This window comes from Daucus carota, chromosome 7 (assembly GCF_001625215.2).
Source record: "Daucus carota subsp. sativus chromosome 7, DH1 v3.0, whole genome shotgun sequence".
Lineage (NCBI taxonomy): Eukaryota > Viridiplantae > Streptophyta > Magnoliopsida > Apiales > Apiaceae > Daucus > Daucus carota.
The window spans coordinates 10,163,456-10,230,212 of record NC_030387.2 but is presented as its reverse complement, the minus strand read 5'-3'; the positions used below and the strand labels follow the sequence as shown (position 1 = coordinate 10,230,212).

Genomic DNA, 66,757 nt, shown 5'->3' with positions numbered 1-66,757 from the left:
AACGACAGGACACGAACACTCACCAAGATTAATTACAGCACAGAGCCAAGATTTGCTACGACAAACAATGAACTGAGCACTCTTCTCCGAACAGACCCCCCTTTATATAGACAATACAGCCAGGCCCTTTGAACTTCAGCCGTTACTTCCCTAGGCAATTAAAGCGCCAAAAGATAAACATCCATCCCCCCAGTCAAGAGACTCATACATATATCTGTGCCAGTAGTTAATTGGCACAAATATCCGCACAAAATACCATCAGTCAAATTAATCCTGCATGCAATTACGACATCAACCACTCACAGCAAGCCACGTGGAAAAACCGTACACTCCCCATACTGCGCGACAAGACCAGGCGGCAAAAATGCTTCACATCTTTTGAAAATTTTGAAATTTATGGGCCAAAACACACAACCCGGGTACATCACGCCAATAACCCGCCACATAAGCCCAACCACTCACAAATACAAACTCACACAAACACAACCCGGGATGGCACCCTTACGGGCGGGCTCTTACTTACTCCCCCACCCGCTAAAGCAGATGGAAGGAGTAGGGGGGCAATCATAAGGTGCCACGCTACAGTAACCTTCAACAGTACCCGCCCCCGCTACAGGACTCGGGGATCCCAAAGTCAGATCTCATCATTACTAAGTACAAGGCAAACAGGACAACAGGCATGCACAAATCCCAAAAGGACAGAAAAAAGGACAGTGGTTGTACCAAAGCAGCCACCCATGCTGGGGAGTGCCTATAGACCCACTCCCGCCACTGTAGCAACAGTGGCGGCCGGGGGCCTATATAAGAGACTCCCCAGTCGAAGTGGAAGGTAAGTAAAAATTTCTCCCCAAAACTCTCTCTAGAAAGCACCTCTCACCATATATTTAGAGTGAAAGCTCTCTGATTTCCCTAACTTGTCAAGCACATCCAAATCACTGATTATCACGCTGGAGGCGCCTCACGGGATGTCACCCCCCGTGTAGCGTTGTTTTGCAGGTTAGGTCCGGCCTGAAGCTTCCCAGAACAGTGCATTGGAACCCTAGACGAGATTTGGAGTTATCACATATATAATGGCTTTTTTGGAAAATTGGATTTAATTTGAAATTCTGTATTTGATCAGATAACATGTTTGAGAATTTAGATTTGGATTTTATATGAAATTCACACATTCAAATACTAGTATAAATCTGAAAATTCGAAATGATAATTCAAATTCTGTAACTTGAAATCCATCATTTGAAATAAAATGCAAGTTTCCAAACGGCCTCTTATTGAAATTGAGAATTTCAACAAATCAATTCATCTATCGAATTAGAATTTATAAGAAAACTTTCGATAAATCAAATGTCATCAATATATAATAAATGGGAGTTTTTTTGAGAGAAAGATAATCAATGGGAGTTGTCTAAAAAGAGACATGATACATTTAATTACCTATTTGGAGGTAGTTGAAAGATTCTCATGGCATCTTAAAATAGCTTTAAACAGAAAATTGTCTTATAATATAGGGAAATTCTCTATGATACACTCATAGATTTGGCTTTTCCCGTTGGTACACCTGCTTTTTTGACTGCTACGAGTGATACCATCGTGGTAATAAAACATTCCCAGCTATGCACTTCTGTTAGACAAAACGTTAGCCAATCTGTTAGTGGCCACCTGTAAAGCCACACCAACTGAATTTTGGCGCTCTTTCCTGCAATTTTAACTGTACTAACACAAGTTCCTTCAAAAACAAAGTGCAAACCAAATAACTGTTCAGATAATATTCAACATAGCTTAAACCAAGACCAAAATAGTTTACGAAATCACCAACAATTCAGGAAACCCAATTAAACATACAAAAACAGAGTAGCAAACTAAAACTGGGCCAAAATAGACATGAGTTTCAGTGGCAAAAAAGCATGATAACAGTAGATAACAGTTTTCAAAGATTTCAATCCTCCTGCTGGGATTGAGTAGTAACAGTGGACGGCTGAGATGCCTTAGCAGTTTCTTTGGCTGCTTTGGATCTTTCTTTAGCAGCTGCCTTTCCTTTGTCGGTCTGATCCCTCACCCTAGGATTCCTCACCAACAATCTCTCAGCAACCTTGAGATCCTTCCCAGTTGGACCTCCTTTACATGTTCTTGTATTGTGGTCAAAATGATCACAATTTTTGCACATCACAGTTTTACTTCTCTTGCCTTTTTGGTCTTCACCTTCTTCCCTCCTTCTATTTCTGCTTGGCCTGCCCACACCCCTTTTCATTGTTGGTGGCATAATCAGGGGGAGACCCTCATATGCTGGCCAGTTCTCCTTATCAGGTACAGGGTTTATGGTATGACTGTAGGTTTGCTTGTAGGTACTGATTGAGTACCAAGAGCTCACCATCTGATGAGGATCTATCTTGGCATGTAACATAGCTCTGATAGCATGTCTACAAGGAATTCCACAAAGCTGCCATGCCCCACAGCTACACAATTTACTATTCAAAGATAAGGGAAATTGTGATTTACCTTCATGAATTTCATATTCACCAGGCTTCGACATGTAGGCCTTGCAACAGATGGTCCCTTTGCTGATGTTTTTCAATGTTTTTTCAATCTTTGGACAGATACCATCATCACTCCAATTTATTGCAGTTTGGAGTCTTGTTGCAATCCTGACCATGCACACTCTTCTAATACCTGCAAACATTCATAAACAAGGATGTAATTAATACTGTGAATGTAATTACAATTAACAAGAATCAACAACATTAATTCAAAATTAATTACCTTCAAGTAAGGTAAGCACATGCCTACTCCTGTCTACTCCCAGAGTTGCATTAAGACTCTCCACAAAGTTAGATGTGTTTGAGTCATTGCAAACATTTGGATCAAACTTATGTTTGCTCCAAGTACATGGGTCACCCAAGTTGGCAAACCACTCAATCACTGCATCACCTCCAGCTTCTTTAAGCCTCTCCATTGCTTTTCTGAAGGTGAACTGAGATGTTGCATTACAGGCCCTGCAAAAGAGTGTGTACATCAGAGGGCCAGGGAATTGTTTCTTGAAATTCCTACTTAAGTGCCTACAACAATATCTTCTCTTTGCTGAAGACCACACATGTTCCAATGCAAGATCAATGCCCTATATTTCACATGTAACAAACAAGATTACAAACATAAGTACAGGCTACATATTACAAACAAGACAAGTAAGGAGAGCATACCTTTTGTCTGTCTGATATGATTGTCCAATCTTTCCTGCTAGATTCCTTGACAATATTGTATATATTCCATAGAAAGTAGCTCCAGTTGTCCTTGTCTTCTACACTGACCACTGCATAAGCTAGATGGAAGATCTCACTGTTTGCATCTAGTGCCATTGCAGATAGTAATACTCCCCCATAGTTGCCTTTTAAGTGTGTTCCATCCACTCCTATAAGAGGTCTACATCCAGCAAGAAAACCCTTCCACATTGCAGCTAGTGAAATAAAAACAGTACTGAATAAAAGTTGTCTAGGAATGCTCTCAGTTTCCACATATGCACTGTAAGCCTTAGACTCTGGATTTGTGTCACAGATAATCCTAGTATATGCTGGTATATCCCTGTATGATTCATCATGACCCCCAAATAGTTTGTCAATTGTGTAATTCTTCATTGTATCCTCAAACAACTCTCCATTCCTGTATAGAGCCTGATAGTAATTACTATCATCATCCTCATCTATGAAGTCATGCCACTTGCCTAGTTTAAAATTGTCTTTAAATTTTGGAATCCCACCTATATCTTCTTCCTCATCTGAAGGTAGATTATCACTTGCCATGACTTCATCATCAGAGTCCTTGGCCTCATCATCTTCACTGGAAAAATCAACCCTCCTTCTTACTTGAGATGTAGAAGATTCTCCCTGCACAGAACCTTGACCTTTCCTCACTGCAGTTGTCCATGGCACTTTCTTCTTAAAGGTGCCCTGATCTGAAAATGATGAAGTTTTTGCTGTTGGGACCATCAGGGTTGGGGAAAATCTAGGGCTCCTCCTCACTGGCAAGGACTGAATTGCAGTTTTAGGTGATATGGGGTCTGGTGGTAGGTTCACACTAGATTGGCCTCTTATTTTTGCCTTCCCTTTCTGTTTTGGCATTGCTTTTTTCTTTGCCTTTTGTTTCTGTTTTGGTTCTTGCCTAACAGTGGCAACTGAGTTATCTTCCAAATCTTCAAGTCCAACATCATTTTCCTGGACATTTTCAACTACATTGTCTATTGCAGCTGCAAGGGGGTGCTTTGCTTCATTACTACTCCTCAAATTAAGAACCAACTTGTAAAGGGGGCTTGGCTTTATGGTTGTTCCAACAGCAATGGGAATCAAAGCTTTCTCAGCACATCTTTTAAACATAGTCATCATATCTTTGTCAACTACTAACTGAAATTGATCATCCTTGTACCGATAATAAAATGTTGGGAAATGATAATCAAGCTTAACCCCTTCCTCCTTCCCTTTAGCTTCGTAATCCATCACTACATCTAAAAAGTGCACTTATCTATCTCCACTCTAATATCAACAATTTTACCCCTCCAATTAAACCTCAGAACTTTAAACTCATCATCCATTTTCAACAAATCAAAACCCTAAAACATATGAAATCAAACATGCATATCACATATGTAGAACATTATATTGCTATCATTACACTATAAAATCACAAACACAAACATATGGTGCCTACAAAACGAATACAAAACGAATATATATGAAGAAAAGGCGAGTTCGAAAAGGGCAACAAAGACAGAGTACACACCTGAAAAAACGAAGAGATTTGTACTCGAGCTTGAGATTCAGTGATGAAGAGATTTCCTCCTTGCTGGCAAAACCCTCACTCTCGCTCTCGCTTAAACCCTAACTCGCCGTTCTCGAAGTGATGAAGTGTCCACTCTTCTTCTCGTGTGACATGTGTTATGTGTGTCCGCTTGTTTTTTTATTTTAAACTTAAAATCTTTATTTTATTGTTAATTTTTTGAAAAACTGACCCTACTAACGTTTTTCTAACGTTTCGACTAACGGGAGAGTGCACTACTACGACATTTATTACCATAGTGGTATCACTCGTAGCAGTCAAAAAAGTAGGTGTACCAACGGGAAAAGCCAAATCTACGAGTGTACCATAGAGAATTTCCTTATAAAGCCAAATCTACGAGTGTACCATAGAGAATTTCCTTATAATATATGACAAAAATTTGTTCTAGGAGGATATATAAGTATAGTCTCTTTATATTATATCATTTTATTATATTATTCTTGTAATTTATGTAGAGGATCGTATTCATAGCTTTTTTTTTTTTTTTTTGCCAAAATTTAGAGCAGATTTCATTAATACGAAAGAGACTCAATCGGGACAAACCCCCAATTGATCATGCAACCAGGTTGAAAAACAAATAAACGAGCTAAATAATCAGCCGTTTTGTTTCCGGATTGCTTAACTAACTGAATACAAATATTCTGAAAATTAAAAATGAAGATGATGGTTTCTTGTGCAATCCAACCTGCATCTCCTCCGAAATCAGTAGTTTCACAATTGACCTTCACAGTAATTTCATGGATAGTACAATATTCAGAGGACTCGGTTGGCCTCATGTTATGAACAAATATATTTTGTGAGAGGTGAGCACATGCGATTTTCACTACCGTTCCAAACGCAACCCAGCTATCTACCTGCCGGATACCAGCTATAGACCTGCCGAAAGTGTTGTTGATGCGAGTTCTTCGGATCTCCCAATACACCGTAAAATTCATTTTCAATACAAACACGTCGCATAAAGCGAGACACGTCGCACAAAGCGAGACACTCAAACACACAAATAATGACTCAGAGAGAAGACAACGAAGAACTCAAATGAGTTTTCCGAATTTTGTGGAACAAAACTCGATTTTATTGTAGAAAAAACATACTAAGAGGATTATTGATTGAGAATTGAAAAGAAGAGAAGATATGTTGTGTGAATGGAGAATGGGCGGTTAGAGAATTGAGATGAGAGGAAAGGAGATAGATAGGGATGGATAAAAAGGGTGGAGAAGGAGATGGAGAAGACTAGGGTTAGAGGAAGATGGAGCGGCCGACTCTCATGAGAGAGAGAATTAGGGTTTTCTTGATATATCAAATTTTGTCTATTCATAGCTTTTGAAATTACTAATTATTGAATTAAATTATGAATGCAAATGATCAAAACCGGTATGGATTAAAATCAGAAACAAAAAGTATTATATTATATTTTTAACTATTAAATAATAAAATTACTGAAGAATATTTGGTTCCAAAATGAAATTGCCGAACACACAAAGTAGTAAACTCCCTGAACATGCACAAATTGACGAGCCTGAGTTTAAAATCCACGCTTTAAAAAATTTTCAATTTTAAACTGAAAAATGTTTGTTTGTGTAATAAGTCTGAAGTCAATTTAAAGTTAGAAATGAAAAGTAAAAATTAGTTTGAAGTATTTTTTTAATGAATTAATTTTTTTAATTTTTTTTGATAAAAATTTCTCATAATACATAAGTTACGTATAAATAATTTTTATTTTTATTATTGTATTTTCAATAACACATAAGTCATTAATACATTAAAATTATTTGAATAGATATTTTAAACTTTCAGTGAATTTCTTTATACCTTTTTTTAATAAAAATTACTCATAAAACAATAAATTATTTATAAATAATTTTTATTATCATAATTTTAATAATTCATAAAACATTTTAAAATTATCACATAAATCACGTTAATCGATGATAAGTTATAAACTCGCCAAACGGACTCCACATTCGACCATAGTATACTACTCCATCCGTCCCATCAATTGTATACATTCCAAAAGTAGTAAACTTTTATAATATAAAACATCATTACACCAACTATTTTCTTCCATTATCTCCATTCTATAATAATATAAACACTATTACACCTACTACTTTCCTCCACCATCTCAAATTTATTATTAAATATAAATGGGTCCCACCACTATATCCACTTTTGATCCAACTTTACTCATTTCTTACCCAGTTTTTTGGTCTCCGTGTCCCAGGTATACAAATGACTGTGAAGGAGGGAGTAACAGGAAAATAGGACCAACCAACATCTTCCCTCCTTTCTCTCCCTCTGCATACGTTTTCATATAATACACACATACACACCTGTTCCATGCTTATTTTCCAGCTGTTTGAATATTCTTTTCTTCAGCTCCTACTTTTTGTCAACACTTTTGAACAAAACCTTTGATACCCACTTCTCAAAATTCAATCTTTTTTACCCAATTTGAGTTTTTGATCCTAAACTATCTGACCCACATTCACTTTTCTTCTGATAATTAGGCCAAAACCCTAGTTCTTGAAGTTTCAGTTGTCAATTCCCGTTTTTTGAGTTATCTGCATATAGCTCTTGTGTAATTCGGTTTAGTTGTTCAAGTTTTTGGTGTTTTTGCTCTAAAGTTTTAATCTTTGCAAGATTAGCATGTGATTTTTGCTTTGATCTATGATTTTGAGCTGAAATTTGAGGCTCTTGAGTTTTATATATGTGTGTTTATGTGTAAATAGATAGATAGATAAAAGTTAACTGAGGATCAGAATTTTAAGTATTTAGACATGGTTAGTGGAAGTATATTTCAATATCGAAAGAGTTCTTGGCCACCCGAAGAGTATGTAAGCAAGGCAACTTTGGAATTGGTTAGTATTCTTGAACTGCTAAGATCATATTTTTGTATGTCTTGTTGAATATGTTTGTAGTGTTGTTTTTCGGTTCCTTTAAATTCATGAAATAGTTAAGTATTGCATGTTAGTTGAAATGTGATTGTGGTATATGGCACAGTCTGTACTTTTTTCGGATTTCTCAGTGTGAATGTGCTGTGCATTTGCTGTGGAGAGTTAATTTTGTAAATAAATTAGACATTGTTTGTCTAGTATGATGATGCTGGCACCTTTTATAAATTAGACTGTTGTCACTTATATGTATAATTCCCTTGAATAACTAATGAGGTTGTTGCGGAGCTACAAGAGTTAGTAAACTATCAACCACTACCTATCCTTAAATAAGAAAAGTTCTTATCATATTTGAATTTTTCATAACGAGATATAAAATGGTTTCTATCATTATTTAGATATAATAATGACTAGTATTACCTTTAATTATTTGGTTTGATAATTAAACTTATTTATAAAAGGTCTTTTTACTTTTTACATAGGTGGAAGATTTTGATTGGTGGAGATTTTTGTGCATGCAGGGGGCCATCATTATTAATAAGATTAGAGCCAATAGAAATCCGCTACCTAACTAAACAATGGTTGTTAGCCATGGGTACACTGTACACACTAGACAATCCGATATATAAATGTTAAAGATATCCTTATATTGGTTGGATTCTAGTACTTATAGGTAGATGCGGTTTTTTTATATTTCAACATATGTAATAAAGGATCTATTGCATGAAATATCTCGCCTTTGTAAAGTCTCTAATTTTAAGATGATGGGAGCATTATTATAGCTTGAGTATAGCTTGAGGGTTCCATACTTTCATTTTCCGGCAAGCTAAATTTTTAAACATTCAGAAAAATGAGCCTCCCCCTTTTGTCATTACTCATTAAGGTCCATATGGATGTAGTATCAAGAAACATGAAATCTGAAACCAGGTAATTTTGTAGAAATTCACATAGATATCTAGCTTCAAGGGTCATTCTTGACATAGCCATCAACTGCATTCTCAAGGTCACTGGCAGTGGTTATCTAATTGTTCTTCTGTACTGAAAGGCAAAAGAAAGTCGAATCATGTGACATCTTTTTGTTGGTGATCTATGTATTATATTTCTGTTACATAATATTGTTGTTCTATGAATACCTCATCTTTTGTTATTATTTTCTAATATCAGCATATATCTATTTCTTTGGTTATTAAGTAGATTTTTAGCTCTAGACGTGCTTATTATGGCTGTTGATCCTTTTATTGTAGCTTGATTCTGATAGCTCTGCTCTGCCAAAATATGCATGGAGAAGGAAATTAAACAGCCATGCTAGTATTCTTAAGGAATTCAGTGTTACATTTACGGAGGCAATAAAAATGGTAGTGATCTTTCCGGGTATCTATATATTTTACACATATATACTCTGCATCATATTTAAATTGTTAACTTATTTGATTATAATATAGTGCCTGATGCTTTAATTTTATGCTTCAGGTTCGACTTGGTATACGACTGTGGTCATATGTAAGGGAGGAAGCCTCTCAGGGAAGGGTAATTCACTTAATCCTGTGATACTATATGATTGTCCAGATATGGAGAGAATAAAAGTTTTTAATATTCTACATGTCTCTGTCATTATCCTTTATAAGCACACCATCCTTTTAAAGAAATAAATAAATAATAAGAATAAGAAGATATAGACCAAGTCTTTCTTTACCTCTGATCAAACAATCCCAGGAATCTATCCTCTCTTGATGAAACTAATATTTGAATTTTCAATTAATCATCTTTGATATATGCAGAACGCACCAATTGATCCTTTCACCCGCGTAAGTTGCAAGCCATCAGCATCCCTAGGGGTTCCCCTGGGAGGGATGGGGTAAGAATTGGGATGTTATTGTTAACTTTCCATACATGATTTTATTTAGTATGTTAGTGCATCTGATAACGTTCAATATTCTCCATGTCACAGAAGTGGTAGCATATCAAGAGGTTTTAGAGGTGAATTCAGAAACTTTCAAATTGTTCCTGGTACCTGTGACACTTCTCCTATCATGGCTAATCAGTTCTCTGTAAGGCTCTTCTTTTCACTTATCATTTAATTGTTCAAATCTGTTTAGGGAACTATTATATTGTCACCAATAGCATTATATTTTATACGATTTTTCATTGTGTTAGTTAGTCACTATGATGTAAGCACATTGATGGAGACTATTATTCTCTGGAAATTTTGATATAAATCAAGGCCAAAAGTTAAAAATAAGGATAACTTTTCATTTATCACTATTCACTGGGTACAATATAGTAATACATGTGAAATAGGCAACTGCCAACCTACACTATTTGAGTAGCTCATACGAATTGTTTCAAGGTAGTAATGCAGGAACACATATGCCTTTGCAACGACCTCATCAGATTCCCAAAATTAGTCTTTTCTAATTTAAGAAACTCTGCAAATGCTTGCTAGTTGCTGTAGCAACACTTTTTCACTCATACCCGTGTCGATCGGACATGACATGGGTGTGGGTATGGTATCTGGGTCGGATCCTTCAATTGAAAACTGGGCACTTCGATTTCCAGCAATATAGTTCAAAATGATTTACAAAGCCTCACAACAACTTTTTTTTAGTAAGCGATGCCTATAAATTACTATTTCCATTTCTTTTGATTTATGCTATAAGTTTAAAATAAACAATTAGTATATGTCTTTATATTAGTAGAAGACCCTGTTGACAAATTTATAATATATAAAATGCAGGTACAAATATAATATCACATATGTAAAGGTTATATGCAATCCCCGTACCCGTGTCCAATATTGGATCCATATCCATGAATCCTAATTTTTAAGAAATTAAGGGTCTGACACTTGGATCTGCACCTGTGTCCGACACCCATACCCGAGTCTGGGTAACTTAGTTGCTAGGTATTAGTTTAGTTATATTGAAATAGTTTGTAGCAAAAGTTTTTCATAAATTTCTGCTCTCTGATGCAGATTTTTATATCTCGAGATGGTGGAAGTAAAAAATATGCATCCGTCCTATCTCCAGGGCAACATGAAAATTTGGGGTAAAGCAATGTTGTAGTTCTTTTCTCCTCTTTAATGAGCTCTTTGCCTCTTTTAATCATAAATAGTCAATGCTGCACTTTCTATAGGCTGCTATCAGTGCTGAACATTATGAATCTGTTACCCTAAATCTCATCCAATATTTAATGCTTCCTACATGAAAATTATATATTGAAGAACTAAGAAAGAGTGAATCAATATTAAGTTTGACTACTTCAAGCTCAATATTGTAGGGGAATCTGGGAAGTATTCGCAATAACTTGTGGTAATCCTTGAAATTGCAGGCAATCTTCGTATGAGGGTCTGTCTTCGTGGGATTGGAATTTGAGTGGCCAGCATTCAACATATCATGCACTTTTTCCAAGGGCATGGACGGTATATGATGGTATTTCTAAGCAACTATTCTTTTCTTAGGCTGCATGGCCTTCTGATGATGTCTTTAGTCTTTAATAACTTTTACTTTCTTTTTTACCTTCAGGTGAGCCAGATCCAGAACTGAAAATATCTTGTCGCCAAGTATCGCCCTTTATACCACATAATTACAAGGATAGCAGTCTTCCTGCCACCGTTTTTGTTTACACGGTAAGCAAACTGACTTTATATCTGCAATTTAAATATGTACTCTGTCTCTTCTGAACAGATGATAATATAACTAATTCTTTATCCTTATATCTCTAAGAGATGAGGTGAATAATCTACTGAAACAAATTGTTGACATTGTTATGCAAGTTTAAGTCATGCCAAGTGATCATTAAAGAAGTATATTTTGGGACATAACTTAATGGACTTTCTAATATAGTGATCAGCAATAAAGCCGGGATATATGTCATAGATAGTCTATGAGATGCAAAACTTTATCTTCTTAGGAAATAGCTATACACGAAATTCAGACACCCACACACACACTCACATGTATATGGGGTCATACTTCACTACAAATTATCTTAGCCAAAAACTTTTCAAACCTCCAAAATCCAGTAATGCAGAAATGGGATTCGCCAAATATACAAACAAGATTCACCAGATATTATGAATATAAATTAATTGTTTGGCCTCTAAAAATATGAATTTCGCTAATATATAAAATAAAATACACTACTAACATATAAAGAATCATTGTTTGTAGGCTAAGATGGTATGTATTTTGACACGAGGCTTTATCCTTTAAATATATTTTATGATGTTTCAGTAATTTTGGTTGTTACTTGCTGACAAAGGATAATGGATTTTATTATTAATACACTACACTCGTTTCATGAAATCATTGTTGAAAAAGACAATTGGACACAGCCTACCATATGGATACTATTTACAAAATTAAGTTGATTAATACAGGAAAATAAAATTGAAAAATACAAGTGATTTCCTGGAAAATGAAAATATGAGGACAATTACTACAAATGACAAGTTGATGAGTTGATGTAGGACATAGGAAAGGGTAAAAAGAGGATAATGACCTTCTTCCACATACAACAGGCAACAAAAGCAAATTTTTTGAAGATTTATGTCAAAAAACACTCATCAATAAATATATGAACTCTAAGTAATTGTGATGATTCCAACTATGGTTATGCATGTCCTAGATACATAGAGAATGAGCCAGGACCTAGATAAAAGAACACTAATCCTAATTAATAATCACTGGATACTTAAACAATTTAGTTTCGGCTAATCTATTTCTAGATATATATAAATAATATATACAATTATACAAATACAAATGATTACCACATAATAAATTCTTAGATATCTTTTAAAAACCAAATTCTTTTATATATACATTTATATAGAGATATATTTTCAAAAATATATATGACACTAATAGTTTAATATGCATATTTATACACAAATATTGTCTAACTACAATATAAAGACATGAGAGGACTATGGATGATTAGAAGGAGTTACGTTTATGCCGAGAAAACGAAAAAGTCACCCATGAGAGATGAGAAAGTCGGATCACCTTGCAACTTGTATGGAAATGTCGAGGTAGCTAAATGGTATTCAGGTTTTTTCCTGAATTCGGATCGGGTTCGGGTCAGATTTCAGATTAGTAAACCTAATATCCAAATCCAAAAACCTTCGGGTTTAAAAATTATATCCAAATCCGAATCCATAAAATCAGGTTCGGCAAATCCAAAATTTCGGGTTTCGGATCGGATATCTGTCGGATCAGATTATTTTGCCATCCCTAGGTATTATTAGTGATTAGGGTGGGCTGACAGGTCAGTGGGTGGGTAACAACATTGTTGTAGAGGAACTAATAAATATTAGTTAATATTAAATATTAAACAAGGTAAGTGGAACCTTATAAATTAATACCACTTAATAAATTATTTTTTTAAAAAAAATCCAGTCCCGATATAATAGAGGAAGTGTATATATAACCTCGACAAATTAATAATGTCGATAAAGTTATAATTTTATTGGTTCCAAGACTTTTAATTAACAGGGGTTTAATTGTAGTTATTCTTTCAATGCTTATTTAATGAGTTATTACTTGTTTGTGTTTAGCTGGTCAATACTGGAAAGGAAAGGGCAAAAGTCAGTCTTCTTTTTACGTGGGCGGTAAGTGGATCTGCTGCTTCAGCTTTTTACACTGCATAAACCAATAAGACAGGTCTAACATGACACAAATCTTTATTTCTACAGAACTCAATTGGAGGAATCTCACACCTATCTGGAGATCATGTTAACGAGCCTTTTATGTCAGTTTGCATAAAATCTCTATGAAATAAACTTCAATTTTTAATCATAAAATTTGTTGCTTTCTGTTCCCTTACAGTTTTACCCTCTTTTTTAGCGCTGAAGATGGAGTGTCTGGTGTACTTCTACATCACAGGCAAGTTACCAACCCATATTTTTCCTCTTCTTGTTCAATTCCGATTTTATAGAAGTTTAGTGCTGATGGTAGTTTGGGTGCCTGCAGAACTTCAAAAGGGAACCATCCTGTTACTTTCGCCATTGCAGCATGTGAAACTCAGGATGTTAGTGTTACTATTTTACCATCTTTTGGCTTGTCCGAGGGAAGTTATCCTACAGCAAAAGCCATGTGGGGCAAAATGGCACAAGTATGGATTTTGTCGCTAACTAAAAATCCTTCCCCGGTTTGCTGTTTTATTAGTACATTGCTGTATAGCTATGTGTGAAAAGCTACCTGAATCTTATGATGTCCCCTCTTTAAAAAATGCATTGGCCTTTTCCTTTTACAAATCTCCCCCTGTAATACAAGATCAGCACAAAGACATTACTGTATATTTTATAAAGGAGGAAGATTTAAAAGCTTCTTTGAGTTTTCCTCTATTTTTTTTGGTCTAGGTTTTGTTTTTAAGTATTCATGAACTATTACATTTTACGAATTAAGAATAATGTTTGGGAAGTTTTATTCTCACAAGGCTATGGTCCACTGAAATTCCCACTCTTACACATATTGGGAATCCTCATTTATTATATAAATTTTATTACGTATACATGTTATAAGCCAAAATTCTTTTTTAATTGCTGATTTGTTTATGTGTTTCTTAAGGATGGGTGCTTTGATAAAGATGAATTTGATGCTGGACGAAGCATGCCTTCATCACCTGGAGATACACGTTGTGCCGCTGTTTCTGCTTCAGCTTGGGTTGAGCCTCATGGGAAGTGCACAATGGCATTTTCTCTTGCATGGTCTTCCCCCAAAGTTAAATTTCGTAAAGGAAAATCTTATCATAGGTACATTATTCCATTTGCTCTTCACTGAATATATCCAGCTGTCCTTTCATAGCAACTCAGGATTAGAGCTGGCCAGTTTTTTGGTTTGAACCGCACAACTGAGCCCGGCTTGTTATATTATTCACCAAGCTCGGCCCGAACTGGGCTGGTTCGTGAACCGCACAGCTCTTAACAATTAGATGGGCCGAGTACGAGTCCAAAAACTGAAACCCACAACCCGCCCGACCCGGCACGGCCCGCTCGTTATTCTTTATTTTTTAATTAAATTATTATTACATATTTTTGTTATATAAAAAATATGTTCTATATGTGTAATAATTTAATTATTTACAAAAAGTAATATTATATACTTCATTTGTATTTTCATTAATATACAAGTATGTGAGAGATTTAGAAAAATAAAATATGATTTAAGGGATCCCATGGTTTAATATGAATAAAACATTTAGTAAAAAATAAAATAACTGAATGGACTGAACCGCCCGCACGAACCGGTACGGCGCGGACTATTAGCTGCAACAATATCTGAATTCACGCCTTCGCCTGTCATCTTTTTGCAACCTAATCCTCCCACCAGGTCATGTCCTACCTTACAAGACTACAACCTTAAAACCCAAATAGATCAATTGTCTAGCTGCCAGTGGCCACTAAAATCTCATAGAGAACAAATGATTCAGACGTGGAAACGTTGCATTGTTTAAAAAAAACTGATATGAACCGGCCCGCCTGAATTCATTCGGCTCGTGTGCTGTTCATGAGCCTCGTTCTCCCACTTCAGGCCCGAGCCTGGCACGGCCCATCTTTCTAGAGCCGGTTACGAGCCGCACCATGATGAGCCAAGCCTGGTCATGAACGGGACCGGCTCGCACAGCCCGCTCGTTTGGCCAGCGCTACTCAGGATAGTATACTATGGACATGTTTGTGCAATTGAGAAGGTTTTAGTATGACTTTTTACTCATCCCCTAATCAATGAATATGTTTGTTTTCTTTGTTGTCATTACGATACAGTCTACCATGTTTTTCTTGTTATAAATCTGTTTGATTCACTTGTGAATTGTTTTCAAGCTTTTTCCTTGTAAGCTTCCTGTATCTAGTTCATTTATCATTACTTGTTTTATCCTCTTCAGAGCAGATGTCCTTTTTGACTTCTGAGTTCTGATAGTTAATTCTTCGCTTAAAATTTAAATTTTTAGTTTTTTCATCTAATTTTTGTCATTATAAGGGCACAGATAAATTACTATTAGTTGTAAAAGTTACAGCTGCATTCTTAGCAAAATAAAATGAAAATACAACTATAATTTTTATTAAATTTTATCATATCGTACTTATAGGAGTCAATTTGACTCTAAAACACAAAAAGTCCATATTTGAAAGGATGTAGTCTTAGTTCTTTACTATATTATGCAACTTGGCGGGTTTTCTTCCATATAAATATATCACTATAAATTGAGACATTAACTAGCATTTATCTGGTGCAGGAGGTACACAAAATACTATGGCACATCTGAAAGGGCTGCATCAAATTTAGTCCATGATGCACTAACAAGTATGCATTCTGTCTATTCTTGAAATCTAACATCCTTACAATTAAAAGCATGCCGTTCTGTAATGTATTTTTGCGCAGTTGTATATCACTCAAGCAATCAAGTTCTTAAGGACATGTCATTCCAATATATGTGATGACAATTGTCAACACTGTATGAAGATTTCCGATATATATGAATATATGATGATGGAAGTCAACATCCCATGCCATCTTAATCTTCTACGCCCTTCTAATAGCAAGAAAACATCATTCTTACTTTCCAGCCTGACACTAAAGTCACTTTTCTAAGCTAAGTCCAAACTTGGAGTTTTTGTGTTTAACAATAAATAAATAGTCATGTCAGCGGAGAATCCCCACAATATCCGACATTGGTGAGAACTGAGAAGTGTAAAACTTTTAATACTCTGGCGAATAGTTGAATCTCAACCTTTCGATATTGTTTCACTTAGCTCTGTGTATTATAATCATTTGGACATAAATTCCAAATCTGACTTTAATTATCCACTTCAAAAATCATGGACTTGACTTCATTCGTTTCCATTGCAACCAGCATGGTGTTCCAAACTGTTAAGTAACCAGCCCAACAGGATCTTATACTCTTCAACAGTCCCCCTCTATGGTACGATTGCACCACATATGCCAATACCAATATCAAAAACTATTTAAATTTGACAAATGGGGGTGGAGAGAATCAAACCCGGGACCTCTCCTAAAACCTAGACTCGATACCATATTAAGTAACAACTCATCTAAAAAAGCTTATTGTGTTAGAGGAAGGCCGCAACAGGATCTTATACTCTTCAACACAAACTACATCAGATCAGTCCTAACCAAGCCAGAATAATATTGAAATATGCAGAACACTCTACAAGTGTAATTTTATCCAGAGTTCAGATCTTTCGTTCCTACTAAAAAACGGTGATCAACTTCCATTTCCAATGCATTTCATATTATTGTACTTGAGGAATACTACATCAATACTACATCTCGTTAAGTTTGAGCTCATATGCGTGTCTGGTGACTAGATGAACAAATTATTATTACATTACAGCATTCCAACCTTTAGCCAAAAAAATATTATTATGATCATGTTTGGACATGCACAGAAGTTAATATTCATCATGTTTCTAAAACAACTACTTTGTTTCGTCATTGGTGGCATAAAAAAATTCTTTTCAGATAAAGTACCCAAAACTTAAAACGTGCCAAGGTAGCCCATAAGAAAGAAAAGGGATCAATCTTTTGTAGTGGCTAATTAGGCTTCAGAATCCTAATTATCATTGCAGTGTCCATTTCTCTACAAAATTGAATTTCATGCTAGCTTCTTCAACGTGATAAGGGAAGAGTGCATGATTTGCTGCAATTTTTTTTATTTCCTGATGAATTTCTGAAGAACTACAGTTTTCCTATGAACTGATTCTTCTAATGTTTGCTCAGATTACAAGCAATGGGAAGAAGATATTGAGAGATGGCAAAATCCTATTCTCAACAATGATAGACTACCTGAATGGTAAATAAATGATTAAACAATCGATATGTGTGGTTACTCTAATTGTCTTTGAATTTATTTTCATCCATATCAGTAAAACTATATACACATACTCACAACACATGCTGTTCCTTCGGGTCTTATTAGGTCCTATTTGGCTTTCTACTAGTGCAACTTACAGTTTGTTATAAGTATCTATTTATTTCATCAGGTGTCTTTTCCACTCCTACTTAGTCTTTTTTCCCTGACTTTACCCTAAAAGCAAAAGTTACCCATTAATTTATTATTTTCCCTTTCGGTTCTTACCTATCATAGATTCATAATCACTTTGATCATGCATATATACCTCATTGCTCTCATGTGACAAATTGATACGTTTGTACTTTCAAAGTAAGAAGACAGGTAGATTTAACATTGCAACACCCATCTACCTATGCTTTCGACAATGTTCACTTCGAGGTAAAAGTTCAAAGAATTATTTTACCAGCCAATACTAATATTCTGATCTTTTTCAGGTACAAATTCACGTTATTTAATGAACTATACTTTTTGGTTGCTGGCGGGACAGTTTGGATTGGTATGTATCTGCACTAATATATGTTTTTAGATTCCGTACAAGTTGCAGATATCAACCTACATCTCTTAATGCATCTCTACTTTAGTTGTCAGTTTGTGTATATCTCTCAGTTACAACAGCATATAACAACTATACTCTTGGGTATAGATATAAATGTTTGTATGCAATCTTCGTACTTAAAATACAACAAATATTTGAATATCCTTTCCATATCTATGCATGCTGTTTAGATTAGCATTAACAACATTATGGTTTTTCTTTAGACTCTGCCTTGCCGGCTGCAGACATTGGCTCTGATCACCCTCAAACAAAGAAAGTGGTGAAGTGCATAAATGATGCAGTCGATGAAAGTTCAAAAATTTATGGATCTGGTTGTAGTATGGAGGATGGATCAACAGGTGATGTTGAAAGCACCCATACAGGATGTTCTGATGAAGAGGATTCAGATAAATCCCAGGGAGAAGACTACATTAAATACCCTTCTCATGAAAACGATATTGATGATGTTGGTAGATTTTTGTATCTAGAAGGTGTGGAGTATATTATGTGGTGCACGTACGATGTTCATTTTTATGCATCTTTTGCGCTCCTTGAGCTGTTCCCCAAAATTGAATTAAGTATCCAGCGCGACTTTGCAAACGCGGTGTTATTGGAAGATAAACGGAAAGTAAAATTTCTATCTGAGGGCAACTGGGGAATCCGTAAAGTTAAAGGAGCAGTTCCCCACGACCTTGGAACTCATGACCCCTGGCATGAAATGAATGCATACAACATACATGATACTAGCAAGTGGAAGGATCTCAACCCGAAATTTGTGCTTCAGGTATATAGAGATTTTGCTGCAACAGGGGATTTGTCATTTGGATTAGATGTGTGGCCTGCTGTTTGTGCTGCAATGGAGTACATGGAACAGTTTGACCGGGATAATGATTGTCTCATCGAGAATGATGGATTTCCAGATCAAACTTATGATGCTTGGACAGTTCATGGTGTAAGTGCGTACTGTGGCTGCTTATGGGTTGCTGCACTTCAAGCTACAGCAGCAATGGCTTTGCAACTGGGTGACAAATTTGCTGCAGAAAGATACAAAATTAAATTTTTAAAGGCAAAATCAGTGTTGGAAGAAAAATTGTGGAACGGATCATATTTTAACTATGACAGTGGTTCAAGCAGTAACAGTAAATCGATCCAAGCTGATCAATTGGCTGGGCAATGGTATACAGCATCCTCAGCATTGCCAAATCTTTTCGACGATTCAAAAATTCAAAGCTCCCTTCAAAAAATTTATGATTTCAATGTTTTGAAAGTCAGAGGAGGAAGAATGGGTGCTGTCAATGGGATGCATCCTAATGGAAAGGTGGATGATTGTTGCATGCAATCTCGTGAAGTATGGACAGGGGTCACCTATGCTGCAGCAGCCACCATGATTTATGCTGGTATGGAAGAACAGGCTTTCACTACAGCAGAGGGTATATTCTATGCAGGCTGGTCAGAGGATGGATTTGGGTGAGTTTTATGATTTAGTCCACAGAGGGCACATCCTTTCAATCTCACAGACTTCTTTCTATGTTACTGCACTCTCTTTTCCAAATTCTTGAATGCCAATACTTGAACATCGCAAAATTGCATGCCTATGCTACTTGATTAAGAGCCTGTTTGGCTCCGGCTTATAGCCGGAGCTTAAAACTGTTTCCGACTGACTTAAAGTCAGAAATAAGCCAGATACTTGCTTAAAGCTAGAAGTTAGTTTGAAGTACTTTTTTCAATGCCTTAATTTTTTTATTTTTAAATTTGGTTGTATAGTATAACCACTTTGGACGAAAATGGTTCCACTGTAGAAGCAGTGTGGATATTATGATTATTTTACAACATTTTTTTGGAGGAAAAATGAAGAAACTTTATTTTTTGATTTATAAATTATATATTTGATGAAGAATGAGGTTGATACATGTATTTTGTATGAATATATAAGTGTTCTTTATAAGGTGGTTCTCCATGGGTTTGTAACTCATATATATTTTAGGGTCATACGGTATTTTCATGAATTATGAGATGAAATAAAATGTGCATGTTTCATAAATCATCTCATGGCCACTTGCTCTACTCACTATAGAAGGCCTCCGGATCTACCCCTCCCTTGGGGTAGATACCGGAGTACAGTATCACTAAATAGTCGTTTTGGTATGACTTTTTACACTGTTGTATAATTTTAAAAATTTATAAATAATTTTCACATTCTACTAATAAAGTTGTAGTGTATATGATACATGCAGTTTGTATTACACATGCAATGTATTTGTGGAACTCAATGGTTAAAGGCTTAAAGCTTATTATTAATGTCCTATTTGAGCAGGCATTCTAGGATAAATGTCAGGGTGGTAACCACCCGGTGGTTTTACTTTTTTTACATCACTGCTTTCTGAATCTTAATAATCTCATTGCCGCTTTAAATATCATCCTACTAATTAATACTTTTTCTTAGTTTTGAATAGTTTTTTCTAACATTTCCCTAAAGCGTTGGTGCTCCTCTGGGCTGAATTAGTAATGAAGTTACTGGACATGCAGATATGCCTTCCAAACTCCGGAGGGGTGGACTATGGACGGGCACTTTCGATCTCTAACATACATGAGACCGCTTGCCATATGGGGAATGCAGTGGGCTTTATCTTTCCCTAAAGCCATTCTTGATGCTCCTCATGTTAATATAATGGATAGAATTCAGCTGTCTCCGCAGATTGCCCAATCTCACCATGCAGAGACTGGTGTTAGAAAGATAGCCGAGACAGGAACATTCTTCAGCAATTCAGTGTTTCAATGCGCATGCTGATTTTCACACTTATTATTCTCTTTTGTTTTTTCAAGGTTCCAGACAGAAACCAAGAAGTTTTCTGGGAAGCAGTGAATGGAACTCTGGGCTTGAAATCTGCGTCTGAAGTTGGATTTTTTATTGCTTAAATTGTATTAGTATAGTTCGAAACTCTATATTTAGCTTGTGCAAATATATGCTCTGAAGCTGGTGTATTAAGTTTTAAAGCTAGTGTATTCAGTTTTTAGGTCCTATCAATTGTAAATGTGTATAGATCCCAATTTTTTGTGTCCAGAATTCAGACTCAACGATATTCAAAATTCCTTCTCCAGAATTTTACATTTTATTCAATTAATTTTAAGTAAATTGATAACCCTTTTTATTATCCAAGCTTACTCTTGAATACAAATTAGCGAGTAAATTAATACAGTACAAAGTTCGCGGGGACAAAGTGAGTAGTAAAGTCTGAAAGAGCAGAGTAAATAGTAGCAACTAGTGAGTAGTAAAGTCTAAAAGAGCAGAGTAAATATTAGCAACTAGGATTTGTTGCCTGTGACGCATGATTAAATATTTTAATAAAATAATTTTAAAAAAAGGTGAAGATTGATGTTTTTTTTAGACCGTTATAATTTGCGTAACATTTATCGTTTACGGAGACATATGTGTTAATTTAGTTTAGATCGGGTCTTGATTGTAAATTGATATGTCTAATGTTTTCACTTATACCAGACTCGAAAATATAACTCGTGTCTCATATCCGTTACGAAAATGATCCAAATCTAAACTACCCGGTTGTCTTATATTATTTTTTTTAAATGATTATACTGAAATACTTGAATATGATCCATAGTTCATATTCATTCGAACTCATATATAAATTTTATTTATAATTCGTTATATGATCACTACATCACATGCTAAAATAGGAATTGGAAATATTATGTCTAGTATTGACAAAATATTTTTGAGTATCAATGGAGTTGTATTTGTTGAAATGTGAAATGACTTTACATCTTTATTATTTTGCATAATACTGGTATTTATTAAAATGGAAATTTAAAAACTTAATTTATTAACTCGGAATTATAAATAACAAAATAATGTTATGTTAAATATATGGTGCTAAATATATTTAAAAAACAACTGATTCTCCACTATCTTGAAAACAGGGCCGGCCCTAGAGATTCGAGTGCCCTATACGAAAATTGAAAATGATGCTCCTATCTTTCAAGATCGTAAAGGAAAAATTTATATACATTCAAATCAATATACAATGACATAATCAAAAACTTTGTTTTAAGAATAACACAGTCAATTCAAATACATATAAATATATAAATGCATAAATTTGGTAGTATATACTACATGTGTAAAGATTTTTGGTGCCCCTGAGACAATGGTGCTCTAGGCGGCTGTGACATCCCTCAAATCCGGGGGTCTGGATCTGGTGCCACGTGTAAATAAAAATAATTTAAAACCTGTAGTTTTGAGCCATTAAAAGAAAAACAATTTAAAACCTGTATTTTGGAAGAAAGTACAAACAAGTATTTCTAAACCTGGATATTATTTTTTTTAAAAGAAGGTCTTTAATTCAGAATCAATTTCACCCCCTGAAAACAGGATCGCATACAGGCTACAACATTGAAATCAGAAACTAAAATTATAAAATCTTATTTACAAATTAAACTACATTATCAGCTAAACCTCGATAAGAAGAGTAGCTGATAACCAAATAAACAAATCTAATTTCCAACTGAATTGAATTGCAGAACTCCACTGCATCTAGTCTTAATGTCATCGTCCTAAATACTCTACCTGTCCATCTGCTTGAAACTCAACCTCTTGCAATCCTTGCCTAGTCTTAAGTGAATCATCTTTATTCCTAGCTGAAAAGGGTTAGAAGGAATAGCAAGAATGAGCAATAATGCTCAGCAAGAATAACAAAATGAAATTGATATTTGTTGTACAGCAATGCCATAATAAAGAAGTGAAAATATTTAAAACTGTAGAAATGAATGTATAAGCAAATATCTCTTGAAGGCAGGGTAACTTCTTTTTAAACTATTCACAATTTTATTGGGCTTTAAAAATAATTGGACACCTGGCTATAACAGATGATCAGTCATGCTATAGTCCATAAACCAAGCTTATTCAGCAAGGTTGACAAATATTACGAATTCCGGTAATCCGGGCTTAAGGAGCCACCTTTCACGCTGGGCCGGTGCCCGAGCCTCTTACGCAAAAACAACCCAATAGTTTAATTTTTAAAACAATCTGCAGTTCCATCATGTAATTCAAGAGCCAGAATAACATTTTGTTAAAACAATTTCTTTATGCATATCATAGTGTAGAGTTGATACCAAAAGTGTTATCCGTTCAACCAAAAAGTTTAAAAGTACTAGATATGCTTCACAAGAAAGTAATTGCAAATAATTTGAATCATGATATAAAGAAGGTTTTAGTATCTATAGGTACTAGAGGAGTAGGGTAGAAATACTTGCTTCCAAATTGCGAGAGAAAGGTAGAGGTACTTGCCTTAACTCCGGTGTCTAGCTCAGATTTATAATAATACTATATACCGTCATATCATTCCTCTCTGTCAGCTTCTGACAAGCTTTTATCTATAACAAATCTCCGCCCTACTTCAACTTGCAACACTACTTGGCTAATTCTGGATACCCATTTCAATCACTTCTCGATCAATGCCTCGGTCAATGTCTTCAATTCTATACGATGATAAAATAGTATTTTAACCGTCGGATCAGACAAATTAACTAACTCTGAAAAGTATTAAGACCTATATATATCTACCCTTCGCATATACATACCACATAGGCAGATAAACACATAACACATAATTGCACAAATAACCCTTTTTATAGGCATTAAATCCATATAATTTCTAACGAAAATTCGGCAGCATCTCCTCTGTTTATAAGCTTATCCACCTGTTTGCAATGCCAACAACCAACCAATACTATTGCTAACACATGAATTATTAATATAAAAAGATCCCTTGACTTGCAGTAAACACATAAGAAAATCTGTCTTGACTTGTAGTAAACATATAATAAAATCTTTTAGCAGGATTGCTAACTTGTTATACGCAAAACACTTTTAATTAGATATACAAGGTTAACCGAGCCAATCAATGTAATAATCAATCATATGCAATTAGTCAAGTATAACCTCATACTATGCACTAGCAAAGAAAGAAAAATAGAACAAATAGTTCAAACAGCCCTCGGTCTATGATTTTTAATAAATTGAAAAATTATCTTTTTAATACGAAATTTTTATGAGACACTCCTAAATATTATTCCAACCTACAGTAAAATTTTCAGAAAGAAACTTCAAGTTTAAAGCAGTAAAACAGAGCCTAGAACAGGACAAACCTGCCCAGAATTTTCAGCACCATACTATACTAAAACGGTCATATCTCCTAGCTCGCTAATCGAATCGATTCGGTTCTTTCGCGCACATAAACTAGACTCTAAGGAGCACATAACCACACAAATATTAAGCATATAATTCAACTCTATGATCCCAGAGTTGTAATTCAAAACAGATCAACAGCAATCTAGAATTCAACCGAATATGTGTAAATCAAAATTTTTTTTTAGCCCAATACTTAAACTCTTAAAACACCACTTTGAAAACATTTACAAAAAAATCTCAGACCTTAAAGCTTGAATACTCAGTTATATATTCCCATAATTCAAGTACCCAAGTCATCCGATTACACTACTAGTTGGCGCACTATTTATAATCAACTTACAACAACCAATTCAAATATCAATTAAGCACACAATTCAATCATACAATTACTAACACCAATCTCAATCTCAAAAATTCAATCAACCTTCAAATTTCAATAACAAGCATATAATCAGTTTATATACATACAAGCACACATAACTCGATTATATAAATCAATTTAATCCATATAAACACAACGCCACATATATATACGTATGTACATACAATTAATTAGTAAAGAAAAATAAAATTCAAGCATATACCAACTGCTATCCAAGCCAACAGGTGCAAGGTGTAGGAGTTGGTTGAATTGGCTAAGAACAGGGCGAATATATGGCTGTTGGAGGACTAAACACGCGGCTGAAGAGATCACGGCGACGGAGAATCCGATGAAATAAGGAGGATGGTGAAAATAAAGCAATGGGGTTGAGTACGGGGTGAGATTTATAGGCGGTGAAGTGTGTAGAGGGATGGCGGTGAGAGATTGAGGAGACGGGAGAGTCTGTGATGTTCAATACCAAAAAGAAAGAAAAGAACAATAGAAATAAACAAAAGGGGAACAGCTGGGGAGTTTCAGGACAGGTGGTGTGGTTTCTGGCTGCCACGTTTTATTTTATGTTGAATAATCATGGTTACACACCCGCAATTAATCTGTTTACGGAATAACTCGTAACAAAACTTTCTCGAAAAATCACCGAAACATTTTTATAAATCTCCGAATATTATAAAACTAATAAAATAAAAGTTTCGGGATTTAAAGAGCATTTTCAAAATTTATACAACATTAAGAAGTTGGCTGCATTTAGAAACTAATTAAAAATCATGCCCTTATAAATATAATATTTTTAATATTTTAAAAACTCCTAAAAATATTTATGATCACTATCGCGCAATTAAAATAATTTTTAAAATTATCTTTGTATTTTTTTTTACAAAAATAAAATTTTAATATAATAATATCACAAGCATAAATAAATGCACGTACAGACATAATCATATCCAAATTGATCAATTACATCTCGTAACAGATAATTGCACAATCAACATGTATTTTTGTTTTTTTTTTCATACCCCAATGACCGGGAAAATAATTTAAACAATTATTACTATTATCATTATTTTAAAAAAATTATTAAATTGGAATAAAATATTAAATTTCATTCCTCATTTCCCTCGAAAAATCAGGAATAAAAATAATAAAATAATTTCTGAAATTCCGGGTCGTCACAATCTACCCCCCTTAAAAGGATTCCGTCCTCGGAATCAGCAAAAAAAAAAAAAAAAAAAATCCTAGAGCGTACGATCTCTATAATCCGTAATTCTCCTTTCTGATGTAAAATTCTCTTGATTGCTCGTATAGCCGCATCATCATCCTCTTTTGTTCATGGTACTTCCTACTATAAAGACTTAATTTATCTTGGCAACTAAATTGGCATACCTTCAACTATTAGTGATTACAAGAATCTTGAAGATAAAAGATATGACAGATTTCATATATTGGAGCAAGTGTTGCGTGATTGAAATAAAAGAATGACTGAGAGATCAATATGATCTAAAGAACTCGGTGTTGCGTGTCTAAATTAAGACACTACTAAAGGTAGTTAACCTTCTTGTATATTCAACACACACAAGTGATGGCGTCCCATCCAACTACTATCACACAGACAGGTAGTTCTTGTGTCCCCTATAAGTAGGGTTGTTCACCTCAGTTAGAGTAGAGAACATGAAAGGGATCAAAATTACCAAAACTGAATAGTATCTAAGGGTGTTACATTAAGCACAAGTATCATTCAAGAACTCAAGTGAGAGGGAAAAATATATTCTTTATCGAATGTCTTTATGAAGGTGATGTCAGAACAAATCATTGATGGGGAAAGAAATCTATATAATCAACATGAGGAAGGTATTGTCAGGATTCTCACAGATGTCTTCTTTACTGAATCCTTTGATGACTCGTTTTGATTCTAATGATACTTCTCGACGTTCTACTGATCACTTGCATATATTATCATCGACTTGTAATAGCCTCTAAAGATCCTATCATTGATATCGTTGTCGGTCAGAAGTCTTATCCAGCTTTATACAATCATCACCATAGAGCGTTGACGCCTTAACACACTTATCAGTATAAGATCGAGTAATCTAACACGAACTCTACGTAGCTCTAACGCTCACTATTAACTATATACAAAGTATAAAATCAGACCTGTTAACACCTATATTCTTTCACCACTTCTATATATCTCTGACAAGAATCAAAAGGTGACTCTTCAAATAATACTCAACACTTGGAAGATACTATAAAGGATACATTAGACTGTGTGAGAATCTCTACTGGTTCTAGCTTGAAGGTTCTGTTGATAGGTCTAACTTTGACCCTCTTACAATGATATAAATCTGAATTGGTCAATAAACTAGGCCACTAGGGACTGGAAGAACTAGAATTAGGAATTGTTGTGTCTATAACCATAATCACTTAAACATAATCGTTTAGCTTCATTTTATTATGCTCAAAAGGACTATCCCCAAATAGTCTTACGATACCTCTATATGAGGTTACACCACTAATCTGAACTTACCTATATGTGAGGTTTCACTTAACGTGTCTATCTTATTAGACAAGTTACAACCTACATTCTGATTTCAATAACTTATAACCTCGCTCTGATACCAACTGTGACATCCCTCAAATCCGGGGGTCTGGATCTGGTGCCACGTGTAAATAAAAATAATTTAAAACCTGTAGTTTTGAGCCATTAAAAGAAAAACAATTTAAAACCTGTATTTTGGAAGAAAGTACAAACAAGTATTTCTAAACCTGGATATTATTTTTTTTAAAAGAAGGTCTTTAATTCAGAATCAATTTCACCCCCTGAAAACAGGATCGCATACAGGCTACAACATTGAAATCAGAAACTAAAATTATAAAATCTTATTTACAAATTAAACTACATTATCAGCTAAACCTCGATAAGAAGAGTAGCTGATAACCAAATAAACAAATCTAATTTCCAACTGAATTGAATTGCAGAACTCCACTGCATCTAGTCTTAATGTCATCGTCCTAAATACTCTACCTGTCCATCTGCTTGAAACTCAACCTCTTGCAATCCTTGCCTAGTCTTAAGTGAATCATCTTTATTCCTAGCTGAAAAGGGTTAGAAGGAATAGCAAGAATGAGCAATAATGCTCAGCAAGAATAACAAAATGAAATTGATATTTGTTGTACAGCAATGCCATAATAAAGAAGTGAAAATATTTAAAACTGTAGAAATGAATGTATAAGCAAATATCTCTTGAAGGCAGGGTAACTTCTTTTTAAACTATTCACAATTTTATTGGGCTTTAAAAATAATTGGACACCTGGCTATAACAGATGATCAGTCATGCTATAGTCCATAAACCAAGCTTATTCAGCAAGGTTGACAAATATTACGAATTCCGGTAATCCGGGCTTAAGGAGCCACCTTTCACGCTGGGCCGGTGCCCGAGCCTCTTACGCAAAAACAACCCAATAGTTTAATTTTTAAAACAATCTGCAGTTCCATCATGTAATTCAAGAGCCAGAATAACATTTTGTTAAAACAATTTCTTTATGCATATCATAGTGTAGAGTTGATACCAAAAGTGTTATCCGTTCAACCAAAAAGTTTAAAAGTACTAGATATGCTTCACAAGAAAGTAATTGCAAATAATTTGAATCATGATATAAAGAAGGTTTTAGTATCTATAGGTACTAGAGGAGTAGGGTAGAAATACTTGCTTCCAAATTGCGAGAGAAAGGTAGAGGTACTTGCCTTAACTCCGGTGTCTAGCTCAGATTTATAATAATACTATATACCGTCATATCATTCCTCTCTGTCAGCTTCTGACAAGCTTTTATCTATAACAAATCTCCGCCCTACTTCAACTTGCAACACTACTTGGCTAATTCTGGATACCCATTTCAATCACTTCTCGATCAATGCCTCGGTCAATGTCTTCAATTCTATACGATGATAAAATAGTATTTTAACCGTCGGATCAGACAAATTAACTAACTCTGAAAAGTATTAAGACCTATATATATCTACCCTTCGCATATACATACCACATAGGCAGATAAACACATAACACATAATTGCACAAATAACCCTTTTTATAGGCATTAAATCCATATAATTTCTAACGAAAATTCGGCAGCATCTCCTCTGTTTATAAGCTTATCCACCTGTTTGCAATGCCAACAACCAACCAATACTATTGCTAACACATGAATTATTAATATAAAAAGATCCCTTGACTTGCAGTAAACACATAAGAAAATCTGTCTTGACTTGTAGTAAACATATAATAAAATCTTTTAGCAGGATTGCTAACTTGTTATACGCAAAACACTTTTAATTAGATATACAAGGTTAACCGAGCCAATCAATGTAATAATCAATCATATGCAATTAGTCAAGTATAACCTCATACTATGCACTAGCAAAGAAAGAAAAATAGAACAAATAGTTCAAACAGCCCTCGGTCTATGATTTTTAATAAATTGAAAAATTATCTTTTTAATACGAAATTTTTATGAGACACTCCTAAATATTATTCCAACCTACAGTAAAATTTTCAGAAAGAAACTTCAAGTTTAAAGCAGTAAAACAGAGCCTAGAACAGGACAAACCTGCCCAGAATTTTCAGCACCATACTATACTAAAACGGTCATATCTCCTAGCTCGCTAATCGAATCGATTCGGTTCTTTCGCGCACATAAACTAGACTCTAAGGAGCACATAACCACACAAATATTAAGCATATAATTCAACTCTATGATCCCAGAGTTGTAATTCAAAACAGATCAACAGCAATCTAGAATTCAACCGAATATGTGTAAATCAAAATTTTTTTTTTAGCCCAATACTTAAACTCTTAAAACACCACTTTGAAAACATTTACAAAAAAATCTCAGACCTTAAAGCTTGAATACTCAGTTATATATTCCCATAATTCAAGTACCCAAGTCATCCGATTACACTACTAGTTGGCGCACTATTTATAATCAACTTACAACAACCAATTCAAATATCAATTAAGCACACAATTCAATCATACAATTACTAACACCAATCTCAATCTCAAAAATTCAATCAACCTTCAAATTTCAATAACAAGCATATAATCAGTTTATATACATACAAGCACACATAACTCGATTATATAAATCAATTTAATCCATATAAACACAACGCCACATATATATACGTATGTACATACAATTAATTAGTAAAGAAAAATAAAATTCAAGCATATACCAACTGCTATCCAAGCCAACAGGTGCAAGGTGTAGGAGTTGGTTGAATTGGCTAAGAACAGGGCGAATATATGGCTGTTGGAGGACTAAACACGCGGCTGAAGAGATCACGGCGACGGAGAATCCGATGAAATAAGGAGGATGGTGAAAATAAAGCAATGGGGTTGAGTACGGGGTGAGATTTATAGGCGGTGAAGTGTGTAGAGGGATGGCGGTGAGAGATTGAGGAGACGGGAGAGTCTGTGATGTTCAATACCAAAAAGAAAGAAAAGAACAATAGAAATAAACAAAAGGGGAACAGCTGGGGAGTTTCAGGACAGGTGGTGTGGTTTCTGGCTGCCACGTTTTATTTTATGTTGAATAATCATGGTTACACACCCGCAATTAATCTGTTTACGGAATAACTCGTAACAAAACTTTCTCGAAAAATCACCGAAACATTTTTATAAATCTCCGAATATTATAAAACTAATAAAATAAAAGTTTCGGGATTTAAAGAGCATTTTCAAAATTTATACAACATTAAGAAGTTGGCTGCATTTAGAAACTAATTAAAAATCATGCCCTTATAAATATAATATTTTTAATATTTTAAAAACTCCTAAAAATATTTATGATCACTATCGCGCAATTAAAATAATTTTTAAAATTATCTTTGTATTTTTTTTTACAAAAATAAAATTTTAATATAATAATATCACAAGCATAAATAAATGCACGTACAGACATAATCATATCCAAATTGATCAATTACATCTCGTAACAGATAATTGCACAATCAACATGTATTTTTGTTTTTTTTTTCATACCCCAATGACCGGGAAAATAATTTAAACAATTATTACTATTATCATTATTTTAAAAAAATTATTAAATTGGAATAAAATATTAAATTTCATTCCTCATTTCCCTCGAAAAATCAGGAATAAAAATAATAAAATAATTTCTGAAATTCCGGGTCGTCACAGCGGCCGCCTTGGTCGCCTTACCAAAGGGCCGGCCCTGCTTGAAAACGATAAATTTAGAACATTAGATCATGTAAAAACAAAAAGAGACAGTAATAGAAAAAATGTCATATTTACGATAATTAATTAATTTTTTTAAGACCGATTTACAGTAATTAAATAATTAATCAGTTATTGCTTCCAGGCAGTGTTGTAAAAAGCGGGAATCAGACTACAAAACTAAGAGCAAGATAAATGGCATTTGTTTCAAAAACATCTGTGGTTTAGCACTTCAGATGTAAAACATCTCAATTCATACTTTAGACTTCCAGAACTTTCAAAATTCTAGTCAGCTTACAAAAAATTACCACTTAAACATAATAATAAGATGTTCACTTAAGAGCGGAAGAGCTCAGCTGCATGTGAAATGTAAAAATATACGCATTTATAACTTCAAGTTGAGATCAACAGCTTCTGCTTGTTCACCGTTGTTGCTTCCACTGCCTGCTAAGGGACCATTTACTGCACTTGATGGTGGCAAAAAGTTATAAAAGGGTTGCTTAGTTAATCGCCCCGCTTCTGGCCACTTGACTTGCTCATCAGTGATATCCTGAAATGTAAGATCAATTAGTGTCTTTACTACAATTGAATAACGGAACTTCAAAGAAATATTATACTATTCACATTTCGGCATGATACTACAGGTAGGTTCCAATCTTGTTTCTAAAAAAATAATTTCTTTGTTATTCTAAATATATCCCAATATGAACTAACACGTCTAGCTGTGCTGCTCATTATGATACCTATGTTCTTTATAAAATTTCATATGGTATTATGGCCTAATCAAAGGATAAAACAACATTTAAAGGAACTTGTTCACAACACCAAGTCATGTGATGGAAGTAGGGGGAACTTTTTCCTGCAAAGTGCAACCTCATATACATTTCTGACCAAAAAAATCTTTTAATATTATTATTATATATCCAAGCTGAATACCAGTTTTTCAAAAAGAAATGTTGAATTAATTCAGAATTCCTGTGTCTAACCTGATAAGGCAGAGCATCAAAGTCGGGCACTTCTTGACAGTGGCGCCTTATATAAGATGATGAAAGCTCTGCCGGAGGTGCCAGTGTGAGAAATTCTCCATTAGAACCTCCAAATTCACTGATAATATTTTTATTTTTTGGCTCTGACATACCATTCGAGCTCAAAGGCAATTCTCTGGATGGTTGAAAAGAGACGATGTCAAGACTCAAGATACTTTTATTGCTTAGTTATTTCTGAAGTCTAATATATATATATCAAATTTAAAGTTTTACCTTAGGAACTGTGTGTTGGCTGGTTGAATAGTAGAAATACAATCATTGCTACATGGAGCAGCTTCATCTTTTCCGGGGATAAGAGAAGCATATGCAGGAGGGTATTTAGTGTAGGAGGGGACAGGAGCATCTTCTACAATGAAAGGATACGACCTCTTCATGCCAATCATCTGGTTAGTATCATAACATATCAACCATAGCTTATTTGAACAATTTAAAGTGAAAGAAAATAGAAATGTATATTCGGCCTTAAAAAAAATAGAAATCTATATTCAGCAACATTGCAAATACAGTTCTTTGCAATTTTATATGCTCTTCTACTGATAACATGTAATCCCAATCTTACAAGCGGAACTAGAGAAAATAAAAAAGGTCCGTGTGATTACCAGTTGAATTCACTATTAAAAAGATCAAGAAAAGAATTAACAACAAGATTACATAGCAGATGATGAGCTAACCTTAGAACACATGGTTTCAGGAAAAAAATGAATTGATTAAGGATTTGTACATATACAACAAGAAACAAAACTGATTTCACAAATTTATGAACAAATAGTTGGGAAAGATGGACGAGGAGAATGCTACCTGTTCTTCTTCCTGCCAAAGACGTGGGCATTTGTTGGCACCATATATTTGGTTTGAAGGGGGCTCAATCTGTACGTTCGGCACAGGTGATTTCAGACTGCCTGAAGGAACATTTGCCTGCAATTTTGCACATTATATTTCATCATCAGTAACATAACAAAAGTATATATAAGCTACATTCAGAGTTGGAAAATCAACTTGGCTAACCATAGATGAAGGACGGGGATACTGTAATTGTTCAGATCTATGCATTGGAAACGACCAAACTGGGGTTTTAGTTTCATAAGGAAAATTCTCATTATGGTCAATCGCTAAGCTATGACAATCGATCTTTTGACCCTCCCCATTAAGGTTATATTGCCTTTTGCTATTCCATAAATGCGCCCAATTGCCAGCAGCATTGTCTGACAATGGAACCGAACCAGAATCAAGACGTGTGGCACCGCTATTCAAGATCAAACCACGATGTCTAGGTACCGAATTCTGCAAACTCAAATCATTTATCGGTACCTCTGGCACATTCAAACCAGAGTTCACATGCAAATATGTCTATATACACAAAAAGAAAGTATCTTTACAGTAAAAAGAAGATTTTGTTAGAGCTGTACTAAGACAAAGATTTCAAGAAAAAGTAATAAAAGAAAAGATTGAGTAAAAATATTTACATGATTGTTGAATTGTGTGACTAAAGTGTAGCCCAGATCCTCGGTCTACACTCCTGGTTCTGTTAATCAAGAAGTTTCCATTTCTCTCTCTAAATCTATATCATAGCCGGATCCACAGTTCACATGTCGAATATATCTTACTTGTCATGCATGTATGTACTATGTAGTAGTATATCTCTTTTGTTTTATGTCATGGAATGAAAGACACACTCCCTCACGAAGAAATTACTCTACATGTTTTACTCTCATGTTTGGTTACGTTAAAGTAAATGAAATTATTGCTATAATCTAATTTTAAGAAAATGAATTTTGATGTTAAATTAGTATTTTTTTTTACATTTTTTTTTTAAATTTTACTAGCTTACAATGTGTGTGCATGTATATATTTTCACTAAAAAAATTAAAATAATTAATAAAAATATATAAATACATATAATTTTATTAGATATGTTAAATAAGTTTTTTATTTTTTTAGTAATCAAATGAGTCATCAAAGTGGACTCGATATATCAAGTTGGTTACCGAATTCAAATCGATCTCAAATCGGTCACTTAAGTTAATTACAGGTACTTCTAAATATGAGTTTAAGGAGTAAAACTATTAGGGTTAAATTTCAAAATACTCACTCAACTGAAGGGCTGGTATCAATTGTCTCACTCTAATTATCAGCGTCTCAAGTGTACCACTCTAGTAACCAGTAATGACAGCGTCGTTGATTATTTATGTTGACCAAACGGGAGATATTACATGGCTGTATTGATTTTGACAGGATGAAATGTAACGTTACTGACGTGTCTGATACAACGACTATATATGTAATCGATATATAACTAGAGTGAGGTCATTGATTAAACAAAAACTTTTAACCAAAATCTCTAATTCCTCTTATCTATATCTTCTGTACATGGCAACAAATAAAAGCCCCATAGATTAAACTGGTAGCTCTTCATCGATCGACTCAGTGAGAAAGGAAGAGCATAAGAGTTGCTTTTGTGGAAGAAGAGCTTGAGTTTTTACCTCTTGGACATTGAAAAATCCGGGAAGACGGTTCCACACTTATGCCCCTCCAAAGGTATGGTTGTAAAATTTAATTTAGAAATAGAGTTAAATATAAAATATTAGTAATTATGCATGGATTTTGATGTAGGAGGACAATGGATGCCATTATTTCGAGTGGTTTGCAGAAGAGTTTTGCCCTAGATCTTTGGATGTAATTACTCGCTTAAATCACAGGAGAATTTATCTTGAAGAAAAGCATAAAGTTGTTGAAGAAGATCTTGTTGAAAGTAAGGTGAAGAAAAACCTTCTGAAGGTTGAGAAGAATTTGTTGATCGAAGTAAGGGTGGAAGCTGAGAAAATATGATGAAAAGGCAGATGATATTGTGTGTCTTTGTAGTTGTTGTATTGATTGCAGTGATATTTGTTTCTAAGTAGTTGCAGGGTAGTAAATGTGGTAGAAGTATTGTTGTTAGATGGAGTGAATGTGCAACATTGATGTGGCATATATATGTATGTTTTTTTTAATGAAATCAGATGCTTATTTTCCTGAAATTGCAACAAGAATACATACAAACAACTATAAACAACATAGTAAATGTAAAAAAAAGATGTCATTGCGTAAACCGATTTTAATGTCTTCGACAGAGTACCATAACTAAGTACCATAATAACAGCAAAATAAGTAGCAACATAAGTAGTATTTAACAAAAGCAACATAAGTTGAATAATAGTGCTGACTAATTTAAAGCTCTGTGGGATCATCAGGGGTATTTTCGAAGGTGAATTTGCCCTTCATTTGTAGTCTAACAGATCTCTTTGGTGATTGAGAGGGTTGTGAAAGATCTCCTTGCATGTCTGTGTTTTCCTTGCTGGTGGTCTACTGAGAGGTTACATTGCAGGGAGTTATTGAAATTGGTAGTGTCCCCCCTGTAGGTGCAAATGGTAGCTGTCCAGGGGTAGGCATGAATATTGCCTTTCTACCAACATCACCCATAAGCTTGTCACTGAACGCTATATAGGTTTTTCCATTTTTTTGCCACTCATCTACAACCTCGCCTCTAACAAAAGGCAATTTCTTCCTAAGCACCACTTCCAGAAAAGACAAGGATTTTTTTGTCCTTTCAACATCACCCTCCTTATCTTTTATTTCCATGTCTTCTTTCTCCACTGTATAATTATCATCTTTTGCAGAAACAAAATGCTCTTCTTCTCCCAACCTAGCTTTGCCCTTCTCTCTTGAAGCCCTTCTAAGCTTGGAATTAAGATGCTTGGGTTATCTAGGACTACATCTCTTATGACAACACCTTTTTGTGCTCTTCTAACACTCAGTTTCTGCCTTTTTAGCTCCCTTGCAAATGGTTTCTTAGTAACTGGTGCCCCATCTTCAACCTTTTTGCCCTTCTTCTTGTTAGTAGACCTCTACTGAGGTTCCACTGCTTTTTCTTGTGCTTTTTCTTGTGTCTTTTCTTGTGCTTTTGCTTGCTCATTTTCTTGTGTTTTTCCTTCCTCATTTCCATGTGCACTTTCCGCTTGATTTCCTTGTCCATCTGTTGTGGTGTCAACCTCTCTAGTAGGGTATTTGGAAACTCTGTGCCCTGGTTGCCTGTAGTGACTGCAGTGCATCACTCTCTTGTTGGTGAACCTCTGCAACAAAATGCCTCTAGAAGGTTGAGACTGGCTCCTACTACCCCCTCCCACTCCTCTCATCTCCTCATTTTCTTTGGTCTCCCCCTGAGTTTCTTAGGAATTGGTGGTGGTAGCATCTCTTCTCCTCCATGAAAATCCCAAAAATCTTCACCCTTCATTGCTTCAGAGGGTAACTATAGCTTGCCAAATATTTGTCTCTCTTGTGGTAATCTGAAAAAAAATCCACTGGATTTTGTCTTCTTGAATGTACTGCAGCAATCGCATGTTGGCATGGAATGCCTGTCAAGTCAAATTTCATGTAGTCACACATTCTCCTCTCCAAGTCAACAGTTACAAGGCTAGTACCTCGCTTGACTTGAAATCTTGTGCTCCCATCCCATGAAGTAGACCAATTTCTTGATTCTATTACAAGTAAGTCAAGTTGTTTTTGATTCTTGGACAAATCTCCAGGTCACTGTCCAGGATCCTATCTCTTGTAGTCCTAAATCTTATTAACAGCTTCACATGAATTTCTTGAAAACATGGACAGAATAGGCATGAACCTGCAATATAAATTGCCAATCATGAGAAAGTAATGGAAATCATGATAATATGCATGAAACTGTAATAATAGTTACCTTTCATTAATGATCAAATTGTTAAAACTTTTTGACATATTGTTGTCAATGTTCTCCACCAATGACTGTGTGGAAAAAAGCTTTGCACCATGACTTAGAATCATTGCTTAAGTGGTCATGTGCAGTCTTTGAATTCCTCAACATTTCCTTCATTGCTCTAGTGTGAGCAACCTTATACTGTATGTAGCACTGGCAATCTTCCAAAATAATGATGATAACAACTTATGGAGAACCTGAATATTATCATTATTATAAAACATAATTAAAAACATTATTATAAAAAAAAATTAGAGACAATTATTATCAAACATAAATATACACACCTTTTTTTGAAGTTGGAAACTATGTGTCTTGTGTAGAACCAACTCCAGCTTTCTGTATTTTCAGATTCCACTACTACATAGCATATTGGGTACATTTGGTTGTTACCATCCCTACCAACAGGTGATAACAACTGCCCTCCACAAATGGTTTTCAAGAAACAACCATCAAGCCCTATAAAAGGTCTACACCCAGCTTTTCAACCTGCCTTCATGCATTATAACAAATATAAAATCTTTTGAAATGGACAGGATCATTCCATTCAACCTGGTTATCTTTATAGTGTTTTTCGGATTACTTGGAAGAAATTCACTTCCAGAATCTCTTACTCTAGAATAATGCACTTTAAGTGATTCAACAACACCTTCAAGTGCAATTTTCCTCACCCTAAAAATCTTGATTCGAGGAACTACAACCTCAAGTTCATTTTTCATTGTTTCTGTCATTTCCTTCACTTTCCATTGGGGGTTTTTCCTAATTCTATCACCAAATACCTCTGCAAGATGCTTCACAGATGTCATTTTGTTGGAGATTGGTTTGGTACATTGATGGTTGTTGACCAGAGTTTTGATAGGGTATGTTTCACTATCTTTGTCTTTGCTACACCAAATATAGAATGGACAATCACCCTCACAAGCCACTTGACATCTCTTCCAATCATTTGTTACAAATTGCACCTCGTTCCATCAGCAACAACATAATTCATAACAGCAGTCCTAAACTCTGCCATATTGATAAACTTTTGCCCTACCTCCCAATCTGCAACATCAAGTGTGCTTCCCCCTTCTTTGTGCCCATTTTTTTTTTTTAATAATTTGATGGACCAATGTAACCTATTTTGGCATTTTCATCTTCACTTGATGAAGAAAGGGACCTTAGATTTTCATTCTCACACCCAGAGACTAACAATCCTATTAGGGTCAATCATAGAATTGCATATGTTTTCTTTAAATTTATTTGCATTATTCTTTATAATGTGACATTCTTCATCACTCACATTATCATCAGAATCCTCACTCTCTGTATCCTTTGTATACTCAGGATCGTCATAGGTCATCCGTGTCTTCACTATACACCCCCTCACTACCATTCCCACCATCCTCTAATTCTATCTCAGCCCCTAGCTTTTGTGTTTTGTGCATTGTGGTATCACTTTTTTCCGTTGGTGAGGGTAGGACATCAACAAGTTCATCCAAATTAAAATGATCAATATACAATTCAATTTTCCCATGTGGCTTAAACAATGCAACCAAGTCCCTAACTGATATGTCATCATAAACTACCCTTGTGCCCTGGTTAAAGCTATGACCATCACACTTAAAATATACTAGTGCATTCTCATCATAGTCATACACTTCTTAGTAAATTCTTCTAAATCACGAAAACTTAAAGTATCACTATCAAAATCATGAATCACTTCAACTTTCCCGCCCATATACTTAACACTAGGAGGAGGACTGAAATTACCATGGTGGTAGAGATATAAAATAGTAGATATACTGTCAATTCAAAAAACATATACAATTATACACATACCATCTACATCATAAACACAACTAACACATGCATACACACCTTAACAACATTTATGCTGTAGAATTAGGGTTCATACCTGGAAATAGAATTGGAAGACGATGTACAGAATGCACAATCTCCACGCCAATCAAAAGCTTTTAATCGAATTCTGTCTTGCCCTAAAATTCGCCAAACTTCTGCCCGACTATACTTGCCCTAAAATTAAATCAACGGCTTTATTTTTGTTTGAGGCTTTTAACAAATTCGATCCTCTTACATGTTTGCCATATCATCTTCTAAGTGGCATACACATGTGTCCACGTAGCCTAAACGTTAAAGTCAAGACGGTCCCATTAGGTCAACATAAATAATCAACGACACTGTCATTACTTGTTACTAGAGTGGTACACTTGAGACGCCAATAACTAGAGTGAGGCAATTGACACCAGCCCTTCAGTTGAGTGAGCATTTTGAGATTTAACCCAAAAATATTATTTATGGAGATTTACACATTATTTTTGGATGTTACCACAAGTAAGTATAAGTTTATGACTTCTAGTATTTATGATAATATATTTAGATTTTATCAAGTTTATGTACTATTTATTTTTAATTAAAACAAAGAAAATAACTATATAATAAAAAAATAAATAGTAAATAAACTTGATAAAATCTAAATATATATATTATCATAAATACTATAAGTCATATCCTTATACTTAGTTGTGCTAACATATTTAGAGGTATCTGTAAGTGACTTAAGTGATCGATTTGAGCCTCTTTGAGTTCAATCACCAACTTGATAACTGACTTGATTATTAAGCCAACAAATATTAATGCTCACTTGGAGGAGCTTTTGGTAGATGGCATTCTTTACGACAGCGGACCAGCTCCCATATATAGAGCTATTCACGAACCGAGCCGAGCCGAGTTTTGACCGAACCGAGCCGAGCTTTAATTTTTTTTCTGACGAGCCGAGCCGAGCCGAGCTTTTTAATCGAACAAAAATTGTGTTCAAGCTCGGCTCGTTAACTAACGAGCCGAACACGAGCTAGTTCGCGAACAAATACGAGCCGAGCCGAGCCGAGTCGAGTCGAGCCGAGCCAGAAAAAAAAAAAGGACAAACCGCTAGTTGACTCTTAAAATAGCTAACCTAATAATTTCAATTTTTTTGAAACTTTGTTTATATCACTAAAATGTATATATGTTAACATCCATACAGTTGGATCGGTAAAAAATATTTTTTAAAATATTGAAACACTAAATTAGGATTAAACACTAGTTAGCGGTACTAGTCAAACTTCTACTTGCCTGTTAAAAACCAAATAAAATTATTATTTCCTAAAATTTTGTTTACATCACTAAAATATATATATATTATGTTGAATTCTGAGTCCAATAACATATATAAATTATAAAAAAATCCCGAAAATATTACATTTTTTCGAGCTTTAACGAGCCGAACTCGAGCCGAACGAGCTCGAGCCGAGCATACTAAAAGCTCGGCTCAAGCTCGTTTACTTAACGAACAATTTTTTGTGTTTGAGCTCGAGCTCGTTAACTTAACGAGCCGAGCCGAACGAGCTCTTAACGAGCCGAGCTCGAGCTTGTTCGCGAACAGCTCGGTTCGTTAAACAACCCTACCCATATATTTAGTGCATGTTTGGCTACCGCCACTCATAGCTTCTTTTTCTAAAAGGTCAGTTTCTACTTTTTTTTTAGACCTGTTTGTGTAAAAAGCCATAAACCCTTATAAAAAGCTGAGAATGCTGGTTTTTATTTTAGGACTTCCGAAAATAGTTTAATCACTTATAAGTCTTAATTTACTTTTCACTTCTGATCCACTTCTTTACTTTAAGCAAGAAGCATTTTTTTAAGTTTACCCAAATATGGAGCGGAGGGTTAGGCCTTATCTTCCCCAAATATGTGATACAATCAAGGTGTGTTTGGACAAGAGGAGCTGCAAGGTGAGACAGAAGGCGGCATAAGCTTTCTCAAGTGTGAAATTATAAGCACATTACTAATGAGAAAGATGAATCAATCGATTGATCATGTTCTTTGATAAATATTAAAGAAATATTCTCTTAAGAGGCTGTGTGATGAAGAACCAACATAATTATACTATGTATGCAAGACTAATATCATGAATTGTAAAATGAGTTGGCTTTGTTACGATTACTCTAACTGGCTCAAAGAAAGCACACAAAATAAAACGTTACCAATTAAGAATTCAACATGTGTTCTTAGTTGTTTACTGCAAATTTCTATTTGTCCTGCTTGTTGCTGGTTTTCTCCTGAAATTTTCTGTTAGTGCTGTTGCAGTTCTTGCTACTTCTGCACAATATTTCTAGACTGCAGCTGGACTGCTAGACATGTTTCTTTTATTACTGCTTCTGTTCTGCTGTACATAAGTGTGCTAGTAATAAATGCTAATCTTCCTTGAGGTGCAAAAATAAAAGCATGTCGGAACGATTTTTATCCAAATGTTAATAAAATTGGATTTTTAAAAATGAAATAGGTAGTTTTTTTCTTTTTTCAATGAAAGCCAAATTAAGGGGTGTCATTTTATATATAATTTATAATTAAAACGTTAGTAAATGTAAAACATATCATAACTAAGGATCTAATTATTAGTTATACCCCCCTCATATTGACTTTTATGAACATGAACACTAGATATTATTTTTATTGTTTAAATATATACTCCCTCCGTCCCCCTGAGTAGTATACATTGGGGGACGGGGACGCGGCACGGACTTTAATGCTCCTGTAAAGTGTAGTTGTGTAATTTATTTTTAAAATTTTCTTTTTCTGAATTAAAGTTTGGATGTTATATTTTTATACAGAAAAAGAAAATCTCAAAAATAAGTTACGGAACTATATTTTATAAAAGTATTGAAATGCGTGTCGAGCAGTTAAAAAGAAACGTATACAATTAAATGGGACAGAGGGAGTATTATTTAGTAAGATAAGCTGTAGAGATGTAAAATCAAATATATATAATGGACAACTAAAATTTTAATATGTAAAATTATACGGTATATACACATCCGCTCATCATGATTATCTAAAAATATATATAGAAAATAATAAAATTAATTTTTTGAGCAGGTAACCACCTTGCTGATTTACACAGGATTCCACGTGCCCCATGCTACTCGGGTCAGAGCGTAAACTAGTGATGCTTTCGGCTACCGGACTCTCGCCATCTAGGGTGCAGGACTCAACCGCTTCGCCTAGCAGCACGATGCTTGTATTGCTTTCCCACAACCCTGTTTTCACGGTTTAGGCTGCTCCCATTTAGCTCGCCGCTATTACAGGAATTGCTTTTGCTTTCTTTTTCTCTGGCTTTTAAGATGTTCCAGTTCGCCAGGTTGTCTCTTGCAATCTCCGATTCATATTTCGTCGACCAATCTTTCCTAATTCACATTTTTGTTGAAAGAATTTCTTTTGTAATTCCATACGCAAGGAATCAGAAAATACCGGATTCCCGCCTACACAAGCAAATTGTTGGTAAAACTTTAAAATGGCATTTTCTTTTGACCCTATTTTTTTCTCCCTTAGAAGTTAGAAAAGATAAAAATATTTCAGGATAACAAACATTCTCTAGAATTTTTCTTACATTCGAACCCATAGCCGATGATATTTAAGAATTCATTATCCCATCTAGTGATAAAAGTTGGACAATTGATACCACTATTTAATAATCATAATCCTTAAGAAAATGACAGACGATTTGAAGTTTTATTGCACAGGCAATGCTAAGACTTGAGGATCATGGAATTGAAACACAGAAGTAAAAGAGAATGAAATACAAAATCATAATGAATAAAACGACAGTTGAGGCATATCAGGGGTGAAGCTTTCACAAGGTGGCCGTATTTCATCATCTACCATCTCCATTTGATAATTGGAATATGTCCAATCTTGTACCGCTCTGCCGCGGTCTTAGTGCTGTATCCTGGGTACAGAGCACCACAACTCTTCATCTCCAGGCGTTGAATGCTGTGTGAAGGGTGAAAAGTGGGCAGACTCTCTACAAGCTCGCAATTCCTGATAGATAACAGCTGGAGAGATGGAAGGTCTGCTATTGCATCCGGGATAGCTTTCAACTCTGTGCAATGTAATATTTCCAATTGAGTTACGGCAGGCAATGCTAAGACGTGATGATCATCGAATTCCAATCTTGACCTTTCAAACTCCGTTAGTTTTAGTGTGGTTAGGACAGGAAAGGAAGTTCCAATATTGTTTACATGTGAAATTTTATCTACCTGTAATCTCTCAATTATGGAACTCACACTTTTGGGATACTCTGAAAGGGAGGAGCATTTTACAATACAAAGGGCTCTCAAACTCAAAGTTTCATCTTTGACTGCATGGATACTAGTTAGATTAGGCAAATCCCACACACTCAATTCCTCAAGAGCGATACCAAATGTCAGACGTGTCAAACCCAGGCAGTAACTTAAATCCAAACTTCTCAAAGATTGAGAACTGTTTTTCAACAACTCCTCAACTACAGGGTCACTAATATGCATATCTCGAAATCGTACAGACCTGAGAGAACTAACCTTTGTGCTCATTGCTTCTGGTATCATTTTGGAATTCGTGATTGTCAATTCCTTCAAGGACGGAAAACAACTATCAGGCATCCAGCTCAAATTTGGACATGAATGCATAAACAACACCGCAAGTTTTGGAAATACTTGTACGCTAATGTGGTCTCTGCTCATATCAGGTTCTACCCATTCTTCTAGCTTTGGCAAATGCCATAATCTGAGTTCCGTCAAAGACGGATACATTGTTGTAACATTTTCTGCAGCCCCACCGTTACTAGCTAGACCAACATGACTTCCGATGATTCTGAGATTATACAATTTTTCAAGTTTCATCTTCCTCAGTTTAGGAAGGTGACCTAATGATGGAAATTCTTCGCATCTTTGGCATTCACTAAATCTGATTTCCACCAAATTGATCATCTTTGTAATCCATGATGCCAACCTCTTTCCCATAAAGTACTCAATAATCAATTCTTTCGTATTTGTGTGAGGTTCCAATCCTTCAAGTACACTCTCCTGTTCACTATAATTAGCACTTTCATCCTCATCAGTTTTCCAGTTTAGCAACAAACTCTCAATATTCGACTTTGTAGGAAGTTTTGCCTTTCTTGCTTCTTGCCTATTTCTCACGTCACCAAGGCCATAAAGCTTAACTTCGCCTCCCAGATTATGTAGCCCTTCCAACTGTTCAATCCCACAGTTTTGATCTTTGCTCACAATAAAATGAGGCAGCGTTTGCAAGCAAGTCAACCTCTCTATCCTGTTGAACATGCATCTGCTTGGAAGATATTTCTTAATGTACAAATGTCTCAAGTTAATTAACTTGTAAAACATTTGTGGATGCTCTTCTAGATCCCAAACTCTCAATGTTTGCAAGTTGTATAGCTCTGTGATGTTGTAACCAGATACTTTACAGCGGAGACATGAAATATCGAGATGTTTGACATATTTCATATATCGCAGCAGTTCTGGCAATTCCGCAACATTCATGAGGCCAGATCCATCGCTATTCAACACGAGAACAGTCAAGTGTGTGATGTAAGGTAGTACATCATGAAAAACGTCTTCCCCTGCATGTAATGATCGCACCTGTCCAAAGCCCGTCTTCAGAATTTGTAGACTTCTATCTGACACCCTTTTATCAAGCCTAAGATATGTAGCCTTTGAAACATGGTTCAGCTCAAGACCTGTCTTCACAGTTACAGAGTGATGCTGAGATAGATCTAGTGCAAGATCATGCACTAGATCATGCATCTTGCAACTTGCAATGTTTCCTAATTTATCCCTCTTTATGTCTTGTAGCAAAGAATGCCACAACAGAATATCAAAGAATTTGATGCCAATATCTTCCATCCGTTCATCACTTCCTAAGGGAGGCAAGAGGAATCCCAGTGCCATCCATATTTGTATCAGTTCATCTCTGTCAATGAGAGTATCCTTTGGTATGACTGAGCAATACACAAAACATCGTTTCAACGAGGGATAAGGTAAATGATCATAAGACAACCTCAAGGAAGAGAGTACATCTTTGGATGTCCATATTTCACTGTTTTCAATCTTTCGCCACTCTTGCTCAGAATCCTTATACCGTAACATACCCCCAAGTGCTTTTATTGCCAGAGGTAGTCCGCCACACCTTTGCACCATGCGTCTCCCCAAGTCAACAAATGGCATCTTCTCTGGAACTCCTCCATCTCCAAATGCTATTTTCTTGAACAATTCATAGCTATCATCTTCTTGCAATTTTTCCAACTGATGACTAACACAATTCCGCATGGCATAAATGACTTCCTGCTTACGAGTTGTCACTATAACACTGCTTCCTTTCGCACCACCAATTCCTAGCAAAGATTTTCTTAAATCATCCCACTTCTCTGAGGCCTCGTTCCAGACATCATCAAGCACAAGTAAATATTTTTCCCCATTTATCTCTTTCTGAAGCTTATTGACAAGTCCTTGTATGTTGTCCAGTCCCGCGTTTTCTGAAGTAAGTGCTTGTAGCATTTGGTTTAATATGTTGACGTAATTAAAATCATCTGATACATTAATCCACATCCTCTTGGTGAACATCATAATGATATCATCACTATGGAAAACCATGCTTGCAAGAGTTGTCTTGCCTTGACCTCCCATCCCTATTATCGCAACCACATGTAAATCCTGTTGATTATTTTGGCACACAGTCTGGACCAGATTTGATATATTGTTATCTCTCCCCACTATGAATGGCGTGTCTTCATAGGGAGGCTTGTTGCGGATAACTCTCGGTTGGACAGTTGAATGCTGAGCAGGACGAAGTCCAATATCTCCAGCCAGTTTGAATATATCGTCATAAGAAGCATGAATAGACTTGATTTTACGAGCCACCTTGAAACGATACACTAAACTATTCTTAGAAGGAATGAAGAATTCCCTGACCTTCCGGTGTTTCTCCACATTTCTTCGAGTAACTTCGTATGAAAGTTCATCCATAAAAGCTTCAGTGTCATGAGCTACATCTTGGAGTCTGGTGAACCAGATTCGGGCACTAGGCATGGTGATGCTCTTGGTATGAGCATCATCCAAGAGGGCAACAATTGTTTCGAATTTCACACCGAGTTTCTCCAGATCTTTATTGAAATTCCAAGCCTGAATTACCTCTTGAGCTGCTAGTGAAACAATCTTGCCAATCAGTCCAGCAGCACGATCAGCTACAAATGCTTCAGCCATTGTTTCTTAGTAATATTATCTGGATGAAATTGTGGACTTGTTGTAATAGTATCTTGTTAATATCCCAGAAGTTACCCAAATGTCCAGTTGACCATGAATTACAAATGGTTGTTAGAGATCTTATTAATAATTACAAATGGCTGTTCTAATCATTATTCTGACCAATTACAATGATCAACTTGCAATATAATATATTGGTGATGAAACAGAAAAATATAAATATATATTTGGGCTAGTAGACAAGAAAAATATAAATTGATTGAATAAATTATAAATTTTGGTTAGTAGAAAAATGTGACATAAAGAGTATAAAATAGTATTCCTGTATATGTGAAAATTTTATGTTAATTTTGAGTAACCTTAAGTATGAATTCTTGACGCAAAAAATTGGGATCTATACACATTTACAGTTGATTGCACCTAAAACTTAATACATTTGCTTTAAATCTTAATACACCAGCTTGAGATCATATATTGCACAAGCTAAATATTGAGTTTCAAATTATAGTGAAAGTAAATGTTAAAAATAAATTATTTTAAAATGCGTGTCAAATAACAGAAAAAAGTTAGTTAAAAAAATAAAGGAATGGATGCAATTTAAGCAATAAAAAATCCAATTCAAACGCAGATCTAGTTAATATCCTACAAGATACCCAAAAGTCAAAGTTGGACTTGCATTACAAATAGTCAAATACTCTCTTTGTTTTAAATTGGATTTAAATTGGAGGTGTTTATTTTTTGCTATGTTTTCAAGTTTTTGATCATATTTAAATGATTATATTTAAAAAATATTTATAACTTAATTATAATTTAAAAAATAAATTTTAAAATAATAATTTTAATAATATGATCAAAAAATTTATAAATACGTACAAAAATTTCAAACAACTTATATTTCATTAGCCGAAATAATGCTAAGGTCATAAGAGTTCTTAGGTTAAGGGTTTTAAAAGGAACATGATCATATTATTATAATTTATTATAAATATAAAATTGTATTAGAATATCATGTGTTTTTAAATTAAAATGAATTTTAAATAAGTAATAAACATATTTGGGTTAATATATTTTTATCAGGTGTGTTAAGTAATTTTTTTATTCAGCATATTGAGTTCTTAACAGTGAAGTTCATCCAAAAAATAATTTAAAATTGGGCAGATATATTTTCATGAGGATGTGTTTAAATATGTTATAATTATAATAAGAAGATACATTAAATATATTATAATCTAAGGAGGCCGGTAAGTTAAAATAGCCCGTCAAAAAGTTGAAAAAGAATTGGACTGAAAAAATATGTTTTCACGAGATGTTTAAATATGTTATAATTATAATAAAAAGATATATTATAATATAGTATAAATAAAGAAGTGTGTAGGCCAAATACCAATCCATCAGAAAATGTAATAAATTAAGGAGGTTCGTAGACAACCAAAATTTTAATATTTCGACTTTAATGGTATATAATATTTATAACCCGTGTAATGTACATGCAGTTATAATATTTGTTATTTTATCTTATATATTTTAAATTTAATTAAATTTATTGTGAAAATAAAATTATGATAGAATAATGTGGTTATAATTCTTTTTATTTAACAGCTGAACAATTCGTAATAGTTAAGTATATTAAATGGCTAACTAAAAATTAGTTCGAACATATATATTTTAATGGAAATGTTAAAATATATTTTTTTAATTGTTATAATTTAAGAAGACCTATAAACCCAAATTTAAACCAACCAATCAACTTTTTAATATTTCATTATTGAGCATTAATAATATAGTATACAACATATTATAAGTTAAAAGGAAGCGTAAATTCAAATACCGGCTCATCATACTAACCTAATTTTTAATATTTTGGTTTAATAGATAATAAAAAATATATTATAATAGGTTATAAATTAAGAAGGTCCGTGGGTCAAATACCAACCGACTCACCAAACTCGACTAAACGACCGACCCGCTCAACTTTTGATGTTTCAACTTTAATAGTATAACAATAAACAGTATAGCATAGACTTATGATATTCCTTTTACATTGAGACCATTAGAATATTTAGAAATAATGTTAATGTATTTTGGTTGTAAAATATTACCGGTTATTTATTAATAACTATATATAATAATATTATATTTTTATATATATGTCACCCGTGTTAATTGTAGAAAATCGGTTGTTTTAGTTAGAAAATCTAAAAAAGATAATGTGTTTTAGTTAAAAGGGTAATTACTGTGTTACTTAATGTTATTTTAAAAGATCGGTTTTTTTAGTTAGAAAATATAAAAAAGATAATATATTTTAATTTAAAAAAATAATTGATTATATAGATACGCTCGTATTTCCGCCCAAGTACCAACCGACCGACCAAACTTTCAATGTTTCGGCTTATAGTATAGTATGGATATCTTAAAACACTACGGAAAAACACATATATTATTTACTATTTAAATTAATAAGTATTTTTACTTTATTATAATATAAATTAATTTATGAAATTAAAATATTATTTATTTATTATTTTAATATTAAGAATATTAAAATAATCAATTATTATTATTATTTAGGGTCTTATCTGTGAATAGCATTTATTACTAGCACATTTATGCTTAGCGTAACAAAAGCAGTAAAAAAACCAATGTCTAACAGTTCAGTTGGAGTCCTCAAATATTGTGCAGAAGTAGCAAGAACTGCAACAGCACTAACAGAAAATTTCAACAGCAAACCAGCAACAAGCAGGAAAAATAGTACTTTGCAGTAAACAACTAGTTAGATTTATAGTAAGAAAGCCAACTCAATCCATGATATTAGTCTTCCATACATAATATAATTATATTGGTTAAGAGCAATCAGCAACCCTAACCCCAGTCCCTTTAAAAAATAATATATGTTTACATAGACCCTTAGTTATTTAACATAAATTTTCATCTTTTCATTCCAACAAGGCTCTTCAATGTTCATCCCTATCTGTCTTTTATCAGTTTTGATGTTTTTAATTGCATGCGACTAGAATGTACTCTTAACTGTTGAATGTACTGCAGAATGCATATCAATATAACTTAATATAAAATTAAAAGAAGGAGCAAAAGATGCTCCTCACTATTGAGGAGAAATTAAGAGCTCCTAACAATAGTAAGGAGATTGTTGGAGATGATTTTTGCTTCAATCTACCCAAATTTTAACTAAGGAGGGAGTATAGGTAGCTCTTAGAGTTGCTTTAAGTTCATCACACAGCCTCTTAACAGAATATTTCTTCATTATTTATCAAAGAACATGATCAATGGATTGATTCATCATTCTAATTAGTATGCTTAAACTTTTTGAACTCTGTGAAAGAAAGAAAATAAAAAGAAGAGAACGAGAATATTTTTACTTTTGCCTAATTGATGGTCACAATCTCTGTCAGCTGCAAAAGAATCTGTCACTGGTGATGCTTAATTGCTTTAAGTGCTTCCATTACTGATCCTAAGACTTCAGGGCATTCTTCTGCTAATTTCTCATGTAAGACAACCCCGAGATTTGCCATAAGTTGCTCTTCCTCACATTGTTTCAGGACCCCTGCAATCTGGGAAATAGCATATGCTGCCTTCTGTCTCACCTTGCAGCTCTTGTTGTCCAAACACACCTTGATTGTATCACATATTTGGGGAAGATAAGGCCTAACCCTCCACTCCAGAGAATTCAGGACCACGACAAAACCATTAAGCGTCATATTAAATATATCAGAGCTGGTCTGCTCTTTGAATGCATAAAGAATGCCATCTACCAAAAGCTCCTCCAAATGACCATTAATATTTGTTGCACCCAAATTAGCTACGATCTTCTCAATTGCCTTCATAGCCACCATCCTACATGGTTCACGCTTATTTTTAAGGGCCTCCACAATTTTTTCAACAATATCAGCAACCCCAACTTTTTTTGTTATTTCAAATGTTATCTCAACAAGTTGCTTTCTATCCCCAAAATCTGTATATTCACACAAAAACCTCCGGAAAAATTCAGGAAGAATATTTTCCCTAATATAATCAGCCTCAACACCTTCGACCCTTACACACTGGTTCACCACTTCCAGAATTTCCCCGGTTTCTTCATAATGTGACTCAGACTCACATATTAATATATCCATGATTATTTTCGCATAATGTCTTGCATGTAATGCATCCATCAAAGGTATTAAAAAGAAAATCGCCTTCAAAAAACTAGCAAATGTTTCTCCCCATTCTGACCTAATACCATTAACTAACGGATCGAAAACCGACTCAAAGCTCATAATACCATATGGAGCAGAAGCCTGAGCGAGAGCCGCTAAAGACAGGGCCGTACTAGTTCTAATCCACGAATTCTCATCATATAGACCTTGTTCTATAATTTCTACAAGTGGTCGCAGGTGAGGAAGAACTGCATGACCCATGTGTATAGCAATTTGCTTAACAAATTTAATACCTGAGTCACGAGCTTCCCATGATTTCTTACTCTGACAAACAACTTTCAAAAACGGCAGCATAGCATCCCACTTATTCAAATCAGGAATCTCATATTCCAACGTAACAGTCTCATCCCACTTATCCGCAAAAGTAATAATTTCATCCCACTTTTCAGAATCCGCCAGCCTTTGGCTATATGGAGTATGCCCCACATGTAAACAAGGAGAACAAGGCCGCACATTCAAACAATGAGACCTATATGAAGCGTGAGTAGTCTCATCCCGTCTATCCGCCAACCTATGAGCCTGATTAGGATTGTCATCCCGTCTATCAGCCAATATAGGAGTCTCATCCCGCCTATTAACCGACTTATAAGACTCATCAGGAGTCTTCTCATCCCGCTTATCAACAGACTTAGGAGTCTCAACCCGTCTATCAGTGGACTTATTAAACTGATCAGGAGTCTCATCCCGCCTATCAACCGACTTAGAAGTCCCAACCCGTCCATCAACCGACCTATGAAACTTGTCAGGAATCTCATCCCGCCCCGGGTTCCAATCAGGTAAATTCCATTGAGTAGTTCTAGGTTTCTTCGCATATGCATTGTGCGGAGATTGCTCCAAGTATTTAGTACCTCGCTTCTTCTTTCTCTTTGTTTGTTTAGTCCTGGCCATCGACCTAAGTACGTACTTTCAAATGATGGAGCCCAAATCAAGTCTGTATTGTCCTTGGAAACCTGGTAGGAAAATCAAACAGCTAGTATCACTGGAACATCTTATCAAACAGTTGGTGGGCCACGATAAGTCGATGGAGACGAGAAAATGACTAACAAAATTTTCTCCGCCTAAAGAGAGAAGAAATATACGTGATTTATTCAAACATGGGATTCAGCTCCGATCTGATTCCTCAATTTGATAGAAGGTGAGTTTAAACACTTATTCTATTCTATCAGGTTTTTATTGTCATGGACTCATGATCGACAAGCGCCTTTCTTTCTTTTTATCTACTTTTTTTTTAAAGTATGACTAGAGGTGAGCCTGTCTTCGATATGAGCAGAGTCGAACCATGACGATGGATGAACTCTATTGACTAGTTTCAATATAATTTTTATTTTTATGACAATGATTGAAGAATCAAATTATTATTAATATTCATGTAATTTCACATTATTTAAAAACACATTCGCACGCGGATAAATATTGTTTGGGTTAATATTCTATTTCATTACTGTACCGAACCAAAACTTTCCGTTAGTCTATCGAGTCAAATAGATTTTCAGTCAACTAATTGTACCATCTAAAACTATCAAATATGCCATTCCGTTAATGTCTATTAAATTTCTTACGGGTTAATACTCGATTTCGTCACTATACTAAACCAAAACTTTCAATTCAACCACTGAGTGAAAAAAAGTTTCATTTAAATAATAAAGCACCGCATCATCCCCCGCCCCCGCAACCGTTGGTGTGACGGTGATTTCGACCTTCTCTGGTCACTCCGGCCACATACGTGCACAAGCGCACCGGGTTTTATATCAATTAAACCACCCAATTCACTCCGAAATCTCAATTAGACCACCCAAAAAAAAGTATATCATTTAAAACATTAATTTAAGAAAAACTATTTACCCGTTAATTAGCAATAAAATGATTGGACAGAAATCTGAGCTGGCAGAGGACGTGGCACTTCATCTGTTCCAACGGCTAGTTGCTGGTGTATATATACGATACTTATATAAAAAAAACTAGGGTTCATAACAGTGTAAGCTGCTCCACACTTATCAATGGCTGAATATGACGTGTTTTGCGAATGTAAGAGGAGTGCTGCAATTCGAACATCACGGACCTCTAAAAATCGAGGGAGGCATTTCTAGTGTTGTGCCAGATTGAAGGTAATTAAGGAATCTGGTAGCAGTTTATGATATTTAAGTGAAATTTGAATTTTGTTTTGGGGATTTTTTTTGTAGAATGAGAAACCATGCAATTTCTTCATGTGGCTGGATAATGAAACAAGGGGTTTGGCAGATGATGGTCTGGAGGAAAAATTGAAGCAACTTGAAGATAAATTGGCTAGAAAAAGTATGAAGAACAAGCAGTTGAAGAAGAAAAAGCAAGAACAATTTATTTATTTCTGTATTGTTATTGTGGTGATGTTTGCTGTCATGGTCCTGAAATTATAAGGAAGGCATGAACTTGTTGTTAGGTATCAGCCCATTACAATGGTAGCATGGACTTTGGTGATCCAAAATATATAAGGATAATAATTGTATGTTTAGACAATTATTATTAAAGGTATGTCTTGGTCACAAAGTTAGAAGAAGATTGTTGGGTATTAACCCAGTTGAAATTGGATTCTGATTTGAGTTGAAGATTTCAGAATTGGATTCCAATTGCAGTTACGTATTTTAGAGTTAGAGTTAGATTCTGATTTGTCTAAGTTTGAGATAGCTATATATACATAGTCATATTGTGTTTGATAGGTGTGCTCAAGATGTAGACTTAGGTATCGCCTGCGAGCGGATACTTGAGTAGTAGGCTTGAGTATCCAAGTTTGGTTGATTGTATTATTGATAATGGTTTTGATTAATAATACAAGTTGGGACGTGGGTTTTCCGCGTCAAATATATTGTTGTGTGTGTGTTTTGTATTAGAAGATTGAATCTTGTATTTTATCCCTAACACTTGTAATTTTTCATTGTTATGAATGAGAAATAACATTACGATTTCAGACATACTAAGCTACGTAAAAAGTATAGTCCAAAAGATCACATATTGCATTCACCAAAAGATTCAGTAACCATTAACATTTGACATACCACAAAAGATTCAGTAGCCACGAAAGACAAACAAAAAGATTGGCCAATGTTAGATAAGCATTACAGAGTGGACAGAGCAATTTAAAAGTTTCAGTAGACAAGAGAATTAATTTCATTCTACAATGACTGGATCGTCTTCAGTGTTTGGGATGGTTTTGAAGTTGGCGTTTCTCAGTCTGTTACTTCTTCTAGGTGGAGTTGGGGCTGAGTGAGCTGAAGAAGTTTGTCTTCTTGGAGCTGAGGGAGCTGGCCTTCTTGCAGCCCAAGGTGCCACTTGATTATAAGGTGGAGCTGTGAAAGCCCAACCATTTAAAGGCTTGTAAACTGCAGTCTCACCCAATGGACCAAGCACTCTATGCATCAAATGACCACCTTGATTAGCAGACTCACCTTCATTAGCAGCTGGAGATGTCTGTGAAGCTTGTGTGGGGATGTTGCTACATTTTGGCCTTCTAATAGCTAGCTTTGGCCTTTTAATACCAAGAGTTTTCCTCTGAACCTTACTCATACTTGCAGATCTATCAGCTTGATGCATCAATTTTGTTGCAGTCCTAGCAGTTTCCTCATGTCCACCAATATCTTCACCCATTCCAAAATCTTGTTTTTCACCAATCCCAACATCTTCTTCATGTCCAGCAAATTCAGTCCTAGACTCTTGTTGTTGGCCACCTTCAGTTGCAGCACCTGGTTTTTACACTTGCTGCAGTGATGCACCCTTTTGCTGCTCCATCTTTGCACTTGTTCCTCTTTCACCTTTGCTTTCCCTTGAGTTCCTCCCTCCCACTCCTCCCTCCTCCTTAATCTCTTGGGCCTGCCTCTCAGTTTTTTTGGGAGTTCGGGGGGGGGGGGGGGGGTAACACCTCATCATCATGGAAATCCCAATAATCAACACCTTTTAATGCTGTTAAAGGAAATGAATAAGCAGCTGCATACTTATCCCTCTTGTAATAATCTGATAAATAGTCTACAGGTTGTCCCCTTCTATCATAAATAGTAGCCAGTGCATGACTGCATGGTATTCCAGTCAAGTCGAAGTTTCTACAGTCACAACTTCTACTATCAAGATCAACAGTGACAAACCTTGTGTTGTATTTAACCTGATATTTACTCTCTCCATCCCAAACAGCCCTCTATTCTTTCTTTACTATTTATTCCTTTATTTTATTCTTTGATTATTTGACTCAGCTGCTGCCATGTAATGGCACTACGTGGCGTCCAAGTGGTGCAACGTGCACTTAACTGCTGACTAATTGACGGAATCAAACGTTTTCTATTTAAAATGCTGACATCATCTAACGGAGTGATAATTTTTCTTAAACTAATGTTTTAAATGATATACTTTTTTTTGGGTGGTCTAATTGAGATTTCGGAGTGAATTGGGTGGTTTAATTGATATAAAACCCCAAGGGCACCTCCCCATCCCCTTCTTCCCTCAACCAATCTCTCCCTCGTTTTGTCTCTCACCCTCACCCCACTTCTTCACCTTTCGTTCCCTCCGCCTCCATCAACTGCAGTGGGGCTTTGTTGTCTCCAGCACCTCTACAACGCATACACAACCGCATTCATCTCAATTCTCTGTTCCATGACGGGACCCATTGCTAACGGCGCTCCATAGTGGCCTGCAACCTCTCCTCCGACTTAATTTGTACCCTCCATATCATCCTCTTCACGACCCAAAACAAAGTAATCCCTTAATTGCACAAAATACTACCAGAAATCAGAAGCCCTCAATTCGAACACTAACTCTATTTTAAGAACCCTAATTTTTATAGCTATTTCGGAGAAAGTTAGTAATTCTGTTAAAATTAACTTTATCCGTTGAAGTGAAAAGCATACTTAACGGTGTTGAAATGTTTGTTAAGCTTAATTTCGTCATTGAAAATTTTTAAACGCTTTATTATTTAAATGAAAACTTTTTCGACTCGGTAGGCCAACTGAAAGTTTTGGTCCATTACCGAGATGAAATAGAGTATTAACCCAATATTGTTTATATTATATGCAGAAATTAAATAGTTCTTAAAATTTTACATTTTTACAAGAATTTAAAGCCTGGACTCGTACATTTCTATTCATTTATAATATTATCTTATTTATGTCTTAATATCTTCGTATTATTTATCTTTTAATTTATATTAATTGAAAATGTTACACGTATCAATGTGAATTAAGATGGTCTATTCGAAAATTTTAAAACAATAGATTCTAAAGAATTGAATAAATAATCAATCGTAAAAATCTTCACACAAATAATGACGACATGTAACAATTTAAAATTTTATACGGGAAAAATTATACAAGTAACCCTGTACATGTTATTCGGTACTACTTTTACAAGTTAACAACTTCACATTAAAATACTAACAAAATAATCTTCTGTGTACCATATGTACTCGTGGAGAAGCCCCGTCCAACTATACTACATAAAAAACTACGATGATGTTTTACAGAATAGAACTGAAAATAGATTCTCTAGATAGCAATGGACTCAAGGGAACACCAGCACACAAAACAAAATACATTGTCTTCCCACGACAATAGTAGTGACCTGGGTATCTTCCGTTGATCGACCATTTGACTACACATCTCCGTGCCCTTAATCAAGCTTCACATTAAACTAGAGGAGTGTATCCCTTGTAATCGGCATATACAGAAGAAAGGGGTTAATAGGCAAAAAGATCACTGAACTCATGGCCAACTTGCAATTTGGTCACTGAACTCAAAAAGTTTGCAAATGGATCACAAAACTAGATTTAACTTGCAGTCAACTCACTGAACTAATAAAAGGTTGCATTTAGGTCACAGCGCCGTTAAATATGAGTTGACTTTAACGGAATCCGTTAAAAAAATAAAAAAAATCGGTTTTTTAAAAAATTATTAAAACTTAAAAAAATCTGAAAATTTTGAAAAAACTTTAAAAAATATGAAAAAAATGTAAAAACTTTAAAAAAAATCCAAAAATTTTGAAAAAATTTAAAAAATCTCGAAACTCAAAAAATATACCTAATATTTGAAATTAAAAAAATTTCAGAATTTTTTCTAAATTTCCATTTTTTTTTGAAGTTTTAAAATTTCAAAAAATTTAGAATTTTTTGAAGTTCTTAGATTTTTTCCATATTTTTATAAACTTACATATTTTTTTAAAATTTTCAGATTTTTTTTAAGTTTTCAAAATTTTTCAAAAAAAATGAAATTTCATATTTGTTTTCAAAGTTTTTTATTATTATTTTTTATATTTTTTAACGGATTCCGTTAAAGTCAACTCATACTTAACGGCGCTGTGACCTAAATGCAACCTTTTATTAGTTCAGTGAGTTGACTGCAAGTTAAATCTAGTTATGTGATCCATTTGCAAACTTTTTGAGTTCAGTAACCCAATTGCAAGTTGGCCATGAGTTCAGTGATCTTTTTGCCTATTAACCCCAGAAGAAAGTAAGTCTGCACAATTACGGGCAACCAATAAACAAAAGTGATGAGGCGTAGTCCATAAATTCAATTTTTATTAAACGGGAAAACATCTCCCAACAAGATCATGCCGGAAAAACAAACAGGACTAGTACATATATTGTTTCCCACACACCTGTGCTTTATGAGAAAGTGGAAGCTAGCTAGTTTATCTATATGTAAGACCATAGGTTCAGACAGACAAATGCTTTATCATATATAGAAAGAACCTAGTAGAATACAAAATAAAAGCAAAACATACTGATTATAACCTTGTAAAAAGTACAGTTACGGATCGCCAAATATTTTAATAATGAGAAAATTTTCTTTTACAATGAGATTAATAATATAACTAATATTTCCGTTTATAAAAATAAGTGCATTGCAATTTGACTAGGGAAGCGAGTATACATAAATCATTTTTCAATCTTGACAAAGAACGTGTTAGGTCCTGATTAAGGCGTAAATTAAGTTAGAAGGGGGGTTGAATAACTTAATGTCCAATTTATAATTTCTAATTGCCTTTTAAAAATATTTTCCAAGTTTTAAATATTTTTACCATGTTGCTTAGCAATTTGTGCGGAAGTAAAAAACAAATATCACACGGTCGATTTTATCTTGGTTCGCGATGGAGCAACCTCTAATAGATTCTCTCACCCCTAGTCCAGTCCCCGAGATCCTCTCCTGACTCGAGATTCTTCACTATAAGAAAGATGTACTTCTTATAGCCGGCGGAGAAGCCTTTACAATCTAACCTTACAAATATTTATCTTGGTTCGTAACTACCCGTTACAACCTCACAATAAATGTAGAACCTCTACTTGACTTATCTTAGAACGTAACTTCCCGTTACTTCTTCAAAGTTGGTGTAGAACCTTGGTGTAGTCTTTGTATTCCTAAGCTTTTGCGGGTCTTGGATCTTAGGTCTTAGATCTTGGGTCTTTTCTTTTCTTCACAGTGCGAAGACGACTAACTCCCCGTTAGTGCGTCTAGGATTTGGGTCTTAGAACAAGAATCACCTCACTTCACTTCACCTCACTGCAAAAGTTTGGAACACAATATCTACGAAACAACAAATAGTTTATGAAAGATTTGTTTTGAACTAGTATGTTACTATACTAGTTCGGAAATGATAATAATATTCAAGTTAGAAATATTATAGTCAAGTAGAGTATACTTTCTTTGGATCTATAATATAAGATCAAGTATACGGTTAATTACTCCAAGGATGATTAATAGTAGGGGTGACAGTTTCGGGTATCGGGTCGTGTTCGTGTCAGCAATCGGGTCAATTTCGAGTCGATTTCGGGTCAAGTTAAAATCACTTAAAATTGAATAAAACTGTAAATTGAAGTTATTAGAAACGAAATTAGAATTTCGGGTCATGTCGGGTCCATTTCGTGTCAAAACGGGTGATTTTCGGGTCACTTTCGGGTTTTGTCTCAGTAAATCGGGTTACGGGTTTGGGTCGGGTTCGGGTCGAGTTCGGGTCGTGTCTGATATTGCCAGCCCTAATTAATAGGGAGTAATTAAATGAGCCTTTTTGGTTAAGCAAATTATGCTTAAGGCTTCACAAGTATTCCTTCCTTTTGATTCAAATGTTTAAATGAGATCTCGGAGATTGTAAGTCTTTCTTATCTTTAGCTTCTTCAAAGTTTAGCCAATATAACAACACTGGTGTTGCTAAACTTTATCTTTTGAAGCTTTAATGAGTAAAAGATTTTTTAGTCGTATATAAACCTCCCACTCAACACGAAGGTGATAGATGGGAGAACGTTGATTCTTTTCTCACAAATCTCTTGAAGAGATAGAGAACTCTTTGAATCTTCGTTCAAATCTTTCGTCTCTATACAGAGATCGAGTACTTTCACGGATGTTCGTTTCTTTGTTCTCTTTTAAAGAGAAAGATATATCGTACATATCTTGAACAAATCCGGATCTTTCGTTCTTGCTTGAAGAACCTTGTAGAAGAACTTAATAAAAGATCAAGAGAGTTTAAGCACAAAGTTCTAAACCAATTATGGTCGGTAAGACACAAATAAGAAGCTAAAAATAACCACTTTAAGATAATACCCTGAAAAGTTCGTTGGAAAAATTCGTCGGAGGTGCGGCCGGATTTTCGCACTTGGATGAACTTTGGGCAGCCCTTCCGAAAGCTTAGAAGTGGTTGTGGATGAGCTTGGTTGGTGTGTGAGAGCTTGTGTATCAAAACCTTGTGTATATGGCTATATATCTTAAGTAAGAAAGTTTTGGAGAGGAAGTATTTTAAAGTGAGAGTATACCTTGAACACTTCTTCAAAATTCTCAGAACTTTTATGGCTCTTAGCTTGGTTGAAATGGGTTGGGGAATGGTTGTATTTATAGGCAAAATTGGTGTGTGGAAGTATTAACAAAATAAAGGAAAATTCAAATTAAAGTAAAAACCTTACACCTTTGTCCCCTTGTCCCCTAAAAGCATAAAGTAACTTTGTGTAAGAGTTGACCACCAACATGTGACAAAAATCTCAGCATCCAAATTTTCTAGAAGAGTGGCACGCATCACGAGATTACGGTTAAAAACCATTACATTAAATAATACGATTTTTCGAACCTTCTAAATAAATTCCATAAAAATTATGATAAATCATAAAATAATGTAAAATGATGACCTGGAAAATTTGGTCAATTTTGGTCAATGTTGACTTTGTCAAACGTCCAGTCAAAGATCCCAGTCAACCCTTAAAAGTAGTGTCCGAACCAAACTTCTCAGAAGATTACGAAAAATTTACTATGCACCAAAAACATTATTTAAATGATCCATCTCAAGTTTCAAGTCATTATAGCAAGTAGAAGTAGTTTATTTGGATTTAATCGATAGAAATCGATCTCGGAGTTGGAATAAAATACGATTTAGCCTTTTGCGAGTTTGAACAGAACTTTGGCTAATATTTTGACTTGGGTAATCACGTTGATATATATTTCCTTGAAGATAAAGTATTTTGAATTTTGAAGGAAATATTTTGAGAGTTTTAAAATAATTTATTCCGTAAAATAATAAATTGAATAATTGGGAATAAATTACTTTAAAAATATAAGACTTGAATAATAAATTTGTCTTTTCAAATAAATGTCAAAAGAGTGTTCTAAAGAATATAATGGGTGTATATTCCTTCTTCAAGCTTCCTTTGCATTTTGCTTTTGTAATTGTAAAACAAGAAAATACCATTAATCGATATTTCTCGTCCGATAAATTGTGGTATAAAAACTTTAAATACTCCTTAGAAAAATATTGAAAAACTTTTTGTAAACAAGGAGTATCATTTATATTTATATGAAATAAATATAATTTTGGATAATCTTTTTGAGCTAGTTTGACCATTTGACTTTTGACCGAATCAATTAAATAAAATGTCCTATTGGAGAGGATTCTAAGTGAATTTAAATTTTATGTAAGTTATGCAAATATCAAAATATTCTTTTTATCGAAGCTGTCCTTTCAATCTTCCCCTTTTTGGTATTTTCCAAACAAACATAAAATTTAAATTATTGAAGTGTGTGCTTCCCCTAAGTGTATGCATGGATTATTTTTTTTAAAGAATATTTTTACACAAAAAAATCTTGGAGTACAAAAGTTAAATCCTCTTGATTGATTCATGCACAAGGCAATTTTAATTTGTCAGTAAAATTGGAGTCCAATTTTTTTCTTCCCCTTTTGTTTGGTATAAAACCAAAAGGCAATATTGAAAAGCATGAAGTAGGGAGATAAAAAAAATGAGCATGGCTATTAACGAAATTAAGCATAAATTGGGTGACAAATCTGATAAAATTTTAGCACAGTCCAATATATTGCTTAATTAGTGTAAAAGTTGGCTAGATAAACAACGAATTTGCATGACAAAGGTTTACTGCAAACTAGCATGGCAAGCAAGTTTTGAATAGAGAAGCAAAGTTAGTATGATATTGGCCAAGCATTAATTTATTAACGAGGACAATTGTGAAAAATGAATATTGAAATTAATTTAATAACTAGGCATAAACACTTTTCGAAAGATTTTGACCTAAAAAAACAACATTATAAACTATTGTTAAAAGAGAAAAAAGGAGGTGAGATTAACCTCATTTAAAATAGTTGTTTACATGAGGTTAAACGACACTGCTGCTGTCGTTAGGTTAACCCATCCACCTTATATTACTTAAAAATAAAAATAACTCTGTTTTACCTAATAACATGTAGGCTGCTGCATCTACGTATATCAAAGTAAATCAATTCTTCCTTCTTGTGTTAATTCAAGGCATGGGAATGGAACAGCAGACACACGCATCCCATGTGAGTATATATTCAGAATCATCTTTTTGTCAAGTGACTTATCACTCACTTAACGTTTATATGCGTGCAATTTACATATTAATATGAATGATGCAAGTATTATTATCATTATTACCTTATGATTATATATCATGCCACATGTTTGATGAAAATCTTCTTAGAATATACTTCAAATTTTTCTGGAAATAAGCAATAATATTGAAGTCTTAAATATTCTACGTACAAGTCTAAAAAGGATGAAGTTATTGTTAGAAGAACATTTGTATGTAATAGAGAAGGTTTCAAAAAAAAAAGCAAGAGGCTGATAATGAGGACAACATAAAACGGCGTCGAGAAACTAGATGTGGTTGCAAAGCTTCAATGGAAATTATCCTAAATAAATTAGGAACATGGGAAATTAAAATTTTTAATGATATCCATTCTCATGACCTGCTCAAGAGTCCGAATAAAAAAAAAATTTAAGATCTCACAACAAGTCTCATAAAGATGCAACTTGTAAGAAATTAATTGATAAATTTAGTAGTTGTGGAGTTGGGCCAACTAAAATATGACGCATTATAAATAGTGCAAGTGGGAGTGCTACAGATGTCGTGACACCCCAACAATGTTCTGAACATTTAAGAATCAAGAGAAAGAATAATATTGGCAAGGAGTGTATGGTTGTAGTGCAAAGTTTTTTAGAGAGAAAAGCAAGAGATTCTGAATTTTATTATGCCATTCAACTTGACGAAGAACGCAGATGCAGAAGTATTTTCTGGTGTGATGCTAGAGCGAGAAAATCTTATAAATTTTTTTCAGATGTGATAGTATTTGATGTTACGTACAAGACAAATAGCTTTTCGATGCCTTTTGCACCTTTCACGGGTGTGAACCACCATAGACAGTCTACCTTATTTGGTTGTGCTTTATCTTCTGATGAGCGAGAGGAAACATTTGTTTGGTTATATAGACAGTGGTTGAATTGTATGTGGAATGCATCTCCCAGAGCAATTATAACTGACCAAGACCTTGCAATTTGTAATGCTACTAAAAAAGTTTTTCCGCATACACATCATCGATATTGTCAATGGCATCTTGGGCTTCATGAGTGCGAGCACCTATGTTCACTGCAATGTGCTCACCCATCATTCAATGAGGACTACAATATGTGGGCTAAGAAATGTAGAACTATTGAAGAATCTGAGGAATGTTGGAGCGTGTTGTGTGAGAAATACAAGCCATGTTATGAAGAACCTTTAACATATTCTCAAAAAAATATTATGAAGTCTTGGAAATGGATTGTGAACATGTATGAAAAATGACATCATTGGGTAAAGGCATACCTAAAGGATACATATTTTGCAGGTAAATCGTCAAATAGTATCATATATTTACAATTTAAATTTCTTTAGTCAGATTTATAAGTTTATCTAATCAGGACTGATACAATGTTTTTGTAGGAATGAAGTCTTCTCAAAGAAGTGAAAGTATGAATTCATTTTTTGATGGTTATGTCAATAGAAAAACTCCGTTGTCTGATTTTGTTGATCAATATGAAAAGGCAATTGCTAGCTGTCGCGATATAGAAGAGAAAGAGGATTTGATATCAATGACTACCAACCCTGATTTGACAAATATGCATAGCTTGGAGGCTCATGCTGGAGAAGTTTATTCCCGGAATATATTCAAATTATTTCAATATGAATTTATGCAGATTTTGCATTGCCAGCACAGCAAAAAAGTAGTTACAGGTGGCGAGATGGTGTATGCTGTAACTTTCAAGGATCATAATAGGTCACACACTGTTCAGGTAAATATTTTCACTCAGTTTTGCAAGTGTTCATGTGCTAAATTTGAGACATGGGGTATTCTTTGCAAACACATACTATATATCATGAAGCAAAAATTAAGATTAAAGATCATACCTGCTGAATATATTTTGTCGAGATGGACCTTAAATGTGAGGCATACAACCAGTTCAACAGCCAGTGGGAACAATGATGGTGCACCTGGTTTGAATATAGATTGCAACACTAATAAGGTAACTTCCCTTGAAGCTTGGACATTGCGAGGTGATTTTAATAAACTTTATGAAAAGATAATTACTCGTAGAGACCTCTATGAAGTAATAGAAAGGGAAATAAAGATGTGGTGGAAAAAAGTTGGCGAGATTGAAAATAAACAAATGCCACCATCGGTGTTCGTAAATGTAGATGATTTTTCAGAGGCAAATAGAACGGATAAAAGCCCTCAAGAGATGATGTTCAATTTCACAATCAGCGATCCTAGCAAATGCAAGACGAAAGGTAAACCACGTAATGCATCATGAATCCCCACTGGAATGCAGCAATCTCAGGATTTGAAGTAGAAAAGAGTTTGTGGAAATTGTGGTCAAAAGGGGCAATACAAGAGTACATGTGAAAGTAGTAAACAATGATTCATGTAAAGTACTCTGTTTCCTTGTTTTTTAATTGCAGAAGTTCTTCTCAACTTTGATTTAGTTTCAGATTTTTTATTAAAAGTAAATTCAATAAGTCTGATGTGTATTCTTTCTGATGCTGAAATTGTTAACCGGGAAATGTGCCTCAATGGCAGGGGATAATGGTGGCTATTGTGGTGTAAGGGATAAACAAGGTTCTTAGATATGTTTAGTGACAACTAAAACTTTACTTCCTCTGTTACATGACACTATAAATCACACTCAAAGCATGATTTAATAGCATTTAAAGTTAACCTGCAACTGAAAGTAGAATTGCAGAGGCATGATTAAAGCAATATAAAATCGTATACTGAAGAATGAAACTAATAACATTCTTATTATCTCATGTTTTTCATTTACATTCTGTATACGAGGTTCCAACCCGGGCTTTGGTATTGTACATATGAATTGAAGAAATAATAGTGAAGGCACTGGGGAGAGTCACACTAATTTTTAAGGTGTGGAGAGTCAAGAACTCAAAATGCCTGGAATCACCAGCACTTCCAATTGCATGAAACATTCTATCTTTTGTTAGCAAACGAATGTTTAATATTGCGAGCCTGAAAATTAATGCACACTTCGGACTCCTAGTTATAAATATATAGCATACTACATTCGAATAAACCACATTGGTATCAACACTTCTCACAGTTTGATAAGTAGTAGAGGAAAAAGAGATGAGGTAATCAAACCTATGTTTATCAAGATGATTTGAGTCAAGTAAGCTTCACTCCCTGTAATGAAATTATCAACAGCAGCCGTCGGACAAGACTTAGCTATACTCACTCTAGTATGATTAAACTGGAGGATCAAAGGTCTATAGCCAGTTTAATACTACTTGACAAATCATTGGTGGTCTGATACACCTATTTCTAACAGGTTCTAATGTTCACGGCATCTGGATTACGTGTCCGTTTTCTTAAGGTATTTGGTTAAGTGTTACATCTGGAAACTTATTTTTTTTGAACTGCTAGAACTCAACTATTATGTCTGTGCAGGTAGGTTTGGGAGAAGAGTGGATACAACATAGTTGAGTGGGTCCGTTACATTACCAAAGCTGGTTCTTATGAAATAAGGTGCTAGCGAAGACGTAATATACATATATAAGCTCATGCAGTAACTATTTTTCTTTAAATAATTAAAAAAGGCAACTGCTCCTTGTTTGTTTTAAAATGTTCACTGGCATGTCGTTTTAACCTCATATAAGGCACTCTTATATAAGGTTAATCTGACCTCCATTTTTCTCAATGTTAAAATTAGTTTTAATGTGTGTGTTTGAAAGAAAAAATTATATTAGGCATGCATGATATCAATGAAAAACCTTATCGAAAAGAAAAAAGTTTAATTAACTAATAAAAGGTATTGGAAGACACAGTTTGAAAAGTCAAAGGGACGAGTGTCAGTTAAACATACATCTGTGGCTAAATGAATTGAATATATATATATATAGCAAAACATTGTTACAAGAATCTGATAATATTTCATGACTGACGGATTTACACATATACATGAAATATTTACAGGAGAAAGACTAAGCTAATACAATTTTTTTAAAAAAACTAACGAATTAAAATATACAAGTCAGAGATAACCATGAACTGTGTTGATCCATCCTGTGAACAGATTAAAGAAAATGAATATTTTACTGATCCTGCATGGTGGTTAGTAGCTATAGCAATAATATACTTGTATTTTAGCAAGAATGGTCTTCTACTCTTCCACCTTGCTTGATTACTGAAGTAATAGTAGTGGTGCATGATACTACCTGGCAGTCTTAATCTTGAGATTCCAAGATTACCTTGCTGCTCTGTTGATTCTCTTTGGTTAGCTCCTGTAATCTTCTCCTTTTCTGTTTAAGTTAATAAAGCTGCTAAAGCTGTGCACAGTTCTGTGTGTGTGTGTGTGGCTGCAAAAGACTAAGAGATAACAATATAGTTAGAGGGAAAGGATTAAATATTATATAAATGAAAATTTAGTTCTTAATAATCAGTTGATCACTGATTAGACAGAACTGGCTTCCTTCCCTGTCTTAGGTACATACGAGAAAAAGTGCAAGCACCTCTTCTGAATCCAGAAACGAACAAGTATTAAGTCAGTTACAGTCATCCAACAGAATAATAAAACAACATACATTCCATGAATTAAACATTCATGAAAGAAATCACAGCACTTCAGCAGACTTCCATCAGCCAACATGATTGAGCAAATAAGACACAAAATCCATATCTTGCACGCTAGCAGACCCCTGACCTCCTATCCCAACTCCTACAGCCTCTATTGATGGAACATATCAATGTTTTCAATCATGTTACCCTCAATTAATTGCACTTGATAGTTAGTGAATAAATTCACATCCATTTGTCCATTGTTACTCATAGAATTAACAGCCAAAGTCTCTAGATAAGCAACCCTAGCCACAAGGTGATCATGTTCAGTCCTAAGTTTCCTAATCTCAATTTGTTGTTCATCAAACAATGCCTTAACAGATTCCACCAATGCTAAAATTAATCTGATTGGTCAGGATGGCAAACATAACTTTCATGTCTAAGAAATCAAAGTAATTGCTTTGATTAGGCTTGGGCAGAATATTGGCTCTTATAATTAAATCAAGCAGTTGCACCTTGGGGTTAAAATGCTTAAAATGTATCCCACAATTAGTGTCACGAATAACAGGAGGCACATCAGCATTACAGAAGTTACTAACCATTAGTTGAAACTCATTTTTTTTAAATGTGAAGTAGGAATAGATATCTAGACATGGCATAGTAGTAAGCTTAAGTGACAAGTCTAGAGCCCTGTTTATAGTTTTGTGATCAACCAACATCAGCCTACCATCAACAACAGTAGTAAAGTGCAACACACCATCCAAACTCTTACCAATTCTCATATTACAGTAAAACTCACCCATTAAGTGTGTGTAGTAGTGATTTCCCAGATTGAAGACTATATTTTCAAGTTTTGCAGCATATACCAGCCTCTCAATCTCTCCCTTTAGAATCACAGACATTCCAGGTTGAATGTTTTTGAATAGTTCCATAAGCTTTTTGGATTCAGAAGGGTTTATTAGTCTAGGAGGTGGCATGGCTCTTGTGTTTGCTCTAGGGAGGTGGTGAAGGTATAAGAATCTTGAGGAGTTTATATGGGAGAATGATTTTCTAGGCCTTGTTTTCTGAGTGTTTGGTGAATGATATTTGGAGCTTTGGTAAAAAGGGATAGATGAGTTTGAGTAGGATCTTTTGTATTTCTTGAAGTGGGGCTTGTGGAGTTTTGAACTAGAGGTATAGTCTTTGAAAGGCAGTGGAGAATGGTGTGTGGCTTGGGTTCTTTCCATGTTGGAAAGGAGGTTTGGAATTTCTTGGGAGGATCTGGAAGGAGAGTATCTGATGGGAGAGTATATAGAGGAATGGTGTTTTTTTATATTGGAAGAGACAAAGAGAATGGGATATGTTGTGTGGACAAGAAGTATTAACATGCATTCTATTTATAGCCAAGTAATCCAAACACA

At 34.6% G+C, this 66,757-nt stretch overlaps 5 protein-coding genes and 1 long non-coding RNA gene across 8 annotated transcripts; 2 read left to right on the top strand and 4 right to left on the bottom strand.

Moving 5' to 3' along the window:
* The first annotated feature begins 7,075 nt into the window (after positions 1 to 7,075).
* On the top strand, positions 7,076 to 21,250 carry LOC108195213 (uncharacterized). 2 transcript variants are annotated; one of them, XM_017362168.2, is made up of 18 exons: positions 7,076 to 7,679; positions 8,957 to 9,067; positions 9,183 to 9,239; positions 9,491 to 9,567; positions 9,661 to 9,760; positions 10,684 to 10,757; positions 11,040 to 11,140; positions 11,234 to 11,337; positions 13,270 to 13,323; positions 13,408 to 13,463; positions 13,559 to 13,597; positions 13,685 to 13,826; positions 14,282 to 14,466; positions 15,945 to 16,012; positions 17,450 to 17,522; positions 18,017 to 18,078; positions 18,342 to 19,584; positions 20,644 to 21,250. In XM_017362168.2, the coding sequence occupies exons 1-18, from the start codon at positions 7,599 to 7,601 to the stop codon at positions 20,903 to 20,905; spliced, it is 2,889 nt and encodes a 962-aa protein (XP_017217657.2). In that variant the 5' UTR covers positions 7,076 to 7,598; the 3' UTR covers positions 20,906 to 21,250. The 2 variants fall into 2 exon arrangements, with proteins under 2 accessions (XP_017217657.2, XP_017217656.2); XM_017362167.2 differs by having other exon boundaries at positions 7,451 to 7,679; positions 13,541 to 13,597; positions 20,644 to 21,136.
* Positions 21,251 to 22,406: 1,156 nt separating this feature from the next.
* LOC135147812 (uncharacterized) lies at positions 22,407 to 30,814 on the bottom strand. The gene is made up of 3 exons (XR_010285635.1): positions 29,929 to 30,814; positions 24,907 to 28,631; positions 22,407 to 23,610 (listed from the first exon to the last, which is right to left on the bottom strand). It is a non-coding gene; the product is annotated as an uncharacterized LOC135147812 (long non-coding RNA).
* Positions 30,815 to 31,116: 302 nt separating this feature from the next.
* On the bottom strand, positions 31,117 to 33,419 carry LOC108194694 (uncharacterized). 2 transcript variants are annotated; one of them, XM_064081433.1, is made up of 5 exons: positions 32,983 to 33,419; positions 32,776 to 32,892; positions 32,191 to 32,345; positions 31,918 to 32,092; positions 31,117 to 31,481 (listed from the first exon to the last, which is right to left on the bottom strand). In XM_064081433.1, exons 1-5 carry the CDS (start codon positions 33,025 to 33,027, stop codon positions 31,317 to 31,319), a joined length of 657 nt encoding a protein of 218 aa, XP_063937503.1. In that variant the 5' UTR covers positions 33,028 to 33,419; the 3' UTR covers positions 31,117 to 31,316. The 2 variants fall into 2 exon arrangements, with proteins under 2 accessions (XP_063937503.1, XP_017217135.2); XM_017361646.2 differs by having other exon boundaries at positions 32,191 to 32,360; positions 32,983 to 33,413.
* An 8,799-nt stretch (positions 33,420 to 42,218) lies between these two features.
* On the bottom strand, positions 42,219 to 46,301 carry LOC108195214 (putative disease resistance protein RGA4). Its single transcript, XM_017362169.2, has one exon. It carries the CDS (start codon positions 45,805 to 45,807, stop codon positions 42,430 to 42,432), a length of 3,378 nt encoding a protein of 1,125 aa, XP_017217658.2. The 5' UTR covers positions 45,808 to 46,301; the 3' UTR covers positions 42,219 to 42,429.
* Positions 46,302 to 48,372: 2,071 nt separating this feature from the next.
* Positions 48,373 to 51,286, bottom strand: LOC135147849 (uncharacterized). The gene is made up of 2 exons (XM_064081810.1): positions 51,098 to 51,286; positions 48,373 to 50,968 (listed from the first exon to the last, which is right to left on the bottom strand). The coding sequence occupies exon 2, from the start codon at positions 50,904 to 50,906 to the stop codon at positions 49,230 to 49,232; it is 1,677 nt and encodes a 558-aa protein (XP_063937880.1). The 5' UTR covers positions 50,907 to 50,968; positions 51,098 to 51,286; the 3' UTR covers positions 48,373 to 49,229.
* Positions 51,287 to 62,235: 10,949 nt separating this feature from the next.
* LOC108194693 (protein FAR1-RELATED SEQUENCE 5-like) lies at positions 62,236 to 63,102 on the top strand. The gene has a single exon (XM_017361645.2). It carries the CDS (start codon positions 62,236 to 62,238, stop codon positions 63,100 to 63,102), a length of 867 nt encoding a protein of 288 aa, XP_017217134.2.
* The last annotated feature ends 3,655 nt before the right edge of the window (positions 63,103 to 66,757 follow it).

Coding starts and splice junctions, on each gene's coding strand:
- LOC108195213 (XM_017362167.2), top strand. CDS start 7,599: ATGGTTAGTGGAAGTATATTTCAATATCGAAAGAGTTCTTGGCCACCC. Junction 9,761..10,683: donor TCATGGCTAATCAGTTCTCT/GTAAGGCTCTTC, acceptor TCTCTGATGCAG/ATTTTTATATCTCGAGATGG. Junction 10,758..11,039: donor GGGCAACATGAAAATTTGGG/GTAAAGCAATGT, acceptor TTGAAATTGCAG/GCAATCTTCGTATGAGGGTC.
- LOC108194694 (XM_017361646.2), bottom strand. CDS start 33,027: ATGCATAGATCTGAACAATTACAGTATCCCCGTCCTTCATCTATG. Junction 32,361..32,775: donor TTTGGCAGGAAGAAGAACAG/GTAGCATTCTCC, acceptor GATACTAACCAG/ATGATTGGCATGAAGAGGTC. Junction 31,482..31,917: donor TTGATGCTCTGCCTTATCAG/GTTAGACACAGG, acceptor CTTACATTTCAG/GATATCACTGATGAGCAAGT.
- LOC108195214 (XM_017362169.2), bottom strand. CDS start 45,807: ATGGCTGAAGCATTTGTAGCTGATCGTGCTGCTGGACTGATTGGCAAG.
- LOC135147849 (XM_064081810.1), bottom strand. CDS start 50,906: ATGGCCAGGACTAAACAAACAAAGAGAAAGAAGAAGCGAGGTACTAAA.
- LOC108194693 (XM_017361645.2), top strand. CDS start 62,236: ATGAAGTCTTCTCAAAGAAGTGAAAGTATGAATTCATTTTTTGATGGT.